Here is a 72,089-nt window from a genome sequence, read left to right as displayed (position 1 = left end):
TGATTGCTGCATGATTTTTGTGAGTGGATTTGCATGAGGATTTGCATGAGTGTGCAGAAGCTCATTTTGACTTTGCTGTTTTGCTTGCCACACCCCTTCTAGCATCTCCCTATTAAATCTGCAAGTGTTTAAATGTCCTAGCTCGAGGTGAGGAACCTGGATTTTGTGTTTTTTATACCAGAAATGTAGATTTTCGCCAGCCACCGAGATTGCCCACCATGCGTTTGTGCACTTTCGTTGCTGCTTGATAGTATGCTAATCAGTGAATAGTAACACAGTTCCCATTCACTGATCTAAGTGCCTGCGATCAATGATCACTGGCATCAATGAGTTTTTGGTGGTCATTGGCAAAAGTGAAAGTAAAGCATACACACATTAATTCCTCTGTGTACTGTTCAGTACACAGAAGGAATAAAATCGGGGGGACATCTAGTGGCCAAATAGTAAAATTAAACCTAATACATTACAGTAAAAAAATATATAAAATACTCCATTAATTAACCCCTTACCTCCCCTCCCATAGTTACCAAAATAAAACACTTTTATTAAAAAATAAATAAAAAGTGGCATTAAAAAATACCTAAATAGTTACCTTAGGGACTCAACTTGTTTTTAATATGTATGTCATGAGGGTATATTACTGTTATTTTTGCAAATATGGGCTTGTAATTAGTGACAGATACAAAAGGGAAACAATACTCCTTTATTTTGAAATAAAATATTGTCACCATACATTGCACTAGGCACATATTTTAAATGTTGTAATACCTGGGACAAATAGGCAAATAAAATGTGTGGATTTTATCCACTGTAGCATGTTTTATTTTAAAACTACAATGGCCACAAAATAAGAAATAATGAATTTTTTCCATTTCTTTCAAATTATTATTCACGCATACAGAATAAAATAATTCTTAGCAAAACATACCACCCAAACAAAGCCTAAACTAATGGCAAAAAACACATGATAAAAAACAAGATATAGATCATTTCATTGTGATAAGTCGTGATAAAGTTATTAGCGAATAAAAGGGGTGGAGAGCTGACAGGTGAAAACTGCTCTGGTCCATAAGGGGGGAAAAAAAACCTTAGTGGTTAACTAGTTAAATAAGTTTACTCATTCTCAGGTTCACTTTAAAGCTAATGTAAAGTAAAAAACAACAACACTGAAATAGTGCTGACTACATCAGCATTAGTGCATTATTATTATTGCCTTTAGCTCTTCTTTTTTATAAGTAGTGAGGTATTTATCTTCTCCATAACAGATAAATTTGTACAATCCTCTTCACACTGCAGAAAAAGATTGTTAGGGTGAGGAGGGTTATGAGTTGTGGCTAATCTAATCTGCACTGACTATGTTTTTATTTTATTATTGTTATTTTGACTTTAGAAAAGCCTTAAAGGATACCCAAGGTAACATGTGACATGATGAGATAGACATGTGTATGTACAGTGCCAAGTACACAAATAACTATGCTGTGTTCCTTTTTTTCTTTCTCTGCCTGAAAGAGTTAAACATCAGGTATGTAAATGGCAGTTCCTGTCTGAGTCAGGACTGGGTCAGATTACAGTGTGACCCTTACTGATAAGAAATGACAACTATAAAACACTTTCCTAGCAGAACATCGCTTCTGAGAACAGGAAAGAGATAAAAAGGGTCAATAGTTCATAGATTTTAGCTCTGGCATACTTCAATGAATGTGTCATTGAGCAAAAACAACAAAACAGTAAAAACTTAAAAAGTAGATTTAAATATAAAATTAAACTGTGGAATATCTTAAACAGGGATGCTCATCCGGATCCGGGTACCCTGGTAAACCCGGGTACCCGACCACTTTTACGCTATTCGGGTCGGATCCAGATCCAGATACCTGGGCCAATATCTGGATAGCTCTATGTGGGTATCTGGCCGCATAATCCGGATACCCGCGGGTACCCGTAGATATCCAACGGATATCCGGATCTGGGTACTGTAACAAGGGAGATGATGTCATTGAGCCAATCTGAGGGCTCCCAGCCAATCAGAGGGCTCCCAGCATAAGCCCTAGCAACCAATCACAGAGGGGAACTCTGGCCAGCCCCACCTGACCTCATTGAGCCAATCAGAGGCCTCCCAGCTTAAGCCCTGGCACCCAATCACAGAAGGGAACCCTGGCCAGCCCCCCTGTGTAATAAGGAGGGCTGGCATGATGAGACAGATTGTCCTTGCCTTGGAGGTGTCTGGGCTGAAAACTGTCATGTCCCAGTCGAGCGATTGGACTTTGGACACAATGTGGGCTGCACGACCGCTTTCTGGAACCTAGTCCTAATGTTAATTGACAGCTTTTTTCTTTTTTCTTTTTTTTTTCTTTTCATTTTATGTCCACCAAATAATAAATTAGTGTTTTCCTTTAAAAAAAAACATGATGCTACATGCATAATTTACCCTAAAAACCCCTTTTAAAGCTATTTAAAGGGCACTTCCGGTTTTTCTATCCAGATACCCGAATATGTTGGGTACCCGCGGGTAATTTGGTCGGATACCCGAATTCACTCGGGTATCCGCAAGGTCGGATCCGGGTACCCGAATCGGATCCAGATATCTGGGTACCCGGATCTGGATCCGGGCGGGTATTAAAAAGTACTACCCGAGCAACCCTGATAAAAAGTCATTTTTAGGAGAAGGATACAATTGTTTATTTCATTAGTTTATTTTCACCTTCGGTGTCCTTTAAAATTGCCCCATATGGGTCAGTCTTTTAATGATTGTCCAAACATTCAATAGTACCAAATTAGATAATTTAAGTGAATTAAGATAAGGTATTTTATGTTATAATCAAGTTTGGAGATGTATTCTCATGGGTGTGTGAATCACAAGTTAAAATTAACTTAAGCAAAAAAAAACTAAAATAGAAGTTAAACAAGTTAAACAGGTGTAATGGGCACTAAAGGAGTTTAGTACATAATTCATGTGGTCCGTTACTTCCTGTTCAACTGTATACTGGTGTAATCTGGATTTTATCTACTGTATCTACTGCACTACAGCATAGACTGGATTATGAAGATACCATCCGGTATATTGACAATCTGTATTTCCTTGGTCAGAGTCTGAAGGGGGGGGGGGGGGCTTGCTACAGATACATCTTTTCATGGATTGTAAGGTTCAAATATCTACAATATAACATTGGGGCAGTAAAGCCTATGAAACAAAATGAAACCTTGTTTCATAGTTCCATTTCTTTGAAATCGACCAAATACTAAAAACAAATTGGTGCAAAAAGAGGCAGCCCCTCTCTCTGCCAATATTTCCATTTTTTACCAATCACCCAAAGGAACCAGTTTAACCCATTCGCGTTCCGTCGTTTTCACTTGAGAAATGTTCACCTCCCATTCATTAGCCTATAACTTTATCACTACTTATCACAATGAACTGATCTATATCTTGTTTTTTCCACCACCAATTAGGCTTTCTTTGGGGGGTACATTTTGCTAAGAGCCACTTTACTGTAAATGCATTTTAACAGGAAGAATAAGAAAAAAACTGAAAAAAATTGATTATTTCTCAGTTTTCAGCCATTATAGTTTTAAAATAATACATGCCTCCATAATTAAAACTCACGTATTGTATTTGCCCATATTTCCCGGTTATTACACCGTTAAAATTATGTCCCTATCACAATGTATGGCGACAATATTTTATTTGGAAATAAAGGTGCATTTTTTCCGTTTTGCATCTATCACTATTTACAAGTTTAAAATAAAAAATATATAGAAATATTTCATCTTTACATTGATATTTAAAAAGTTTAGACCCTTAGGTAAATATTTACATGTTGTTGTTTTTTTTTATTGTATTTTTTTTTTTTATATTAAACATTTTATTTGGCTAGTTTTGGGAGGGTGGGAGGTAAACAATAGGTTTATAATGTAAATGTGTGTTGATTTTCATTTTTTGTAACTTTTTTTTTTACTTTTAGTTGTAGTATTACTTTTTGGCCACAAGATGGCGGCCATGAGTTTGTTTACATGACGTCACTCTAAGCGTAACACACGCTTAGAGCGACGCATGGGGGAGGTAACAGCCAGAAAAGGCGCAGCTTCCGAGAGAAGCTGTCACTTTTTCAGCGAGGGAGAGGAATCAGTGATCGGGCACCATAGCCCGATTCACTGATTGCCTGGCTAATGAACCGCGGGCTGGGAGCTCTACACAAGCTGTCACTTCAATACATTTTCTCATTAATTACAAGATACCTCCCCGCCTGGAACCTCCTTTCCTCCCAGGAGACCTTTTTGTCCTCTAGCTTGGTCATCTCCTCTCATTCTCGAATCTAGGACTTTTCATGGATGATCCCTCTCCTTTGGAACCCACAGCCTGTCCATCATGCTCCAAGCCTAGGAACCTTAACGCGTACTCTAAAAACAACCCTTTCCAGACAAGCCTATAAGTTGCTATAGGTAACATTGGAAGTTCATTGCCTCATCCACTAACCCCTGCATTTCCTTCCCTATTGTTTCCATCCCACTACCCTCTAGGTTGTAAGCTTGCAAGGGCAAGGACTTCCACCTATTAATTGCAGCCAGACAGTGGCAGCAGAGGGAAATGGCTTACCGAGAGAGATCGATAGATCTGCGTGCCGCTGGTCTGGTCTTCTGCACTGACGCTATCCAATCACGCTCTCACTGTACTTCCTTGTAAGAGCATGATTGGACAGTGCAGGAGGAGACCAGACCAGCAGCAGCACGCAGAGCTCTCTGATTCTCTCAGTAAGTGACTCACGCTCACTGCCGCTGCTGGCTGCAATTTTGGAGGGGGGAGCATGGAAGGGGGGGCTCCAGGTGAGGGAGGGGGGTTCCCGCCGCTCTGTGCCCACTGCCCCCCTTCCAGACTGGGGACACTTAGACCTGCCTACCTAACTGGGGACACTTATAGACCTGCCTACCTAAACTGGGGACATTTATAGACCTGCCTACCTAAACTGGGGACATCTATAGACCTGGCTACCTAAACCGGGGGCACCTATAGACCTGCCTATCTAACTGGGGACACTTATAGACCTGCCTACCTAAACTGGGGACATCTATATACCTGCCTAGCTAAACTTGGGACACCTATAGACCTGGCTACATATACTGGGGACAGCTATACACCTTGTTACATATACTGGTGACACCTATATACCTGCCTACCTAAACTGGGGACACCTATATACCTGCCTACCTAAACTTGGGACACCTATAGACCTGGCTACATATACTGGGGACACCTATATACCTGCCTACCTAAACTGGGGACTCCTATATACCTGCCTACCTAAACTGGGGACACCTACAGACCTGGCTACCTATACTGGGGACACTTATAGACCCACCTACCTAAATTGGTGACACCTATAGACCTGACTGCCAGGCCCTCACTTTTTTGGGGAATCTGCTGTCAATCTGATTGCATTTTGTGGGGAAATCTGCTGACAATCTGATTGCATTTTGTGGGAAATCTGCTGCCAATCTTGGGAAATCTGCTGACAATCTGTTTGCATTTTGTAGAGAAATCTGCTGCCAATCTTATTGCATTTTGTGGGGAAATCTGCTGCCAATCTGATTGTTTTGTGGGGAAATCTGCTACCAATCTGATTGCATTTTGTGGGGAAATCTGCTGCCAATCTGATTGCATTTTGTGGGGAAATCTGCTGCCAATCTTATTGCATTTTGTGGGGAATCTGCTGCTAGATTTTTTTCTCTTTGGGGGGTCGCCCTCCACCATGTGGTCTGGAAAAAAAATGGCCCTCCGTGCTCGCGAAGTTGGACAGCACTGGACTACTTAATATTTTTATTTTGCGGCATTTGACTACTTGATGAATTATCATGAGGCATGTAACTACTTGATTATTTTATGTAAAATGTATCTGGTCGGACCCACCGCTACTTATTACACCACTACTTATTTTGTGTATTTTTTTGTCATTTTGTGTATTTTTAAGTCTGCCCATGACCCATCATGACCACGCCCATGTTCCAGTGCGTGGTGACATGTGTATATCTCCCCGTTGGGGACTGTCCTCAGATGTACTCACAATCTATTCCCTACCATAATCGAATATGTCCTACCAAATTATATATATATATATATATATATATATATATATATATATATATATATATATCAAAATTTCTAGAGTACATGTGTATGCGAGCCCAAAATGGGGGGGGGGGGCAGGCTAAAGCTTTCCTGGTGGGCCCTTAGTGCCCCAGTCCGATACTTCTAATGTATATATGGTACCCAATATTTGTTTTGTACTATGTACAGTGCTACGGAAGATTTTGGCGCTATATAAATAATAATAATAGCAATTTATATGAAGTTGTAATAAACTTCCCTGTTTTTTGTTTAGTTATTGTAACCAGCCTTGAGATTTTTGTATTGACATGACACACATATAGAAAAAAAACATACTGTTAAAATTATACCTTTCACAATGGATTGTTCTTTTTTTTTTTTCACTTCATATTGCTCTTGGCTAAAACAATGTAAATCAATTTGCTCTGACTTTGAACTTAGCAGTGACAGAGAAATGTTAGCAATCAAAAAGTAATATTACAACAATTCTGTTTTGATGAAATGATGATGCTAATGGGTGGTTTTAAGAATCTTAGTGGGTAAAAAGATAAACCTTTTTTTTAACAGTGGAGGAAAATAACTTTTTGCTATTGAGCATTCCCCTCATCCCCAAATACACCGCACCCATACTTGGAAAACAACCCACGGGATCCGTTGAAAAGGGCTCCTGAGCTGCCTGTATGAAAAGGGCACCTCCATAGACATCAATGTTATTTCTGCAAATATGGGCTACAAGGTGGTGAAAAGGGCTCCCGAGTTTTGGTATAGGCTACAAGCGGGCGTCCTTTTGTAGCCCCTATTTTTTTTTTGGCTACAAGTTTTTCACTACAGTAGGGCACCCCTTTGTAGCCCATATTTTTTATTCGGCTACAAGGTTTTCGGCTACCATAGGGTGCCCCTTTGTAGCCCATATTTTTTATTCAGCTACAAGGTTTTAGGCTACAAGGTTTTTGATTCTGCTACAAAAGGGCACCCTTTTATAGCAGAGATTTTTGAATCGAGGGTGCAGGGGAAGTTAGGATTAGGCATCACAAGGAGGGAGGGGTGTCTTAGGGTTAGGCACCACCTGTGGGGTCTTAGGGTTAGGCACCACCTGGGGAGTCTTAGGGTTAGGCACCACCTGGGGGGTCTTATCTTAGGGTTAGGCACCACCTGGGGGTCATAGGGTTAGGCACCACAAGGGGAGTCTTAGGGTTAGGCACCACCTGGGGAATCTTAGGGTTAGGCACCACCTGGGGGGTCTTAGGGTTAGGCACCACCTGGGGGATCATAGGGTTAGGCACCAAAAGGGAAGTCTTAGGGTTAGGCACCACCTGTGGAGTCTTAGGGTTAGGCACCACCTGGGGGGGTCTTACGGTTAGGCACCACCTGGGGAGTCTTAGGGTTAGGCACCACCTGGGGGGCTTAGGGTTAGGCACCACCTGGGGGGTTAGGGTTAAGCACCATCAGGGGAGGGTTCTGTGTGAGAGTAGGGGGCAGTTACATCATAATAATCACTTTTCTCAGCTATATCTAGAGCCCTTTTATAGCCCAACAAATTTTGCCTACAACAGCATCCTTTTTATAAACTAAAACTATTTTTTTCGGCTATACTAGGTGCCCTTTGTAGCTGAATTTGGCATATATGGGCTACAACAGGCGCCCTTTGTAGCCGAAGTTGGCATATATGGGCTACACCATGTGCCCTTTGTAGCCGAAGATGGCATATGGGCTACACCAGGCACCCTTTTTGTAGCTGAATTTGGTATATATGGGCTACACCAGGAGCCCTTTTTTCCAGGAGCCCTTTTCAAATAGACACCAACCTACACTAAATCCCCACAAAGCATCAGTGATTATACTGTTAGACTGTGTCCATCTTGGGCCTCAGGCCTTTTGGAGGAGCTTACCACAGTGAGAAATCCACCTGAAAGGCTTTCTAATGGGGGTATGGCACAATAGCTACTTACTCTAAACAGAGGAGGGTATGACTGCAATGGACACTTCCCACCTGCTTCATTCTTTACAAGGGAGTAAAGCCATGGAGTAAGCAGTGCGGCATTGTGTGATAATGCTTGAATGGCTGTAGGAGGGGAAAGTGCTGATCTGCCAACCAAGCTCCCTTTATTTTCCATAGGAGGGAACATGGTCCATGGAACTGAGTCACAAGCAAGGGTAGTTCAGGGAGGAGCAAGGTGGCCCATGCCGAGGGGGTTAACTTCATCCCAAAACTAAGGACCTCATTAAGTATAGGGGCTTTTGAGGAGTGGACGGATCTTCTTTTTGTTTGGTAGGTGGGGGTGTCCATATATTCATATCCTCCCACAGCAACTGTAATAGAATAAAAAGAAGAATGTATCCCGTTATCAGATTCTCCTCCACCTACACTATTCTCCTCTGCCATGTTCTCACTCACTCATCCCTGCATGCTCCAGACCCAACACATAAGATCTGTGAGTTGAGCTCACAGAAAAACCTGGTTCTTGTGCTGTAAACCAATCTAATCATAGATTTCTCTAATATCTGGGCAGATAAATCAATTAAATCAATAGTGAATGATAGCAGACAATATAAATTTCCAACAAGAATGGACATTGCTATCTAATGTTGTATCAAAGCTCTATTGGCACACAGTAAAATAGCTGCACCTACAAGTAAACACTTTTTTTTTTTGCATGCTTCTTCTCAGCAAATGGAAATATGATTCTACGGATCCATCTGCTCCTCTCTCCTTGCCCCATTTACAGTATGCATTCTAAAGCTGGGGAAATTAGGCAGGACCATTTCTGTGAGGTGTGAAGCTGCTCAAATCACTTCCCTACCTGCCTACTTTACATTCTTGGTCAATGTGTACTCACTGCCCTAGAACAGCCCACCTATCTACTCCAATATCTGTGGCTGACATAAGGCAGCATGTGGCAGAGCTGCCTAATTCTTATAGCCACTTTTATGCCTTGCCATACAACATGGTACAACTGCTAGCTATCTATACGTAATGAGGACAGCACCATGCTGGGAAGCACTGTCAAGTGATAGACATGGGTTCAGCTCTCCTTTAATCACTGTATACTGTGCACTGCTGGTCCTTCTGGGTAGAGAAGATAGGTGACTAATGAGTCTATGGGCTTGATTCACAAAGACATATAGTATACCCTGATAAGGCGTGTTAACTTTGATAAGGGGTGTTAACTTTGATAAGGTGTGCTATTTGTCTTAGTGAATCAAGCCCTATATGTGATGCTCTGGGTAGGTGGATATGGATCAGTTTCAAAGAGTATAATATGGGATAAGGGTGGGCAAGGAGAACTAAACACACACCTTAGAAGTCACCTTGGCCTAGTTCCCCCATGTTCCTCATGAAAGATGATGTGGCTTTTGTTGCAGCATCTGTTTCACTGCTAGTAGAAAATGAAATGGGTAGTGTAGCAGCGACATTTTGGTTGGATAACCTTTCCTGCTCTCATCGGATTTGTCCTGACAAAAAACTTATATTGACATTGTATTAAAAATGCTGTTTAGGGATAGCTGAACACGTTGCTCACACATTTGCGAGTAACGCAAACTATACAGGCCATTTGCACTTACCCTATACTTTCCCATGGCACCATTTTTGGATATTTCACACTGATCTCAGGAGGGCAGAAGATAGCTTATGTCTATGGTTCCTGTGAATGTAACAACCCCAGGTTCATCTAAAAGACAAAAGGAGACCAGGATCCCAATGGTGCAGAATCGTGTAAGATTAAGAAATGCAAATTGCTAAGGATGTATATACTCAAGATGGTGGGTTGCAAATTCTTGCAACCATCGTCAGAGCAGGTGGGAAATGAACTGTCCCCGCTCGGTTTTCCAGGTCTGTAACAGGAACTGGGTTGTCGCTCTCCGGAAGTTCTTTAGGGCAGCTAAAAAATCTATCACCTCTAAAAAAATGACAAGACACTTAAAACAAGGATGGAGGCACCCAGTGCATAAAAGATAGGCTAATAAGTAGAGATGGCCCGAACCTCCGATTTTCGGTTCGCGAACTTCCGCAAAAGTTCAGTTTGCGTGAAAAGTGATGGAAAAGATGTTTCAAGGGGTCTAACATCTGAGTTTTTGCATGGAGGAGTGAGATAGATGCCAAAAGTCAGAGGGAAATAACTGGATTTTACGCAAAGCAGCGTTTTAAGGGCAGAAATCACATTGAATGCTAAATTGCCGGCCTAAAGTGCTTTAAAATATCTTGCATGTGTATACATCAATCATGGAGTGTAATTAGAGTACTGCTTCACACTGACATACCAAAATCACTGCGTAACGCACCGCAAACAGCTGTTTGTGTTGTGACGGCTGTGCTGGACTGGTGCGCACCATGGCGAGATTGCTCTTCCTCAGTGATATCAGGTAATGTCTGACTGCCTTATCAACTTTCAATGGTTCTTTCTCTACCATTGTTAAAGCTTATATCTATTTTTTTTCAATTACATTTTCTGCTGGCTGTTCAGTACCTGTAATGAGAATCTGTTATGGTGGGCAAGTCTGCCACTGTGAGTGACCGCGGGTAATGGCCGGGGAATCAGGGTTCGATTCCGGTCTGGAGTGGGAGCCTGGGAACCGGCTACCACCACCACACATCCAAGTAAGGACCATTTGCTGTATAAGTAATGTACCTGCCCTGACCGTGCTTTGCAGACCAGGCATCTGTGGTCAGATGGACCTTTGACCCAACACTGTGTGCCAGAGATGACACCACTTGCCTTTAAAGAGAATGTGTTATGGAGGGCAAGTCTGCCATTCATTTAACTATGTGAAACTTTCGATGGTACTGTCTGTCTCAGTAGCATGGTGACCACGGGTAATGGCTGGGGAATCCTGGTTCGATTCCGGCCCGGAGTGGGAGCCTAAAAAACGGCTACCACCACCACACATCCAAGGAAGGCAGCAGGCATGGCATGCATGTCCCGAGGAAGTGACCAAAAATAACAATACAGGAGGACTTTCGAGGCCCTGCTGTATATGAGATGAATCAACTTTAGATCCTTTAACGAGAATCTGTTATGGAGGGCAAGTCTGCCATCCATTCAAGTGAAAGGCGTGCACTGACTGCCAGGTATAATACAATGTGCAGTCAAAGATGCAGTGAAAGGTATGCAGTGACTGCAAACAGCTGTTTGTGTAGTGACGGCCGTGCTGGACTGGTGCACACGAGAGTGCATGACAAGAGTGCAGGTGATGGTGGCTTTCCAGCCCATATGGTTGCTGGGCTGAGGTAGCTGAATGACAGAACAGTGACTGTCAAGCTGATCAAATTTGCTCATTGGCACATGTACATGCCTTTTGTTTTGTTGTTGCAGCTGCAGTGCAGCCACAAAAATTAGGCAGGCATGTACACACACCAGAAAAATTATTATAGCGTCCGCTGCTAGCAGCGGCTTTAATAATTCAGGAATCCACCTGGAGTCCTGGACCCTGTTGGTGGTGGCGGAGAAGGATTGTTAAGAGCAGCCAGGAGAGCTGGTCCAGTGTGACTCTCCGCTTTGAGGCAAGACATGTCTAAGATGGCGTGACACCGTCGTACCTGGCATGCAGCATAGGCCCTGGGGAACTGGGGCTGTGAAACTGGAGAAGAGATCGCAGCACCAGTAGAGTTGAACTGCCCCTCAGCCAAGGAGGAGGACGACAGCGTAGAGGATGTAGCAGGAGGAGAGGAGGTGGCAGTAGGCCTGCCTGCAAGCCGTGGAGGTGTCACAAGTTTGTCCGCTGCACAGCCATATACTCCCTGCTTGCCATCGGTCACCAGGTTGATCCAATGGGCCGTGTAAGTAATGTACCTGCCCTGACCGTGCTTGGCAGACCAGGCATCCGTGGTCAGGTGGACCCTTGACCCAACGCTGTGTGCCAGAGATGACACCACTTGCCTCTCAACTTCACGGTACAGTTTGGGTATCACCTTTTTAGAGAAATAATTGCGGCCTGGTATCTTCCAGTGCGGTGTCTCAATGGCCACAAATTTACGGAAGGCCTCAGAGTCTGGTGAGCTAACACTTCCGCCAAGCCAGCTGTTAGATGCTGGGCAAGGGGGTGACTGGCAGAAATTGGCTTCTTCCGCTCAAAGATTTCCTTCACAGACACCGGGCTGCTGTGGGCAGAGGAGCAGGAGCCACTCAAGGTCAGAGGCAGAGTGGAGGGGGTGGCTGTGAAGGTGCAAGGGAGAAAGCAGCTGAAGATGCTGCACCTGAAAGAGGAAGAGGAGAAAGAGGGTGGCTTTTCTTTTGTGTGCTGATTTTCCTCTGGTGCTCTTCCCATTGCAGTTTGTGCCTTTTCTCCAAGTGCCTTCGTAAGGCAGTTGTCCCTACGTGGGTGCTGGCCTTTCCACTGCTCAATTTTTGGAGGCAGAGAGAACAGATGGCATTGCTCTGATCTACGGCAGACACACTAACAAATTTCCAAACCGCTGAGCCCCCCTGGGGTGTGGGCACTATGGTGGCATCAGCAGCTGACGTTGAAGGGCATGTTGGCTGGCTATCCATAGGTGGCGATACATGGCACCAGACACTGCCACCAGCTGTTTCTGATGATGAGCTCCCCCTGCTTCTTTCAGGAACTCGTCTCCTCCTACTCCTCTCTGATTCCTCCTCTTAACTATCCCCCTGTTCATTGCTTCTATTGGGAACATACAAGGCATCCGTATCATCGTCATCATCATAATCATCCTGCCCAGCTTCGCTTGCCTCAGACACCTCCAAAACTGCACCAACAGCAGGTACTTCATCATCCTCCTCCTCACACGTTACGTCCATAGTGTCACCTAACTCAGACATATGAGGTGGTGTAACTTGCTTAGCGCCTTCATCTGGTTGTAACAAAAGTGGCTGTGCATCAGTGATTTCCCACCAAATAACTCCTGCAAACTTTCAAATGCAGTGGATGTGGTACTTGGAGTAACGCTGGTGGCTGCGGAAGATGAGGTGTTCTGTGTTAAATAGTCAACCACGTCCTGACAATCTTGGGAGTTGATGGGTAGGTATATGCAGTGAAGGGTATTACTATTTGCACCTGTCACACACACACAGGTACTGGACAGGCACAGTGACACTGCGTGCGCTCACATAGGTAGGTGGGTGCACTGAAGTGAACAACAGGTAGTAGGTATATGCAGTGATGGGTATTACAATGTGCACCTGTCACACACTGACAGGTACCGGACAGGCACAGTGACACTGCGTGCGCTCACGTAGGTAGGTGGGTGCACTGTAGTAAACAACAGGTAGTAGGTATAATATGCAGTTATGGGTATTATAATGTGCACCTGGCACAGCAGTAATTATACCACCAAGGGGCCAAAGGCCAGCTGCGACTGATTGACAGGGCTGTACATAATTCAAGTGGGCCACACATTCAAACAAAAAAAAATAGATCACAAGAACAAGATTAGCTCTCAAAAGAGCTGTTGAGGGGTGCTTTTTAAGCAATAAGAATCAGCAAGGAGCAAGCTTACAAGCTTTCCCTATGTGAGTCTGCACAACAGCTCTCCCTTCTCTAATTAATGCAGGCACACGAGTGAGTGAAAAGCCTGATGCTGCCTGCCTTTTATAAGTGAGGGGGTGGCTCCAGGAGGGAGTGTAGCCTGATTGGCTACAATGTGCCTGCTGACTGTGATGTAGAGGCTCAAAGTTGACCCTCATGATGCACTATGGGGTCGAACCGAACTTCCGGAAAAGTTCGCGGTTCTCCACGATCACGAACCCCGGAAGTTCACCTGGAACAGTTTGCCGGCGAACCGTTCAGGCCATCTCTACTAATAAGCTGTTAATCTTATAAACAGAAAAAGAGAAGAATTTGGACCAGTTTATTAAAAAAAGGTATTTTATTTGAGCACATAAAATTGACAACGCATTTCGCGAGTGCTTGCCTGCTTCCTCAGGTCAGTGAAAAAACAGAAGCCTTAACTGCTATGGTTGTGTAGCAAGAATGAGCGCCTCATGCAAGATGTGGCAGTGGCAGACCAGTGAAGCTGCTGGCCATTTCTAACATTCCAACACGGCCATGGCTTATAATACATGCATTATATTAGATTCAGTTCATGGTGGGGCAAATCCTATATCTCTCTTAGGAAAAGTGATTTTAATCATAGCTGTTCTCTGATTTCACATTACTAAATATATTGTACAATTATTTTATGTATATCTGTTAAGAATGTTGAGGAATAGGAATATTACCATACTGAGCATGCAAAGTAATTTAGATAAAGTTTATTAAGCTTTTTTTTTTTCTACAAGTGGGATGTGGTTTATAAAAAAATGAGTCAGCCAACTTGTATACATAGATGGGGGAATGCTTGAGAGATTATTTTTTTTTATATTTTGACACGTGTTAAAATCCAGTAATTGTGATGTACTCTTGTTAACTTTGTAATATAAAATAGGGATGTGCTACCATCAAGATTCAATTTTCTGCAAATATTTTATGTAGTTTCCAAATTATTTTAAATCCATTGGTCAATGTATTGGTCATTATTGTTTCCATAGAAATCTTCAATACTTATATGAAAATAGATGGATAAAAGGGACATCCTTGCTGAATGTCATTAGAAATAGGAGAATATCTGGATTAAAAAAAAAATCCAGTATGTCTGCAAAAGTTTACAGTATAAAGACATTATGGCCTGATGGATCAGACCACTTAAGCCACACTTTAAAAGAGGGGTTGGCCAGAAATGTTTATTGTACCCTGGTAAATGCCTTATCTGTATATAGTGAAATGAATATAGATAGATCTACATGTTTGAATAGATTTTGTTGAATAGATTTTGAATGTGTCTAGGGTCAACTGGTGCTTCCCCATTTTTAGTAAATTCTACCTTGTCTGGTGCCCCATGCTTTATAAGAACATCTATTGGGCAGCAAGTAATATTTTTTAAATACAATTTGATATCAGTCTAAAGCACACCTGAAATGAGAGGGGTATGGAGGCTGCCATATTTATTTCCTTTTAAACAATACCAGTTGCTAACAATCCTGCTGACATCTTCTCCAAACAAGCATGTGACAGATCCAGTCAATTATCTGATCTGCATGCTTGTTCCGGGTCTATAGGTAGTAGTATTAGATAGTGATGGTCATGTCTAGGAGAACTCATGGAAAAGCATGTGATTTGTTTGATCAACTGTTAGACTTGCAAAACTCTTATTTGCTTGTCACGATCATGTGCTAAAGCATGTTGTGATCACAGCAAATCAGAGCTTTGCAAATCTATCAGCTTACCAAACAAATCACATGCTTCTCCATGAGTTCTCCTCAACATGACCATCACTAGTATTAGAGGCAGAGGCTCAGCAGGAGAGCCAGGCCATTTTCATTGTTTAAAAGGAAATAATCATGTCAGCCTCCATATCACTTCAGGTGTCCTTTAACCACTTAAGGTCCATGGGCTTAAACCCCCCTAAAGACCAGGCCATTTTTCACAAAATAGGCCACTGCAGCTTTAAGGTCTCGCTGCAGGGCAGTACAACTCAGCACACAAGTGATCCCCCCCTAATTCCTTTTCTGCCCACCAACAGAGCTCTCTGTTGGTGGGCTCTGATCCCTCCTGGAACGTTCGTTTATTTTTTTAATAAATATTTATCTCATTTTTTTAAATGAATAACTGTATTTTTTTTATTTTTCTAGCCCACTCTCCCCCCGCCAGCCAATCAGACTTCAGCCTATTGAATAAAATATAAATATGCGCTTTAGGAAATCAGCACTCCGTGGTTCGTGTAGCAATGTCAATGTGTAGACATAAAATAAATATAAAAATAACAACGCGCACACTTGTCTCGAAGCAAAAAAGATATCAACACAGTCTCACAGTTCCACCAACAGGTGTGCTCCACGGATCCAGCCGTTTGAAGCAATGGACTACCCTTTGTTCTCGTTTAGCCGGACAATCACGTCCACATGCAAAGAAAGAATAAAACATATAGCGTAATACTGCGATTCAAAGTTTGGTTAGACAGCAGAAACCGTCACCACTCTAATCCAGCTGTATAAGTTAAAGGAGCACCTGTAACCAGCACCAGTGTTAGGACACCCCCCTCTGTGCCCGCACTCACCGGGCTGGCCTCCCAAATCTCCGGAGGTGGGATTGATAATGTGAAGGGGGATATGCTAGTTCCTCTGCTTCCTGAGACTAATAACTCCAGATGAGGCTGTGGACTGCAGATCAGCGCGGCGAGCAGGGACAGACCTCCAATCAGCGTGGGACCCGGCTGACAGAGCGGCCGCTGATCCCACGCTGATCGGAGGTCTGTCCCTGCTCGCCGCGCTGATCTGCAGTCCACAGCCTCATCTGGAGTTATTAGTCTCAGGAAGCAGAGGAACTAGCATATCCCCCTTCACATTATCAATCCCACCTCCGGAGATTTGGGAGGCCAGCCCGGTGAGTGCGGGCACAGAGGGGGGTGTCCTAACACTGGTGCTGGTTACAGGTGCTCCTTTAACTTATACAGCTGGATTAGAGTGGTGACGGTTTCTGCTGTCTAACCAAACTTTGAATCGCAGTATTACGCTATATGTTTTATTCTTTCTTTGCATGTGGACGTGATTGTCTGGCTAAACGAGAACAAAGGGTAGTCCATTGCTTCAAACGGCTGGGTCCGTGGAGCACACCTGTTGGTGGAACTGTGAGACTGTGTTGATCTCTTTTTTGCTTCGAGACAAGTGTGCGCGTTGTTATTTTTATATAGACTTCAGCCTATGACAGCGGATCTCTTCCCTGTCGCCCAGGGGGACAGCCGTGTCACACGGCTATCCCCAGTACAGTGCTGCCATAGATCGCAGTGCTGTACTAAGTTAATAGACGATGGCTTCGCCGTCTAACCACTGGGAGATGGCCCGAATGCAAACTTCGGTGGTTCATGATCGCGATCGAACGCGAACTATAAGCGAGTTCGACCTGCCCCGTATACTACATCATTAGGGTCAAATTTGACCCCCTACATCACAGTCAGCAGACACATGGTAGCCAATCAGGCTACACTCCCTCCTGGAGCCCCCCCCCCTTTATAAAAGGCAGGCAGCATCTGCCATGTCACTCACTCATGTGACTGCAGTAATTAGAGAAGGGAGAGCTTGCTGCAGAGACATTAGGGAAAGCTTAGTTAGGCTCTTGTTAGGCTTATTAGCTTGCTCCTTGCTGATACTTATTGCTAAAAAGCACCCCTCAGCAGCTCTTTTGAGAGCTAATGTTGTTCTTGTGATCTATTTTTTTTTGTGTGTGTGTGTGTGTCCCACAGACACTTGTTGCATATACAGCCCTGTCAGTCAGTCGCATGGCCCTTGGCCCCTTGGTAATTCTTACTGTGCCACTGCCTGGCCCAGCACATTCAGTGACTACCTGTTCACTGTACCTGTGTGTGTGACAGCAGCATATTTGTAATACCAATCCCTGCATACCAGTTCAGTGCACCTACCTACGTGACCGCATGCATTGTTATATACCAGTCACTGCACCTGTTCACGGTACCTGTGTGTATGACAGCTGCACATTTGTAATACCAATCCCTGCATACCTGTTCAGTGCACCTACCTACGTCACAGCACGCAGTGTTATATACCAGTCACTGCACCTGTTCACGGTACTTGTGTGTGTGACAGCTGCATATTTGTAATACCAATTACTGCATACCTGTTCATGTTTACTGCAGCTGCGTGACAGAAGCATGCAGTGTTATATACCAGTCACTGCACCTGTTCATGGTACCTGTGTGTGTGACAGCTGCACATTGTATTGATACCAGTCACTGCATACCTGTTCACTGCACCTGTGTGATTGCACATTGTATTGGTCAAGTCAGTGCATACCTTTCACTTCATCCCCCCCCCCAATATAGGCAAAACAGGCAGAGGCAGAGGCAGGCCACCTGGTAGGTCTGTTCGAGGTCATGCTGTCATGATTTTGTGCAGCCCTGGACCAAAGTGCAGTGTTCAGAAGGCGCGTGCCATTAACCGCCAAGATTGTCAGGAGGTAGTTGACTATTTAACACAAAACACCTCATCTTTCTCAGATTCCGCACGGAACCTTAGCATATCTTCCTACTCCTGCTCTGATTCTGGCACCCCACTTAACACTCAGTCGGCTGCCATCACCAAAGTGCCATCACCCCAGGGCTCAGCGGTGTGGAAATTTGTATGTGTGTCTGCCTCAGATGAGAGCAATGCCATCTGTACTCTCTGCCACTAAAAATTGAGCCGTGGAAAGATCAAGACCCACGTAGGGACAACTTCCTTACGAAGGCACATGATGACAAAGCACAAACTGCAATGGGATGACCACCTGAGGAAAAGCAGAACACAAAAGCAAAGCCACACACCGCAGTGGAAGATGCCAGGCCACAATTATTTCTCAAAAAAGGTGATACCCAAACTGTACCGTGATGTTGAAAGGCAAGTGGTGTCATCTCTGGCACACAGCGCTGGGTCAAGGGTCCATCTGACAACGTGGTCTGCAAAGCATGGTCCGGCCCGCCCGAAGACTAAGTCAATCCCCACACACAGCATCTCTGCCTGCATGCCGTGTGACTGCCTGCCCCAAGACTAAGTCGGTCCCCAGTCCCCACACAGCATCTCTGCCTGCAGGCCGCTTGGCTGCCTTCTCCACCACCACCAACAGGGTCTAGGACTGCAGGTGGATTCCTGAATTTTTAAGGCCGCTGCTAGCAGTGGCTGCTATAATAATTTTTCTGGTGCGTGTACATGCCTGTCTAATTTTTCTGGCTGCACTGCGGCTGCAACAACAAAACAAAAGGCATGTACATGTGTCAATTCCCCCTCGTGATCGTTAACTTGCCGCGGTGAAGGGGCTTGTGTATCACAATGAAGCAATGACCTCCGGCTATATGAGTGTCGGGGGGGGAGGGCACACCTGACCCAAGATAATAAGGTTGTTTGCTTCATTGTGGACAGACCAAATTCAATCAGCTGGACAGTCACTGTTGTTCTATCATTGAGCTACTACAGCCCGGGGATCATATGGGCTTGAAAACCGCCATGGCCTGCACTCTTGCCATGGTGCGCACTAGTCCAGCAGGGCCGTCACTACACAAACAGCTGTTTGCGGTGCGTTACACAGTGAGTTTGGTCTGTCAGTGTAAAGCAGGACACTAATTACGCTACCTGATTGATGTATACACATGCAAGATGTTTTAAAGCACTTTAGGCCTCCAATTTAGCAATAAAATGTGATTTCTGCCCTTAAATCCTGCTGTGCGTAAAATCTGGATTTTTCCCCGGGACTTTTGGCGTGTATCCCACTCCGCCATGCCCCCCCTACAGGTGTTAGACCCCCTTGAAAACATATTTTCCATCACTTTTGTGGCCAGCATACTGTAAATGTTTCTAGTTTTTAAAAGTTCGACTCCCCATTGAAGTTTATTGTGGTTTGCAAAAGTTCGCGCGAACCTCCGCAAAAAGTTCGGTTCGCGCGAACTTTTGCAAACCACAATAAACTTCAATGGGGAGGTTCGAGGTTCGCGAACCAAAAGTCGGCGGTTCGAGCCATCTCTAATTGCGGAGCAGAGCTCCGACATCCAAATGGAGATGTGCGCGCATCAGAGCACGCACAATCTTCTGCAAATCCCTGCCCCAGGACTTTACGCTGATCGGCGTTAGGCGGTCCTGGGGCTGCTGCCGCAGCCCTGCCTGTCAGCGTGATGCGGTCGGCAACAAGTTAACAGAAACACGTATGTGAAGTTGGCTAAGTTAGTTAAGTCTTTACCTGTTTTTAAGCTGACACTGACAGTAGCTTTAAGAGATTCTGTTGGTAATTATGTTAGAGAGGCAATTTAACTATTTAAAGACCGCCCCACGCCAATGAGCATGTAGCCCCAGGACCGCCTAATGCCAATTGGTGTCAGGTCCTGGAGCCGGATACTGAAGAAGATCACGCGCAGGGTGCGCGCATCTCCTTCTTGGGGGGCAGAGCTCTGCTACCTCTTCAGTCTCTGAGTGGCTATTGACGCTCGGGAGACTGTTAGAGGGCGTGATCGCCATCTAATTACACAGTATAGCGCTGCGATTGGCAGCAGCGATGTACTGGGGACAGCCGTGTGACACGGCTGTCCCCCTGGGGGACAAGAGAGCGATCAGCTCTCATAGGCCGAAGCCTATGACAGCCGATCGCCGTGATTGGCTAGCGAGGGGTGGACGGGAGGGACAGGGGAAAAAAACACAAAAATACACTTTTTTAATAAAAATAAATAGAGATTAATATTTGTAAAAAAAACAACAACTGGGGGACGATCAGACCCCACCAACAGAGAGCTCTGTTGGTGGGGAGAAAAGGGGGGGGGGATCACTTGTGTGCTGTGTTGTGCGGTCCTGGTCCTGGTGTTTTATTAGGTTTTTTTAGGCTCTTCTGGTCCTGGTGTTTTATTAGGTTTTAGGATCCTAATCGCATTTTAAGACCTGATGAGTAGGGAAGGGTCTATATATTCTTGCCAATTGTTGGGCTGTGTGGCTGAAGGGAAATGTATTGTATCCAAGAAGTACTTGATTATTTGTGTAGTTGTGTAGTATTTTTTTACCAAATTTAAAGAGACTCCGTAACAAAAATTGCATCCTGTTTTTTATCATCCTACAAGTTCCAAAAGCTATTCTAATGTGTTCTGGCTTACTGCAGCACTTTCTACTATCACCATCTCTGTAATAAATCAACTTATCTCTCTCTTGTCAGACTTGTCAGCCTGTGTCTGGAAGGCTGCCAAGTTCTTCAGTGTTGTGGTTCTGCTATGAACTCCCCTTCCAGGCCCCTCTACGCACACTGCCTGTGTGTTATTTAGGATTAGAGCAGCTTCTTTCTTCTCTCTTATCTTTTACAAGCTGGATAAATCGTCCTCTGAGCTGGCTGGGCTTTCACATACTGAAGAATTACAGACAAGGGCAAAGCTGTTTGCAGGAAGAAACGAGCAGGCTGAAACTTTAGTGCATGAGAGATGCAGGGGGAAAGAAACACACAAATGATCTCTTGAGATTCAAAAGGAATGCTGTATACAGCCTGCTTGTGTATGGATGTATTTTCTATGTGTGGACATACTGTACATCAACCTACTTCCTGTTTTGGTGGCCATTTTGTTTGTTTATAAACAAACTTTTTAAAACTGATTTTAACCACTTTTAATGCGGCGGGGAGCGGCGAAATTGTGACAGAGGGTAATAGGAGATGTCCCCTAACGCACTGGTATGTTTACTTTTGTGCGATTTTAACAATACAGATTCTCTTTAAGATGAATAAGCTTGCAATAGAAGTCATTAAAGGGACTCCGAGCACCTCTCATGAGCATACCTTTAATGGCCCTTTAATGGCCCATACTCACGGGCAACTTTTTGGCATGTCGCTAACACACGGGAGCGTGTGCGCCACATGGCGGCGACAGCTCGTCGCCAGGTCCCTCCGCATACACACGGCGGAGGGACCTGGCAACTGATGCGGCGGAAGCTGTCGCTGTTGTCCCTCCCCTCGCCTGTCTATTTACAATTATGTTGCTGTCGCTAGTCCGTGTACTCACGCGGACTAGCGACAGTTGCGGCGGCGACTGTCGCCAGGCGATTGACCGCGCAAATCGCCTGGTGACATCAGCGACAGTTCGGGGTGCGCGCCCGGGCAACGCCGCATACTCACGGGCGACCTGTCACCGCAACACGCGCGCGCCGCATGTTACGGCGACAATTGTAGCCCGTGAGTATGGGCCATTAGATTCTGACCAGTACTGCAAAGTACTTAAGGATGCATACCATTATGTAGCTTGTGCTCTCCTCTTTCATCTGAATTTCATCTTGGCTATGTTATAACTTCCGGGTCACCCCTGTCTTCTCTGTTAGAGAAGTGCATCACTAAATGAAGCAGGAAGAGGAAGTGACACGCATGGCCGTTGCAAGAGGCTCCTCCAGAGGGGTCATAACACGACTTTGTTGGAAGTCGTGCTATGTCGGAGTCCCTTTAAAGAGGAGCTGCCAGCCATACTATCTCAGAAAAAAAACATGTATAAGTAGATAAATACTTGCTCTACTTACATAACATATGTATTGCACTGTTCACATTTTGATTATAGTGATTTTTCTACAATAAAAAAAAGAGAAAATCCTTCTTAGCATTTCCCATATTAACTGTGGCTATTTTGAAGCCAATCCTGATGTAATTTCCTCCCTTACTTTCCTCTGCCTGATTTGCCCACCCTCCACTATAGAAAGTGCATTGTCTCAGCATGAGAAATATTGGCCAATCAGAGAGGAACAGAGGTTTGGGAGGGGAAAAAAGGAGGGAAAGGGTATTCAGCCAATCAGGCTGCATTAGTTAAGTCTGAGGGGACATAGAGCAGCAAAAAAGGACAACCCAGCACACCCTGCAACTTTCTTTTTGTGTACCAAATTTTGTGTGTACCAAACAAGAGTCAGGTAAACTGGGGAATGATCATTTATCAGCAAGAAAAGTAATAGTGATTTTAACTTTTGTATTGCCTGGTTAGCATCCCTATTACTTGTTTACCAGATAAAAAGAAATAATTGATTTTTTATTTTATGCCCGACAGTTACACTTTAAAACGTCATCTAACTGCTTGGGTTAGTAAGGCACTGGTTTGTAAAGGGGCGGTACTAAGAAGGAATACAGATTTTAATGTTTTTAATGTTTTGGCTAGGAAAGTGCTTACCCTATTGCTTTGTGCGCAGTATACAGTTTTTACATTAAGTATATCAGATGTGTACTTCTGGGTCATTGTTACTCACAGCTCAGCTAGCTAGCTATCTAAGGACTGTGTACCTAGGTGATCTAGAATAATTTCTAGGACCGAGTGTAATGCAGCTAGACTCCCCTCCGATGTCTTTGCTCATCTAGTGCTATTAACACTGAGTGTGAGTGGGCTTAGACTTGATCTTAGCTGGGTTTGCTGTGAATGGTATGCCTGGATCAGATGAAGTATCACCCGAGAAGTCAGCAAAAATAATCAGGCTTTCTGGAGTTTGGTGTAAGGTGTTGCTGCTCATGTATTCCACTCACAGTGCGTTTGAGGAGGGATAGTCAATGCTACCTTTGTTTCCTGAGTCTGAGTCTGTCTGGGTAGAAATCAGTGATCTCCTGGGATTTGATGGCATCTTTCTTCGTCTTCTTTGTGGTGTCCATATCCACTGGAGTCTGAATCATGCTGGCAGGGAGATGTAGACTGTGTAGTCACTGTTGTGGGTCGCTCAATGTGGAGCTGTATGTCGGAGTACACTGAGCTATCCAGCCATTTCAGTCCACCAGTAGACACCCCTCCATTGTTATGCCGTTAAATATAGGAGGGTGAAGATTGCTTACAAGAACAACATCAGTTCCTAGAATCATTTATAGTACATTACTAATTTTAAATCCCATCTCCATAAAATTATTGACAAGACAATAGCATGCAATTATACAAGTTAGGCTCAACCCCAACAAAGTTCTTCTAGATCCAACTGAGGGCTAGATCACACAATCACGATCGCGATTCAGCAGGCAAAATCTCTCAATTTACCGCGATCCCCATTCAATAGAACAAGAATCACAGCGCGATCGTCACCTAAGAGATGCATGCAGCGCGTTTGGGATTGATCGCAATTGCAAACGCTGCAGTGAGAATGTATCCATAGGGATACATTAGCAGCAGCACTTTGCAAAAGCACTAAGGGTGAACCAGCCCCAAAGGGGGGGGGGGCCCTCTACATTATGATAATATTAAGCATAGTTTTAGTCAACACATCATAAAATACAATGATGGTAAGATGAGTTAACCGCATTTTTTTTACTATGTGTTAGCCTATTGCTTTAGGTGCTCTTGTGTATTGCTGGAGTTTTTTTCAGCAAAAAATCATGTTTAATCAAGTGAATCTATTTTTTATATTGTTTATATTGCTATGTACATGGTCTTCTTGATATAATAGATGCACAGATGTACAAAGCTATTAGAAAGGCAGAGCACAGACATATATTTTTTTCTACTAGTCTTAGAATTGTATCCATAATATATACAGGATTTGTAGTTTACCATATTAATAGTTATTTTGCCAAAATACAGTGAATGCATTTGTAATGTGTAGAACCGATTCCATTTTTACAGTAAATGTAAAATAAAGTTACAGGGACCATTTTCTGCTTTTTTACCATGTGCTGCTTCATAATTACATTGTACTACCTTCAATTTTCATGGAACATTAACTTGAAATCAGGTGACTCCAAAAATGCTTATGCTTTGCCCAACGGACCCCTATAGACCTTGACATTATTAATAGTATTATTCATTAAATATTACTCATAGAGAATTAATAACATAATATTGGCCTGGAGATAGGACGCGTCAAAAGGAATACGTTAAATTAATTTTATACCACAAATGCCCCAATTCAATAAATTACATTTCATAATGTTAACATTTGACAGGTGACACAAATGAAAAGAAATACTGCTTGAAATAAGCAGAATGCAATGCGTGAATTTGAATGCAGTAAACCACAGCACAATTAACCGAACTCTGTTGTGTGATTTAACACTTTGACTACCATTGATTATATGCAAGACTGTATCCTTCATTGACAGCTTTTGCATTTTGTCAAGGTTGTCAAAAGGTTGAAACAAGCCTATGGTGGAATCACTGTAAGCTTATTTTAAAAACAAAGTGCTGCTTCTCCCAATGTCCATTGTGATAATAGCTAAGGTTCTCATCCACATTCCATCCCCACTGATGACAAAAGACCTTTTGTCTCTAAAGAATAGATGGCACAGTATGTACCGTAACATTGGGTTTAGCAAACCATAGTGGTATAAAAAGTTTAAATAAAATTTTTTTTACAAAAAATCCCAATATGAACCACCCATCTCCTCCTCATATTTATATTGCACGCACACAAGCACACACGCACACACACACACACTGGCTCCAATCACAGGCACAGTAGATACCTATAGCAATATTTATGAATGTGTTTATTCACAATTCATTTGTCTGGTTGTACTGGGTTAATAACCATTCGGTGCCCACTTTATCTTATTTCTCCACAAAACTCCCAACTGTTGTACACATGTGCTTGTACACAAGGGCAGCACGCTGGGTCCCCCGGTTCGAATCCCAGCCAGGTCAACATCTGCAAGGAGTTTGTATGTTCTCCCCGTGTATGTGTGGGTTTCATCCGGGCACTCCGGTTTCCTCCCACGTCCCAAAAACATGCAGATAGGTTAATTGGCTTTCCCCTAAAAATTGGCCCTAGACTACGATACATACACTACACAATATACACATAGCCATATGGCTAAGGTAGGGAATAGATTGTGAGCTCCTCTGAGGGACAGTTAAGTGACAAGATAATATATACTGTGTAAGATGTCGGCGCTATATAAATAATAATAATAATAATAATAATTTGCTTGGTGATTCTGCAATAAAGCACAGGTAACACACCAGTGAGAGCTTTGCCCCATGGCAGTGGTTTGGTTTGGAGCTGGAGTGGATAAATGAAGATGGACTCTGGTTATTACACTTGCTACATTATGGATTTCTGTTGCTGACTGCAAAAAATAAGTGGTGCTTTGCATACACATTAGCCATGTGCACTCATATACTTACTATCGCTTCTGCTCCTGCTACAAAATTGAATGAACTTTACCACTTGCCTCGTTTAATCCAAAATACCATCGTTAACCCTGCTGCAACATTAATTGTTTGTGGATGTATGGGTATCTTAAGCTCTACTTTTTTAATTGATTTGTATGTAACAGTATATCTTGGCCCAGTTAATGAGCTGATCTAATTTCAGACAATGCTTATAGTCAATTCAAATATTGGAAGTTGTTCATCTGTCATTTCATATGTACTAGCAAATTTATGGGCGTACCAAACCACTTTTTTTTATTACATAATGTGCATTTAATTGCCTCTTACTATCTCTCTTGGAGTGTATATGGTAATTGATCAGGAATGTAAGGACATCCCCTTAAGTCATTATCTAAATACTTCACTAATGGCCAGGTTAAAGGGTTTTAATATGTTTGCCTGATTGTTTTATGTTGGCATGACCCTCTCAGCTCCAGTATACTAATATAATTGTATATTATTTGTGATAAGCAACAATAACGTAGTGCGGGGGTTTTCAGATCATGTTATATTATGTTTGGAGGTCCCCTACACCAACTTATTATTTATTATATTTTATTATACTTATATTTCAAAAAAATACATTGTACGTTTTCATTGAAAATGACTACATTTTCCATCCAGTCAACATACTTTTTAACCAAAATTTTAATTTGTGATGAGGTAAATAAAATCCTCTTTATTTTTATATAAGCAGTGTATGCTGAAAATGGCTGAATTGTAGACAATGGGCCTAAAATGTTTACATTTTTACAAGTGCACTTTAACTACTTGACTGAATACTTGATTCATTATACTAACATAATATTTTCCTTACATGTGAGTGTTAGTGAAGTACTACTCTGTATCTGATGTGTCTTAGTGTATCAATTACATTCATAGGAAATTATTGCAGGAATATTTTTTTTTTATATATGTACACTACTGTATATTATAATGTTATAATGTCCTTAAATTATCCAGTTCTGTATAACACCTGAGGAAGAAAGTTAAAGTTTCAAAAAACTTTAAATGAACTAAGTACAGTTAGTAGTGTTGTCCCGAACGGTTCACACGTGAACTTACTGGCGCGAATGACGCGGGTTCGCGTTCGCATTGGATCGCGAACTTTACAGTTAGTCGTTAAAGTGAACCTAAACTGACACAAAAAAAAAGTTTCACTAACATGGGACTTCTAGCAGCCTCCTGCAGCCACCCTGTGCCTGCGCCATCACTGAACGATCCTCCAGTTCCCCACAGCTCCCTAGTTTCGATTTGATGCATGTCCACGGTCCTTGTGCATCCTGTGCATACGAAAAAAAATCTCTACTGCGCATGCACAGAATGCTCCCATGCACAGGAGCATGATTGAGGACATATGCGGCTGCGCATGCGCAGTGGCCCGTTAACTCGTCAGTTAGCTGGCCAGTAGAGGACTGCTGCAGGGGACTGAAGGGACACTTAGTGACATTGCGGGCACAGGGCGGCTGCAGGGGGCTTGTAGAAGCCCTAGGTAAGTGAAACTCTTTTTTGAGGGGTCAGTTTAGGTTCACTTTAAAGATATTACCTGAATCAACATTAGTTGGTTAGATGGTGGCATATCTGCAAAGGAAGAATGATGCTATACAATCTAATGGAAACAAAACTGCCAAACTAAAAACCAAATGACCATCAGCCAGAGCTTGGAGAACATGCCCTAGAGGTTCTTCAGCAAAACTGGGTAGTTTGGGACAACAGACGCATCTATTTTTCCATAGCCAATATGAGCTCACTGACTTTTATTAAATTGAACCAGGCTTGGATCTAAGAAAATTTCAGTACAGATTCCACTGAATAGCTGCAATCTTGTGCTAGAGCTGGCAATTTCCTAAAATAAAACATTAATTGAAGAGTCTTTTGCCTCTGCTCAGTAGCTTGCTAAATGTATTATTGTTAAAAGTGCTCCCGACTCCCGAGACTCCCAGTGCCTTGTGTTTGTGCTTTGTGGCCTACTTATATACTTTAATAAGTATGATGACCTCTCCAGGTGACTTCTGCATGTACTACTGGTATGCTTAATTTATGTCAACAAGAACTCTCCCGCACCCCCACTTCACCCCACCCCTTCCCTAATGGACCTTCTACCTCTACTTTGAGGCCTGTATATTTATTTTTAAAAGAACAGTTCAACAATAGCATTATGGGCATTATACTAGCAGTGCACCCATTGCCTACATAACTCGAGTTGCACTTTGTACGCAATGCATGTTACTTGCATGAAAAACTGTAATATTGCCTAGTGAATAAGAGCCTATGTACTATGTGTACCCAACTCTGAGCTCAGATGTGTACCCAAAAGCTGTCTTTCCAGAAAAAAAATGTATGAATTTCAAACCTGTAGTAGATTTGAATTATTGTACCAAAACAAGGCTAATCATTTCTATCCTGTTGCATGTGAAATTAGAATTTGTGGGATGATGAAGAATAGATAATATGTTAACAAAACCATGCCACTGTCATTATGAAATTAGTGTAACATATGAAAATAGTTTTAAAAAATAAAAAATCTCTCCTGTCATACATTGGATTTTCATTACAATAACTATTTGTTGAATTTTGCAGGCTTATCCTTATTCTTCCAGCCCTATGTTATATTTGCTTATCTTAGATTTCTTCAATATAATTCCATATTTTCAGAACAGAAAAAAATCATTAGGAGCTTTTTCCATGGTCTTAAATTATTTTCATATGAAGAGAAATGATTTGTTAGTTCTAGAGTAGAATGTTTATTCTTCGTATTATTACTACTACTAGTATTAGTACTACTATTATTATTGTTGCTGCTAATATTATTATTGTTAATAGTACTAGTACTACTACTACTACTACTACTACTACTACTACTACTACTACTACTACTACTACTACTACTACTACTACTACTACTACTACTACTACTATATACAAGTGCCACTTGGTAAAAATGAAATACAAATAAGGATAAAACAAACTCAAACAGACAGATAACTGAATATATATATATATATATATAATCAAAGAGCTACAATTTTTTTTTACAAATTTATGTACAGTATATTTAAAATTCTACAATTCAAATAAGCTTGGTAAATACTAACAAGAATCAGAGGTGAAAGTAGCCTCTTTTCACTGGGTATTCAGGAAATTCATTTGGTAATGTTGAAATTATATAACATAACCTGCTATATCTCAGAGGGATCATTTATAGACCATTAGACAAAGGTAATATGCATGAGGAAACACTGTTCCCAAGGGTGTATTAACCATTTTAGCTCCCTGGTCGTCCCCATTAAATCATTAAACCTCCTATCTCTGCTTTCTGAACTCAACCCTGATCTTTAAAAAGCAGAGTGTTAAAGGGCAACTGTCACACATCATTGAACATGCCTTTTTTAATAAGATCATTAAACTCACACACAGTGAAAACCAGTGTCCGAAATCTGAGACTGCATGGCGACTTAATTTCAGGACTAACAGAACCAAAGCTACCAATGCAAGTAATATGTAAGCTGCATAAATATGCACTATTTCTATTTTTAAGAGTGTTATGTAAAATGGATCCAACACGGTGTAATTTGGAGCGCTGCTTATGCAGCTTATGCAGCTTATGGAGCTATTTATACTAGCATTTAAAGCTGACAAGATGCCAGGAAACAAGAAATAAAAACTGCAAGATATCTGTGGAGGACAACACTTGTAAGTGCCTCATTAAATTCGGCTACTCCATTTATGTACTGTAGTAAAATTCAAAACAATGGACTGTATGCTCCTTGCCAACCATGTAACGCCGATTGGCATGAATGCCTCAGGACCGCTCCATGCCAATTGACATGAACTCCTGGGGCGGGGTTTTGCAGAAGATCACACGGCAATGCGTGTGCATTTCCGCTTGCATGACGGAACTTTGCTCCACCATCAGTATCCCAAGGCATTTGCTGCTAGGAGACTGTTTTCTATTTGCTCTGTACAGCGCTGCGATCTACAGCAGTGCTGTACTGGGGACAGCCGTGTGACAAGGCTGTCCCCCTGGGTGGCAGAGAATCAATCCGCTGTCATAGGCTGAAGCCTATGACAGCTGATCGCACTGATTGGCTGGCGGGGGGAAAGAGGAAGGGTGGTTTAACCACTTGAGGCCCGCGGGCTTTACCCCCCTTAAGGACCAGACCCTTTTTTTCCATTCAGAACACTGCAGCTTTCACGGTTTATTGCTCGCTCATACAACCTACCACCTAAATGAATTTTGGCTCCTTTTCTTGTCACTAATAAAGCTTTCTTTTGGTGCTAATTGATTGCTACTGCAATTTTTACTTTTTATTATATTCATCAAAAAAGACATGAATTTTGTCAAAAAAAAATTTTTTTTAACTTTCTGTGCTGACATTTTTCAAATAAAGTAAAATTTCTGTATACATGCAGCACGAAAAATGTGGAAAAATGTGTTTTTGATAAAAAAAAAAAACATTCAGCCTATATTTATTGGTTTGGGTAAAAGTTATAGCATTTACAAACTATGGTGCAAAAAGTGAATTTTCCCATTTTCAAGCATCTCTGACTTTTCTGAACACCTGACATGTTTCATGAGGGGCTAGAATTCCAGGATAGTATAAATACCCCCCAAATGACCCCATTTTGGAAAGAAGACATCCCAAAGTATTCACTGAGAGGCTTAGTGAGTTCATAGAAGATATTATTTTTTGTCACAAGTTAGCGGAAAATGACACTTTGTGACAAAAAAAAAAAAGTTTCCATTTCTTCTAACTTGTGACAAAAAAAAATGAAATCTGCCACGGACTCACCATGCCCCTCTCTGAATACCTTGAAGTGTCTACTTTCCAAAATGGGGTCATTTGTGGGGTGTGTTTACTGTCCTGGCATTTTGGGGGTGCCTAATTGTAAGCACCCCTGTAAAGCCTAAAGGTGCTCATTGGACTTTGGACCCCTTAGCGCAGTTAGGCTGCAAAAAAGTGCCACACATGTGGTATTGCCGTACTCAGGAGAAGTAGTATAATGTGTTTTGGGGTGTATTTTTACACATACCCATGCTGGGTGGGTGAAATCTCTCTGTAAATGACAATTTTTTTTTTATTTTTTTTACACACAATTGTCCATTTACAGAGATCTTTCTCCCTCTCAGCATGGGTATATGTAAAAATACACCCCAAAACACATTATACTACTTCTCCCGAGTACGGAAATACCACATGTGTGGCACTTTTTTGCACCCTAACTGCGCTAAGGGGCCCAAAGTCCAATGAGTACCTTTAGGATTTCACAGGTCATTTTGCGCCATTTGGTAACCAGACTACTCCTCACGGTTTAGGGCCCCTAAAATGCCAGGGCAGTATAGGAACCCCACAAATGACCCCATTTTAGAAAGAAGACACCCAAAGGTATTCCGTTAGGAGTATGGTGAGTTCATAGAAGATTTTATTTTTTGTCACAAGTTAGCGGAAATTGATTTGTATTGTTTTTTTTTCACAAAGTGTCACTTTCCGCTAACTTGTGACAAGAAATAAAATCTTCTATGAACTCACCATAGTCCTAACAGAATACCTTGGGGTGTCTTCTTTCTAAAATGGGGTCATTTGTGGGGTTCCTATACTGCCCTGGCATTTTAGGGGCCCTAAACCGTGAGGAGTAGTCTGAAAACCAAATGCCGCAAAATGACCCTTGAAATCCTAAAGGTACTCATTTGACTTTGGGCCCCTTAGCGCAGTTAGGGTGCAAAAAAGTGCCACACATGTGGTATCGTCATACTCGGGAGAAGTAGTATAATGTGTTTTGGGGTGTATTTTTACACATACCCATGCTGGGTGGGAGAAATACCTCTGTAAATGACAATTGTTTGATTTTTTTTACACACAATTGTCCATTTACAGAGATATTTCTCCCACCCAGCATGGGTATGTGTAAAAATACACCCCAAAACACATTGTACTACTTCTCCCGAGTACGGCGATACCACATGTGTGGCACTTTTTTGCACCCTAACTGCGCTAAGGGGCCCAAAGTCCAATGAGTACCTTTAGGATTTCACAGGTAATTTTGCGGCATTTGGTTTCCAGACTACTCCTCACGGTTTAGGGCCCCTAAAATGCCAGGGCAGTATAGGAACCCCACAAATGACCCCATTTTAGAAAGAAGACACCCCAAGGTATTCTGTTAGGACTATGGTGAGTTCATAGAAGATTTTATTTTTTGTCACAAGTTAGCGAAAAGTGACACTTTGTGAAAAAAAACAATACAAATCAATTTCCGCTAACTTGTGGAAAAAAAAATCTTCTATGAACTCACCATACTCATAACAGAGTACCTTGGTATGTCTTCTTTCTAAAATGGGGTCATTTGTGGGGTTCCTATACTGCTCTGGCATTTTAGGGGCCCTAAACCGTGAGGAGTAGTCTGGAAACCAAATGCCGCAAAATGACCCTTGAAATCCTAAAGGTACTCATTGGACTTTGGGCCCCTTAGCGCAGTTAGGGTGCAAAAAAGTGCCACACATGTGGTATTGCCGTACTCGGGAGAAGTAGTACAATATGTTTTGGGGTGCATTTTTACACATACCCATGCTGGGTGGGAGAAATATCTCTGTAAATGAACAATTGTGTGTAAAAAAAATCAAAAGATTGTCATTTACAGAGGTTTTTCTCCCACCCAGCATGGGTATATGTAAAAATACACCTCAAAATACATTATACCACTTCTCCTGAGTACGGCAATACCACATGTGTGGCACTTTTTTGCACCCTAACTGCGCTAAGGGGCCCAGAGTCCAATGAGTTAGGCTTTACAGGGGTGCTCAAAATTTAGCACCCTGCCCACTTGCCAGGACAGTTAACAAACCCCACAAATGACCCCATTTTGGAAAGAATACACAACAAGGTATTTCATGAGGGGAATGGTGAGGTCATTGAAAATTTTATTTTTTGTCACAAGTTAATGGAAAATGACACTTTGTAAAAAAAAAAATAAAAAAAAATTCTGCTAACTTGTGACAAAAACTAAAATCTTCTATGAACTCACCATGCACCTCACAGAATACTTTAGGGTGTCCTCTTTCCAAAATGGGGTCATTTGTGGAGTCTGTCCTGGCATTTTAGGGTCTCTGCAATCATTACATGTATGGCCGGTATGAGGAGTTTCTGCTATACTCCTTATATTGGGTATACGGGTAATGCACTCTGGGCTGAAAGGAAAAATGAACGGCAAACATACCTTGCTCCACATCAATGGCAGATCTTCCTCCACATCAATGGCAGTGATAACCTCAGGAGAGAGACACAACCGTGCCACCCTGCACTCAGGGTGAGCCACCAACTTATGTGACTGGGCCTCAGAACTTTAGTATACAGCATTATGCCTGTAGTATACAGCAATATGCCTGCCAATAGAGATGACTCTGTGTGGCATTAAAGTATCATCATAGGCCCAAAGTAAATCACATATAAACCGGGGGTGTCCACACTCATGGGAAATTCAAACATGCCGTCTTATATCGCCAACCCAGCACAGATCAGCAATATCAAGCATGGAAACCGATCCTTCTTCCGACTTTTAAGCTTACCTGTTTGTTTGGTTTTCAAGCTTACCTCGCCTCCCCCTGGGACAATGTTCGAAATACCACTGAGTGTGTGCCTACTCCTGTGTCTGGAGTTCCCTAGGTTCTAATAGTGTACCTGCTCGTGGTACCTCTCAAAACACTCTTCTATGCATAGGCCAGGCTGGTCAGGACATTTGGGACAATAAAAACTGGTGTCAGTCCTTCTTCTAGCACTGCTGCAGACACGACAACGTTTTCTTCAGATGCGTTGACCTGGGGTACTCGGAAGCTGATAGGCGTAATGCTTTCCATGCAGTCGGCTAGTTGCATCTGGGGGGGGGGGGGGGGGCTGGCACCTCCTGGATACAGGATGTCCAGAACGATCTGTTCCTGAAATGTGTCTCGTTCACTTACAATGGCTTCCTCCTCGCTGGTGGTCTCTGGAACAAAGAGACCACGAGGCGAGGAGGAAGCATGATAAGGCACTTTGTTTACCTAACAAAGTGCCTTATACGCATTGATTGGCTGATTGCTATATTCCTCCGCTCGCCGGCGCTGCTAAGTAATGTTTCAACGTCTTTTTAAAATCAGCACTTTGCATTGAAAATATACCTAAAAGTAGATGACAAAGTACTATCAAAATTATTTTGAGCATTTTCTAACTTGCTGGTGGTTTGAAAAGCATATTATTCATAAAGTGTGAAGATATAACTTAGGAGAAAACTCTGGAAAAAATGAAATTGCATATGGGCCTTGCTGTGCAAATTGGTAAACTGTCTGATAAAGAAAGCAAACATGAAAATGAAGGTGCATACATGTTCACAATTACTGTCCCCTGCAGAGATCATGACACAATCCTTCAGGCAACAGTTTGGGGACAAGATCTTTACAAGCTAGCAATGTATCCAGTTGCCATGGGGTGGTACGACACACAGTACACAACAGATTGGGAAGGGTAGCGGTGGAAAATGAAGAATGGACTTGGGTAGCACTTGGGCAAGAGGATCTGGCACTTCAGGTCTGTAGCCAATGCATCAAGATGATCTAGGGTCCCGTACACATGTTAGCCTCTTGGTGGAGGCAGCCCTGAGCCCAAGAATCATCTGTGGTATGTACAAGGCTTAAGGCTACTTTTAGCCACAACTAGGTCTTAATCTGATTGTAAAAAATATACAATTGGGTTTTCACACTGAATGTGGTGAATATTTCCAGTGCTACCTTGTTTGGAAACTTAAGCTCCACTTCACTTCAATTGTCATTCTGCAATTTTCAGACTGTGTCAATAAGCAAGGGATTAAAAAAATGTGCAATAAACAGTGCTCCTAAGAGCAAAGCTAAATATGTTCTGCTTGTTCAAGAGAAATAGAGTGATAAGAAATGACAGAACAATAGACAGTTAAAAAACACACGATTGGTTCGCACGATGGCCAGGGGCCCCGGACCTCTCTCACTGGCCGGGGCCCCAAGGCCAATGCGCGATACCTGGAGGGGAGTGCAGGTGGGCCTGGACCTCTCACACCCAGGCTCTGGACCTCTCACATCCAGAAAACCCACCAACAATGCCTCCATACTGAAAATTCGACACACACAAGCAATAGAACACAGCAATACATGCATGCAGCTACATTTGAGTCGTCAGCAGGTGCTCGTCAGCCAATCAGGATGCACTGTCATACACCCTTTACCTGCCATACCACATCTAGCAGCCATTAGCATTCAGGTGGGAGGCTTCAGTTGGACGCAAATCGCTCGGGAGGGACCCCTGTGGGAGGGATACCTGCACGGGGTGGTCCTGCTAGCGACGCAATCTTGCGATTTGCGTCCAACTGAAGCCTCCCACCTGAATGTTAATGGCTGCTAGATGTGGTATGGCAGGTAAAGGGTGTATGACAGTGCATCCTGATTGGCTGACGAGCACCTGCTGACGACTCAAATGTAGCTGCATACATGTATTGCTGTGTTCTATTGCTTGTGTGTGTCGAATTTAGCATTCAGTATGGAGGCAGTGTTGGTGGGTTTTCTGGATGTGAGAGGTCCAGAGCCTGGGTGTGAGAGGTCCAGGCCCACCTGCACTCCCCTCCAGGTATTGCGCATTGGCCTTGGGGCCCCGGCCAGTGAGAGAGGTCCGGGGCCCCTGGCCATCGTGCGAACCAATCGTGTGTTTTTAAACGTTTTTTTTCAGCTCTAGGACATGGCGGACAGGTGAGCGGTTAGGGAGGGACCCCTGTGGGAGGGATGCCTGCACGGGGCGGTCCTGCTAGCGACGCAATCTTGCGATTTGTGTCCAACTGAAGCCTCCCACCTGAATGCTAATGGCTGCTAGATGTGGTATGGCAGGTAAAGGGTGTATGACAGTGCATCCTGATTGGCTGACGAGCACCTGCTGACGACTCAAATGTAGCTGCATGCATGTATTGCTGTGTTCTATTGCTTGTGTGTGTCGAATTTAGCATTCAGTATGGAGGCAGTGTTGGTGGGTTTTCTGGATGTGAGAGGTCCAGAGCCTGGGTGTGAGAGGTCCAGGCCCACCTGCACTCCCCTCCAGGTATCGCGCATTGGCCTTGGGGCCCCGGCCAGTGAGAGAGGTCTGGGGCCCCTGGCCATCGTGCGAACCAATCGTGTGTTTTTAAACGTTTTTTTTTTCAGCTCTAGGACATGGCGGACAGGTGAGCGGTTAGGGAGGGACCCCTGTGGGAGGGATGCCTGCACGGGGCGGTCCTGCTAGCGACGCAATCTTGCGATTTGTGTCCAACTGAAGCCTCCCACCTGAATGCTAATGGCTGCTAGATGTGGTATGGCAGGTAAAGGGTGTATGACAGTGCATCCTGATTGGCTGACGAGCACCTGCTGACGACTCAAATGTAGCTGCATGCATGTATTGCTGTGTTCTATTGCTTGTGTGTGTAGAACAATAGACAGCAAGGAACCAAGGAGAGAAGAGAACAACTTAGGGTAGTTGTTGAAACGAAACTTAAGGACTGTAATCCATATACACTGTATGTATAATGTGTGTTATAGGCAAGCCCAGTCAGCCAGTAATGCATGGTATACCAGCAGAGTGTACACTGTGTGTGAACATAAATTATGCAATTTGTGTAAAGCACGTTACGCAGTTCCCGTAGCACCCACTAAACTTTACTTGCACTGTGTGCAAATCATAAAGTTTAGTTCATCTGCTGTGGAAACTTTTATGATGCATGTTTTTACATCAGATACATAAGTTTATATATTTACCTTATTCCTCTACTAAACTAAAATGTCTACTACCACCAGCCACAAGAAACAAAGTTTATAATAGCTCTTAGTTAAAAGGCATAAATAAATCCATGCCTTATCCTTTTAAAACCACCTATGAGCATGCATCAATGATTAGACTTGATGGAGAACTATACCTTTATAAATATTCATAACGGCAATATTTTGAATTTGTTACCTACAGGTCATGAATTCATTTAGCTCTAATCTCTTGTAACGATCGGTGTCAGCCAGAACAGATTTTCTGATTATTGGTGATCTGCAGTATCACCAATAATACAAGTATAGCAAGACACACAGGATACAAAGATGTAAGATGGTGTTTGGTGCAACAGTAAATATAGATGGAGATACCCACTGTCCAGAGGAGCTGGTTAAGGGGGTATCTCTAATTGACACAGTAATCAGTATTCCAGCAAGCTAGAGATTCAGAGGAGTAATGTTAGGTTCACCCGAGGAGCGGGTGATGCACAGTAAGACAATGTAGCGAGATCACTCGAGGAGTGTACTGCAACAGGTGATCCCCCGAGGGGCAGGAGACGCAGACAGCATATAATGATAGCTAGTCACCTGAGGAGCAGGTGATAAGACTGTACTGCAGCTATCAACCTGAGGAGCAGGTGATTCAGACTATACTGCAGCTATCAACCTGAGGAGCAGGTGATTCAGACTATACTGCAGCTATCAACCTGAGGAGCAGGGGATTACTAAACTGAGAACCCCTCACCAGGACTAGCTCCCTGCTGAGGGCAGAAGAGTCAGACAAGCAGGTTCGGCAACACACGGACAGATACGGTACAAAGGCGGAAGACAGAATCAGAGTGAGGGATAGCCAAGTCGGCAACTGGATCAGATAGGCAAAGGCACAGAATCACAAGACAGAAGAGTAGTCAAGGCTAGCAGAGGGTCATAACAAATAATACAATTCAATTAGTACTTTAAGCTATCAACAGAATCTGTCTAAGTGTGGATCCCCAGCTCCTGCTGGTTCTAGGCACACTTTCGGATCTGACTATGGGTCTGAGTGCTAACACGTAGCATATGCAACAGCAGACGAGAAACAGCTGACAAGCCTGTTCTATATATACTGGGAGCGCTCCTAAGCACTACCCCCATCACTCAGCTAATCAGGATCAGTGCTGGAGTCAGCTGACCGGCTGATCAGCTGACTCCCCTTCTGCTTGCATAAAGATCCTGTCTTTGCGCGCACGCGTAGACCTCAGTCTATGTGCGACTGAAGGAGCAGGCAAAGTTCCACCATGCGACCATGTGGCGAAAGCCGCTGGCTGAGACGCGGAGACAGCCGCCATGCCACTCGGTTCCCGCGGCGGCTTCCTCCTTGTTCCCCACAATCCCAGGCATAATTCCATCATGTATCTGTGCGGCAGAAACCGCCGGCTGAGACGCGGAGATAGCCGCCATGCCACTCTCTGATGCGGCGGCATCTCCGCAATCCCTTACATCTCTATTCCCCTTCCCAATAATCTTGTTTACACATCTTCCACATGCATGACATACAAAATGGCTGATAGGATGCCCACTGCATCACAGGTCAGCAACCTGTCCCTCTACCTCATCCAGTTATAGTGCAGAGTGTCTTTACTATGCAGCAGCTTCTTCTACAAGCATAAAAGAGGTCAGCTGGATAGTGTACTGGTAAGGCTGTTACCTTTGATGTAGAATTTGACCAGGGTTTTAATCCTGGGTCAAGCCAATACAGTGGCTTGCAAAAGTATTCGGCCCCCTTGAAGTTTTCCACATTTTGTCACATTACTGCCACAAACATGAATCAATTTTATTGGAATTTCACATGAAAGACCAATACAAAGTGGTGTACACGTGAGAAGTGGAATGAAAATCATACATTATTCCAAATTTTTTTTTTACAAATAAATAACTGCAAAGTGGGGTGTGCATAATTATTCAGCCCCCTTTGGTCTGAGAGCAGTCAGTTGCCCATAGACATGGCCTGATGAGTGCTAATGACTAAATAGAGTGCACCTGTGTGTAATCTAATGTCAGTACAAATACAGCTGCGCTGTGACGGCCTCAGAGGTTGTCTAAGAGAATATTGGGAGCAACAACACCATGAAGTCCAAAGAACACACCAGACAGGTCAGGGATAAAGTTATTGAGAAATGTAAAGCAGGCTTAGGCTACAAAAAGATTTCCAAAGCCTTGAACATCCCCTGGAGCACTGTTCAAGTGATCATTCAGAAATGGAAGAAGTATGGCACAACTGTAAACCTACCAAGACAAGGCCGTCCACCTAAACTCACAGGCCAAACAAGGAGAGCGCTGATCAGAAATGCAATCAAGAGGCCCATGGTGACTCTGGACGAGCTGCAGAGATCTACAGCTCAGGTGGGGAAATCTGTTCATAGGAAAACTATTAGTCGTGCACTGCACAAACTTGGCCTGTATGGAAGAGTGGCAAGAAGAAAGCCATTGTTAACAGAAAATCATAAGAAGTCCCATTTTCAGTTTGCCACAAGCCATGTGGGGGACACAGCAAACATGTGGAAGAAGGCGCTCTGGTCGGATGAGATCAAAATGGAACTTTTTGGCCAAAATGCAAAGCGCTATGTTTGGCGGAAAACTAACACTGCACATCACTCTGAACACACCATCCCCACTGTCAAATAGGTTGGTGGCAGCATCATGCTCTGGGGGTGCTTCTCTTCAGCAGGGACAGGGAAGCTGGTCAGAGTTGATGGGAAGATGGACGGAACCAAATACAGGACAATCTTGGAAGAAAACCTCTTGGAGTCTGCAAAAGACTTGAGACTGGGGCGGAGGTTCACCTTCCAGCAGGACAACGACCCTAAACATAAAGCCAGGGCAGCAATGGAATGGTTTAAAACAAAACATATCCATGTGTTAGAATGGGCCAGCCAAAGTCCAGATCTAAATCCAATCGAGAATCTGTGGCAAGATCTGAAAACTGCTGTTCTTAAACGCTGTCCATCTAATCTGACTGAGCTGGAGCTGTTTTGCAAAGAATGGGCAAGGATTTCAGTCTCTAGATGTGCAAAGCTGGTAGAGACATACCCTAAATGACTGGCAGCTGTAATTACAGCAAAAGGTGGTTCTGCAAAGTATTGACTCAGGGGACTGAATAATTATGCACATTTATTTGTAAAAAATGTTTGGAATCATGTATGATTTTCGTTCCACTTCTCTCGTGTACACCACTTTGTATTGGTCTTTCATGTGGAATTCCAATAAAATTGATTCATGTTTGTGGCAGTAATGTGACAAAATGTGGAAAACTTCAAGGGGGTTGAATACTTTTGCAAGCCACTGTATGTACAACAGTAAGGAGTCTTTGGACAAAGTTCCTTAAAGTGAACCTCCAGACTAAAAATCTACTCATCAGCACTGAAAAGGCTTGGTGTTTCCTTAACAGTTTCACAGCATCAGAACTTTATTTTTATTACCCAAGCCTCATTTTTAGCTGCACAGAAGCTAAGCTCCGCCTCATCAAAGAAATCTGATGCTGTAAAAAGCATGATGGGATTTCTGATGTTGTTGTTCTCCTTCTGCTGTTTTGGCGCAAATTTGTTGTTGTTTTTTTATTTTGAATTTGAGATTTGAAGCCTAGCGTATGCAGCAGGGAGGGGTGATCAGGACACAGGACAGTTGGAACTGTGTCTCATGCTCCCTGTCACCTCCTTTCAACCAAAAAGATGGTTGCCCCCGTGAAATCACAAACATTTGCCTGTTCTTTTAAAACAGGGTGGGTAAGAGATTATACTACCTATCTATTTTAATTAACATAACTAATGTAACTTAACCTCCGTGACGTTATGATTATTTCCAGATTTAGGGTCTAAAAGTCGTGCCATTTTTCACAGGCTTTTAGATCCTAAAAACAAGAACAAAAAAACATACCACAAAGAGAACTGCAGCAGCTCCTGCATATTGCTCACTCAGGCACAGGATTAACGCTTTGAGCTGCAGATTTCCATCCAGAGCCTGACACGGGATTACCGCTAAAGAGGTTAATGACAGTATGTTTGTTTAGGCTGAAGTTCCCTTTAAGGATCCTGGTCGCTTGTGAAGAGTACCCTAAGTGGCTGAAGCGCTTTCAATCCACCAGGAAAAATGTGTGATATAAATATTTTTTGTCTTGTCTTGTCTAAAGCACAAGCAGAATTCAGAGAATGGAGAACAGGAAAGCAGAAAAAAAGGTAACTGCATCTGACAGAAAATAACATTTATTGTATGTGAAGGGCATAAAACGTTTATTTCAAGAAATGTGTCAAGAATAAAAATGCTAGTAAAAAAGTTTTTGTTCCATAATATAAAATAACATACCATTCCCCTTTGTCCTTTTCAGTTTCACCATACAGTGGAAGATTGCCAATTTATTTATCTATTAATACTTGTTTCATGCCATTAACACATTACATTCCATGAGATGGAGTTTCTCTTTTTTTTTTACACTTTTTTTTGCTTGTGCATGTAGCAGTGAAAGTTAGAATTGCCCACTTCCATCTTCAATCATATTCCATCAGTATGACTCAATTTCTAATGAAAATCTGACTTAGATCACAATTCCAACTTTTTGCTTTGAAGTATGTGTACAACTATGTTGGGTTCTTTCTGAGCAAACCTCTAGAACTGCTACATAGGTTTGAGGCACCTATGGAAAAATGTCCCAAGTAAAAATAAAAAATAACATTGTTTTTCTTCTACAACTCAGTGTTCAATTGACCCTGTTCTGTGAAGAAAATAGAAGAGGCCATATTTTTTTTTCTTCTTTTAAATAATGCAATTTGCCCAGCCATTCTTCTGGCTTCAGAATTACGCTCTTTAAATAAGTATATGGCTAGTGCAGTCACCGTTCAATCAGAGTGTCTGACCTGCATACTCATTCTGGGTTGGAGGCTTAAGGTATTACAGACACAGTCTCACTACAATGTCACTTTTACATATTCCCAGACAGACAGATCCAAAAAGCAGAAGAACAGATAAATGGCGTTTGTATTGCTTAAAGTCTATAAATACAGTTCTGTTGGAGCCACTTGGTCTGTGTGGGCAGGTGACGGGGGATCATATATGTGTGCCACGAGTCTGAGGTGAGGTCCTCTTTATATCAACACTCTTACCTGAATGGATCTTAGCAGAGAATTCTGTGATTTAGAATGAGTATATTGTTTTACTTGTTTTTACAATAAACTTGTAAACTAATGGAAATGCACCATTGGAGGATATTTTTTGCATGATTACTAGTGAGCACCAGATGTTCACTACCTGGTCTCTAAGACACTATTGACCAGAAAGTCTTATGCCTAGTACACACCATATATATTTCTGTAAGATCTTCTGTTAGATTTACCTGCCAGATAGATAATTTCCAACATGTTGGAAATTATCTTTCTAAACAGAGAAAAGGCTCGGTCTCCACCTGGATTTAAGGCCTACTCACCAGTTTATTGTAAGTATTACAGTAAAAAGCATAATGTTTTCTATGAGGAATTTCCTGTTATACTGATTAGCCTGTCAATTTAAGTATTGTGCCTGCCCGTGGAGGGGTGTGTTTTATGTAAATCTATACACTTTACATATGATGTTGCACTTTGATTCTGTTAGCACTTGAAAAAGACTTTCCGGTCGAAACATTGTGCTTTTTACTGACCCAGCATTTTCTCTGTTTGCATGAAGTTGCCCTTAAGTGGATAAGGGTATCGGCTGTTCACTCCCTGGTTCTGGAATACATTGGGTTGCAGCACTGGGATTTCTTTTATCATTTTGGAAATTATCTATCTAATCATCTATCTGCCTAGCAATTAAGCATTGTTCTACTCAGCAGGAGATAACTAGAAGACAATGCACCAGAGATAATGACCAGTCTCTACTAGTACTTTGCAGAAATGTAACGATTGTGGAATTCTCTCAGTGATCAGCGCCCAAGACGTGCGCTGACACTGCGAAAATCCTCCACAAGCGTATAATTTGAGGGAACCCAGCAAAAGGTGCAATGCACCTGTAGAGGAAAATTCCTGTCGACAGGTGGAGCTGTGGAGTGCAGAGGAACAGCTCCTCTGCCCTGCCACAGACGCCAGACAGGAATTGTACGAAGGGAAGAGACGCAGGGCAAGATCGCCCTGAAAGAGAGAGATCAAAGCGACAGAGGGTATGTGTGTCCACCAAACTAGTCGCCACCCTGCGACGATGAACACACAACCATGAAGATAAAAGGAGAAGGCAATCGCCAGAGATGGCGATTGCTAACAGCGACACAAGACTGAATAAGCACAGATGAGGAATGTATGTATGTCCACCAATCTAGCCGCCAACCTGCGACGGTGGACACACAACAGAAGAAACCAAGTGAGAACGCAATCGCAAGAGAAGCGATTGCGGAAGAGAATGAGCACAGGGACAGAATGTATGTATGTGCCCCAATCTAGTCGCCAACCCGCGACGGTGCACATACAACTGCAGATATGAAGTAGGAATGCAACCGCGAGAGAGGCGATTGCCAGAGGTGACACAAGGCTACAGCAAGGCAGAGCACGAGAGTAGCAAAGGCACAGCAAATCATACAATGAGAAGATAAGGAAAATAACAAACGCTAACTAAACACGAACACCGCACTCATTCGCAACAGTGCACGCGTTTATGCGCGGTCTCCGCGTGTTAAGCACAACAGAGACAAGCACGCCTAACTAACCACCGACAGACAAACATGAAACAGAGGACGCGAGCGCTTGCTTAACGGTTACCTCACCGAGCCTCCAGCAAGCATTCGTAACAGACAAGACAGATACACGAAAACAGGAATAAGTGAGAGATACGATCCACTGCTCTTTCCGCCAGAGCGAGTGCGATCCAAGTATAGAAACAGAGCGAGCTGGATCCACTGCTCTTTCCGCCAGAGCAAGTGCGATCCAAGTACAGCAAGAGAGTTGCAGACCAGAAGGATCCACAGCACTAGCGCAAGGCGAGTGCGATCCAGGCAAGACAGATCAGAAGGGGCTACCAGTAACAACCGCTGTTCCGGTTAGCACCCAGACACACAGAACAATTTCCTGTCGACCACTGCTGGGACAGGACAATCGTAACAGACAAACAAACAGATATGCAATCCTAACTGCACTAGGGAACCTGCCTAGTGCAGTCCCAACAATTACTCTAAGCTAATCTTTAAACAATGAGCAAGGCTGACACTCCAGGAGTGTTTCACAGGACTAACCCTTATGACCAGCCCAGGTCTGTGATATCACATGGTATTTATAGTACAAACCTACAAAGGATGTGGCTAAGCAATCTGCATGACAAACGTATGCAAATTCCTCAGCAGCAAGCTGCAAAACTGACAAAAGGTCTCTCTTCCAGAGACCTGCAGAATGCAGACCTGAACAGTGGTCAAAAAGCTGCCTGCCTGCGCAGGCAGCCGAGCGGATCCTCACAAGAAAATAATCTAATTACAGAAAATCTTAAGGGGCCCATACACTGGTCGATTTTAGCCCTCAGTCGATCGATCAATTCTATAGAATTGATCAATCAGAAATTGAGTCTATCAAATTCCCCATTCGATCAATTTGTGGCAGATTTCGAATGATTTTGATCAATTTGATCTATCTGAAGGATGGAAAATCTAGGTCGATCTGCTACTGGCAGCAGATCGATGGCCCATAGAGTTGCATTGGATCTAATGGTCCAATAATGCAATTAGATCGATTTTCAATAGATTTCCAATAGAATTCAAAATCTATTGGAAATCTGTTCCTAGTATGTGACACACATCAGATAGATTCCTGTCAGATTCTACTTGACAGGCATCTGACAGAAATCTATCTGGTGGTCGAATCTGCTATAAATCTATAAGTGTATGGCCACCTTTACAGAAAAATCTAACAGAAAAGTGTATGGTGTGAACTAGGCATCACAATCTGATGAGTGACACTTTGAGTGGGGTGAGGTGACGGCATCTATGTGGAACTGGATTTCACAAGCGCCATTTATCTGTTTTTACATTTGTGGGATGTGGGAGAGTCATTCACTTTTAACTGGCCGCTTTGTTGGAGGACTTGCCAAACCTAAGTGCACAATTTTTTGCATGCTTTTGCAAATAATCTAATTACAGAAAATCTTAAGGGGCCCATACACTGGTCGATTTTAGCCCTCAATCGGTCGATCGATTCTATAGAATTGATCGATCAGAAATTGATTCTATCAAATTCCCCATTCGATCAATTGGTAACGGAACCAACTAGGGGGAATGTGTTACTGGATCTGATCATTTCTAATAGACCAGATAATGTATCAAATGTGCAGGTTCAAGAACATTTGGGAAATAGTGATCACAACATGATAACGTTTGATCTGGTGGCTGATAGGCCACGGGGCAGCGGGACCACTAAAACGATGAATTTTAGAAAAGCAAAGTTCAATCAAATTAGGCAAGCACTAAGTTTGGTGAACTGGGATAATGTACTACAAGGGGAGGACACTAAAAGGAAATGGCAAGCTTTTAAACTTATTCTCAATCAATATTGTAGTATGTGTATCCATATGGAAACAAAATGTCTAGGAATAAAAAAAAGGCCTCTATGGATGAATAGAAAGGTTAGGGATAAAATTAAGAGGAAAAAGAATGCCTACATGGTTCTAAAACAGGAGGGGACTGAGGCTGCACTAAGCAATTATAAGGAGTGCAATAAAAATTGTAAAAAAGAAATTAGGCAGGCAAAGATCAAAGCTGAAAATCAAATCGCTAGGGATATCAAATCTAACCCAAAAAAGTTTTACAAGTACATCAACTCTAAAAAAAGAAAGGTTGACTGCATTGGACTCCTGAAGGATGAGGGTGGGAATTCAATGGTGGATGACCACGGTAAGGCAGAGTTATTAAATGCTTTCTTTGCTTCTGTCTTCACAAAGGAAACAGCACTGTTGCAAATTACAGAGGCAGAAGAGTCTCAATCTTCTAACTGTAATATTAAATACTTAACGCAGGAAGAAGTGAAGGCAAGACTAAATAAATTAAAAATAGACAAGGCACCTGGCCCGGATGGCATGCATTCTTGGGTCCTAAGGGAATTAAGTTCAGTTATAGATAAACCCCTTTATCTTATCTTTTGTGACTCTCTTTCAACTGGCAGAGTCCCAGTGGATTGGCGTACAGCCCACGTTTTCCCATTATTTAAGAAGGGCAAAAAATTAGATCCAGGAAATTATAGACCTGTAAGCTTAACATCAGTTGTATGCAAACTATTTGAGGGGTTACTAAGAGATACTATACATGACTTCATAGTAGAAAATAGTCTTATTTCTCAGCATCAACATGGGTTTACTAAAGACAGGTCCTGTTTGACTAACATGCTCAGCTTTTATGAGGTAGTGAACGCTAATATGGATATTGGGAATGCTGTAGATGTGATATACTTGGACTTTGCAAAGGCCTTTCGACACTGTTCCCCACAAAAGTCTGGTGCAAAAGTTGAGGATGCAAGGACTGGGGAAGAGTCTGTGTGCATGGATAGGGAACTGGATAATGGACAGAAAACAAAGAGTTGTGGTCAATGGATCATACTCAAAATGGGAGACTGTTAGCAGTGGGGTCCCACAGGGGTCTGTACTGGGTCCAGTGCTCTTCAATTTATTTATTAATGACCTAGTAGATGCAGTAGTGAGCAATGTTGCTATTTTTGCAGATGATACAAAATTGTGCAGAATCATCAACTCTCAGGAAGATAGTGTCATATTGCAACAGGATCTGGAGAGGATGGCTATATGGGCACATAGGTGGCAGATGAAATTCAATGTTGAAAAATGTAAAGTCATGCATTTTGGTCGTACCAATGGTCTAGCACCATACAAAATAAATGGGATACAGTTGGGGACATCAAACTTGGAGAAGGACTTAGGAGTACTCATCGACAACAAGTTAAATAATTGTACTCAATGCCAAGCCGCTGCAGCTAAAGCTAACAAAAAAAGGGAAATAAAAACTCGAGATGCTAACATAATATTGCCCCTGTTTAACTCTCTAGTAAGGCCACATCTGGAATATGGAATTCAGTTCTGGGCACCACATTACAAAAAAGATATTGCAGTTTTAGAGCAGGTGCAGAGACGAGCAACAAAATTGATACGTGGGATGGAAGGTCTCACTTACCAAGAAAGGTTACATAAACTGGGTTTATTTAGTCTAGAGAAAAGACGCCTTAGAGGAGATCTAATTAACATGTATAAATACATCAGAGGGCAATATAATAGCTTGGCGGGTGAGCTTTTTGTCCCTAGGCCTTCTCAAAGGACTAGAGGAGAGGACATGATCTGCGCATGGAGGAAAAACGTTTTAGCCATTTATTTAGGAAAGGGTTCTTTACAGTAAGAGTGATTAAGATGTGGAATGCATTGCCACAGGAAGTCGTTATGGCAAACTCTATACCTGCATTTAAAGGGGGCTTAGATGCTTTCCTTGCGTTGAAAGACATCCATGGCTACAATTACTAGGTAATGCCTAATGATGTTGATCCAGGCATTTTATCTGATTGCCATCTGGAGTCGGGAAGGAATTTTTCCCTTTTGGGCTAATTGGACCATGCCTTGTAAGGGTTTTTTCGCCTTCCTCTGGATCAACAGGGATATGTGAGGGAGCAGGCTGGAGTTGTACTTTGTACTGGTTGAACTCGATGGACGTATGTCTTTTTTCAACCAAAATAACCATGTAACTATGTAACTATGTAAAATAAGTTGGAAAGCCTTCAATGCAAAAAAAATGTTCAGAAGTGTAATATTGTAATTTTTTAAAGTCATTGCCAGTTTTGTAATTCTTACTTGGAAAGGCCAGATTCCAAAACGATACAAATATTACTAGGTTGGAATTTGCCCATTCATCAGTAGTAAATACTGTTGGATAGTAATAATGCTCTGCACAAAGACTAGATGAGGGAGACTTGACATTCTAGTGCCTCCACATCACTACATCATCCTTGTAGGAGGATACATAAGTGGGATTACAGGGAAGAAAGGGAGAGTTTGGTGCAAATGGAGGCCTTGTCCTATAGGTAGCTAATTTAAAATGTTGACAACATGAATATTTATAACCACATAGGCCCAATCATGGGGATACATGACTGCCTCCACTACACAGAGTATGTTACAGATGTCCTTCTTATTATAACACTAGTCCAGCAGTCAGGGCCCAGATCTACACTATCTATTGGCAATTTATTACCAACCAGTGGGGCAGGTATTACAAGTGGTATCTGCAAAGAGCTGTGTGTGGTTAGTTGTGTTACTGTGCTCACTTCTTTTGTTATGTTTTCCATCTTGATGTCCTGTGCATCTGCAAACATGTATCTATGACCAGCTGTACACAAGCATTACAATTATGGATTCTTATTTGCCTTTTTTAACATCCTCGTGTATTTTATTTGAGCTTAAGCTGTGCAGTATTAACAGTATCTGCATACATTATTCTTCTACTTGCCAAATATGTAGCAAAATATTTAGATCCCTGTATCCAGCTAACAGAATGTTTTATTTTATTTTTTTCTTTTAGATGAAAATAACATCCACCTCCTGTAATGTAGAACAAATCCTTCTAAAGCCTTTATTAATGTTAATGTTAGATGAATGAATCAAAGCACAGGCTGCTTCCATTATAATTTAATATAGGGAAATCTTCATAAACTAACAGGTAATCCTAAACACCACATGCTAACATTCAGAATTATTCTTTAGGGGTGTGACAAAGGAATAGTTTGTATAGGATGTGAACCTGTGTATACGATATACATCTAAATCTAATTCAGGAGAGAAGGTTTGTATGCGAGGATACGAAGAAGTGACTAGAGAGGAGAACATGGTTAGTATAGCAGAGATACGTGCAGGGCAGTATCTAGAGACAAGTGTAGTTAAAGAGACTCTGAAGCCTCTTTTTTTTACATATTTTTGTCATAAAATCCTCTTAAGCATGAATGCCCCCCTTGAATCGCCACATCCTCGCGGCAGATGAATGATTTATTACAGTGGAATAGCCTTGCAAAGCTCCCGGGCTCACAGGGCTTTACTTCCTAGAAGAGGCAGAGCTTTAGGCTGTAGCTCTGCCTCCTCCGCAAACAATCTCTGCTGATCGCCGCCTCTCCCCACCCCTTTCAGTCTTCTTTCACGGAGAGGGGCGGGGAGGAGGCGGAGATCCGCTGAGATTGATTGCGGAGAGGCAGAGCTACAGCCTAAGACTCTGCCTCTCCAGAGCAGTAGAATCTGTGACCTGCAACGTCATAGAACTTTGCAGGTCTATTACACTGTAATAAATCACCCATCTGCCGCGGGGATGCAGCGATTCAACTGGGGCATTCATGTTTAACAGGATGTTATGACAAAAACATGTAAAAAAAGAGACTTCAGAGTCTGTTTAAGCAGAAGAGGCGAGATTGCAGAGTGCTTTGTAGGTGGTACTAATTGACATATTCTTTACCAATTCTCTGTCCTTTATAGTCACAAGATCAAATTTCCAATTAAGGACTACTATTAAATTCAAAGCACAGTTTGACTCTTACGGTTTGGACTAAGAGACCATAAATGTATCTAATTAACCACCCTGGCGTTCTGATTAAATCGCCAGGGTGGCTGCGGGAGGGTTTTTTTTAAATAAAAAAAAACTATTTCATGCAGCCAACTGAAAGTTGGCTGCATGAAAGCCCACTAGAGGGCGCTCCGGAGGCGATCTTCCGATCGCCTCCGGCGCCCAGAATAAACAAGGAAGGCCGCAATGAGCGGCCTTCCTTGTTTTGCTTATATCGTCGCCATAGCGACGAGCGGAGTGACGTCATCGACGTCAGCCGACGTCCTGACGTCAGCCGCCTCCGATCCAGCCCTTAGCGCTGGCCGGAACTTTTTGTTCCGGCTGCGCAGGGCTCAGGCGGCTAGGGGGGCCCTCTTTCGCCGCTGCTCGCGGCGAATCGCCGCAGAGCGGCGGCGATCAGGCAGCACACGCGGCTGGCAAAGTGCCGGCTGCGTGTGCTGCACTTTATTTGATAAAAATCGGCCCAGCAGGGCCTGAGCGGCAGCCTCCGGCGGTGATGGACGAGCTGAGCTCGTCCAGACCGCTCAGGAGGTTAACAAAACCTTAATATCATGTTTCACCAGTTGCAGTATTGCAAATTAGAGAACACAAGTGCATGAGAAATGACAAGTGTTAACTGCAGGTGTTAACACCAGTTACATTAACACAAGTTCGTTATAATATTGTTAAGGGAAAAAGAAAATGGTAATAAAACACTGTAGGCATTGTTTACTATTCTTATTCCAGACTGATTAGCAGTGGGAATTAATAGAGAACCAGTAAACCTGCAGTGGATCTTTTTTTTTTTTTCAACTCGGCCATAGAAGACCATAACAAAGGTTGCGAAAAAATGTGTGAAATATTGGTTTGTGATTGCAGTCACTTGCACATATGTGTAATGAGAAATGCTTGCTATTTATTACATGCCGCCACTGCAGGTGTGCATATGTGGCTACTGGCACTGATATTTCGGCAACATTTCAGCAAACATTCCTATGATCTGATGATGCAGGTGAAGGTTTTAATGTATACCCACTTTGTCAGTCATGCATATCATAACCCATTTCAAGCATCTTTTTCACAAATAACTTGGCTGCTTCTTTGAGAAGCAGATTTGATAAGCTCTCATGCCTGATACTCAGGATGCAATTTCCTATCAGATCAATGGGTCCCATTGATAATATCCGGCATGTCTTACCAGTTCCCGATTCATTTTCAGATGAGTACTGCACAAAATTGATCCCTTTCCTGATTAGGAGCAGATCAGACATGCTGATGTTTGCCACTTAATACAAGGCTATTTTTATGATGTAATCCAGGTTGGTGGATCACTTAAAGGGAACCTGAAGCAAGAGGTATATGAAGGCTGCCATATTTATGTATTTTTAAGCAATACCACTTGCCTGGTATTCCTGCTGATCATCTACCTTTAATACCTTTAGCCATATACTCTGAACAAGCACGCAGCAGATCAGGTGTTTCAGACATTATTGTCAGATCTGAGAAGATTAGCTGCATTCTTGTTTTTAGGTGTGTGATTCAGACACTACTGCCACCAAATAGATCAGCAGGACTGGCAGGCAACTGGTATTGTTTAAAAGGAAATAAATATAGCAACCTCCATGTACTGTACTTCTCACTTCAGGTTCCCTTTAAGTTTTCTTCTGAAGTTCTTCCTCAACATTGAAGAAAATCAGTAAATTATGCTGTGTCTTATTAATCTTAAAAATAGAAGCACAATAAAAAATAGGAGTACGCACAGTACATTCTCAAGGTCACAATAAGCGCCTTCACAGAGGCGCTTATCATGACCTTGAGACTGTACTGTGTGTCATCCTATTTTTTATTGCCTGAGGAAGTGGGAATATACCTGTGAAACGCGTTGCAAAAAACCCCTGGAGTGTACCAATAAATTTGATTGTTTTGAATACACAGTTTTTGTGTCTGCTTGCGGGGGGGGGGGGGGGGGTAAGTCCACCACTGCCTCCTAAGCAATTTTAAAAGTTTTAAGAATTGATTTTATTCTGTTGGCGCCTCTGTTCTTCATTACGTTATAATTGATATCCACCCCTGGTGGAGAGGGATACCCCTTTCTATCTCCTGTCTAAAGAGAGCGACTTCTTAATCCTGAATGAGGACAGGCTAATCTCCTCACCAGCCTGTACAGTGGTTACTTGGAGGTAACCCTGGTTTGTGAGTATATATTATACTCGTTTCATTTACCCAATTGTCAATACTTACTACACTATATTGGGCTCTCGGTTCTCTTTTTACATATACATTATAAAGTAAAGATCATGTGATTTGGATACCCAATGACGAGGCAATTTAAAAAAATCGAAACTCTCTCTCTCTCTCTCTCTCTCTCTCTCTCTCTCTCTCTCTCTCTCTCTCTCTCTCTCTCTATATATATATATATATATATAAATATATATTTATGTGTGTGTGTGGCAAAACTGTATCTTTATTTATTTTTTTTAGCTGTGAAACAAATTCAGGTTATCACTGTGATATTTAGTGGCAAATACACAGGAGCTCGCAGTAATACTTTTAGAATAGCTGGATGAACATACAGGTTAATACAACACTGCAGTGATACCAAAGCTCCGACAGGTCAAGGTTCAGAATGCTTTTATCCCGTGGGTTAACTTCAGAGGCAACAGTTTCAATCTGCAGAAAAATATAGTTATTACATCACGGCATTAGTTCACCTTTAAAAGCATATGGTAAAGCCTGATTTGTGGTTTCTAGCAGATGGGCTTCCTATAATTACAATTTGAACTGTTTCACAGCTCTGCCAACAGTGGATCTGTGATTAAAGTAGAAATCACAGGGTAAGTAGTTCTCTGACATTGTGAGTCACAACAATAATCAAAGACTAAACTCCCTGGTTTTGATGAAGTGGAGATAGTGCAGTGATTCAAGTATGGGGCTGAGACTTAAGTGCTGCTACTTGGAAGCAGGAAAAGAGCAGACATTCTTTAGTCTATGTTATTGACTGCCCCCAAGCAAATCTTTAACCTGGCATCAGAGAGAGAGCATGACTGTGCATCTCATTTCAGTGGAGCCCCAAGTGTTACACCCGAGGATCATAGACTTCATGTCATGTCTGGTTAAACATTCGTCTCGGCAACTCTTTTATCAGCAGCCTTAACAATGATGAAGGTTGTAAATCCCTTTATGTCAGCTGGTACAAATGTCAAAACTTTGCAGTGAAATGAGTTTCAGCTCTGCAGATATTTTTGCTTTGCAGAAACATTTTAATTCTTTATGGACATCCTGCTGCACAAAAAAATGCAATTTTTTTCATTTAAATATACAGTATATGCAAGACATAAGAACATTAGCAATGTGTGATAAGTAGTTATGATCCTAGTTTCTATAAATAATTTCCAGTTATATTTGTAAACAGGGCAGCCCCATTATCTTTACACATGCAGGTACTCTTTTTAGTTGTGTTCACTGGTCTAAGCTCTTGGTATCTTACCATAAATCCATAAAAGGAGATTCAGTCTGCTTAGTCCCTCTGTGATAGATTTTCTCTGGTAAGTATATTAGGCTTGTGTCACACTGGGGCATTGCATTGTGTTTCATTCTAACGCAACCAAACACCACATTTAGCATGGCTTGCAATGTAACAAAAGCAACTGACCAATCTGAGAATCTGAAAGCTTAGGGACAGGACTGAAAAATTAAGGGAGAGATTGCTAGTAAATGTTTTATTGTAAACAACAGTTACTCAGGGCTGATGCTGGATACACTTACAGCGCAATATTTGACCTGATGAAGCAGCTTATGCTGTGAAACGCATTGTCCTAGTACACAATAAATTGCACAAAAATACTTTTTTGAATACTTTTTACATTTAAACTTCTTTTTGAAGGTAAGACCCTCTTTTCTATATATGCATATGACCCTCTTTTCTATATATGAATGTAGACATATCCATATACAATTGTTTTTGGGAACCTCCAACCACTTTTCAGATGTTGCAAACAAGCATCCATTGAATGAAGCATGCACTGGGTATCCATATTTATTTTAAATAAATGTGTAAAAATGTTCCGTCCATTAGCAGATTTCTGCAAACTGTAAAATATCCACTAGATTGGGTAAAGAATTTTGCTTCTTAAAATTTTATTTTTATGTTTCTTTTTTATTTTTCCTAAAATGGTTCCCCTTGACTGTTGTGAACTAGCCAAAGTGTAAAGCTAAAGAAGGCACAAGTGTTTTCCTTTAAGTTGAAATCCAGTAATAAATTATTATTATTAGAAACTATTTTCATTATTTAATTAAATTTTGATGCTCACTTTTCTGTATGAGTAACCCCTCCCCTTCTGCCTGACTCATATTCCTCTATCTAGCGTATTTTTGGAACATACAGTATAATGCATGTCTTGGACTATAATCTCATGTTTAACAATTCTCTTTTCTCCTCATCACCTGTGTCTGATAAAGCATAACTGTCTCTTTGTTTGTAATTAACAGCTGTGTAAACAGTAAACAAAAATGGGGATGGATGTGAGAATTGCAAAGAGCTAAGACAACTCCCAATTTCAGTTTAAGTGAGTTGCGTTACTTTCTGGTGATGTCATGAAATTGTCATTTTGAGTGTCAGAAAATCAGAAATATTTCCCAATGACTTTCCTTGTGACAACACAAGGGTTAATTTCCGTCTAGTTAACTCCAGGACAACCTAGGCTATAAGTATCATATCGCCAACATGCTGCTTTCATCCTTAGTATTGATCTCACCTCAAAGTGGAAAAGATAAATAGCAAGCATGTGCCACCATGTGTTTGTGCCAGGAAGGGAAAATTGCAAGCAGGTATTGAATTTACTGGCACATAAGCATAATAAGGGAAGGAGTGACAAATGCAGTAATTTAATTATTTATTTAAAGGTTCAGAATTGGAGATAAATCTTTTTCCACATCACTATGGTTGAATCATTCAAGTAATGCTTGATAAAGCTGTCATTTGAAGACAAACCCAGAGCCCCTGTGTATGGTGTATGGTTTCTGTGGAGACCTTGGTGAAAGAATCTTATAATGCCACTCTTCCCCTTGAGTTGTGAACTTTTATATCCTTTGCAACTGGTAGCTGATTCTGGTGATATTCCTGCTGAATTGTAGACAATATTCAAGTGGCTATGGTTCTGGCTGAAACTGCCATTCTAATTTATTGTTTTATTTTTATTTTTGGGGAGTGGGTGGAGTAAGCTACTTTTAAATTGCATTTTTCTTTTACTGGGACCACAGCATTTTGAAAGCGTTAATTTTGGGTTTCTCCTGGGTGATATTTTTTAACTTGTCTATAAAATGCTTTTTAAGCCCCCAGAAAGCAAGAAAATACTGAAAATACTTTTGATAGTACTTTTTCACCTACTTTTTGGCACCTTTTCAACTGCAGAGTGCTGAAAAGTTATTTTAAAAAGAGGTTGAAAAAATATCTCCTACGAGAAAACTCAGAAGAAAACGTTAATTGCATGTGGGGCCAGTGTGTCTTACTGTTTGTTACCTGTATTGTGTTGTCTGTCACTCCTATTATCGTTGTCTGTAACCTTATTTATTGTCCAGCGCTCCTGCTTAATATGTTGGAGCTATATAAATCCAATAAATAATAATAATTAATAATAATACTAGCATAATATACAGTATATGTAAATAAGCTGTTCTTCCTGTATTTAATAACCAGCAGGAAGAGCATAGCTACCCTTCTTTTTCTTAAAAATATTAAACAATTGTCTGACCTATAACTAATAGCACAATAATGAAAAGGTATCACCTTAGAGTATATCCACACCAATAAGTCAATGTGTGATTTAGTATTTTTTGATGCTTCCAATCATTACAGCAGGTCACCATCACAACAAGATTCTTACACAATGCACTAAAATACTTCATCCATGAGGTTCTCCAATTGTGTGTTTGGTCATCCATGATTAAGCTCGGTGGTGCTGGTTTATTAAGTAGCACTGGAGAATATAAGTGGTACAACATGCCTGCATTGAAATTATAAAATTGTCTGCTATTACATGGTAAAAGATTATCATTTGAATCTGTGTCATAACAGAACACTGAGAACTTAGTGTGGTCGACCTGAAAGGTATTTTTTTATTTTGTTCAAATTTTTTTTTTTGTATTATTGTTCTAGTTGGATTTGATGGGCGAATGTCCTTTTTAAACCAAACTATGGTGTTTGGTTTGCTTTTCTGATTATTTGTAAATTGGATACATTGTTAGCACTACGGTGTGAACTTATTCCCCGTCAACACAATTTTTAAAGTTAAATTCCAGGTTTGCGTGGAAAAATATTATTCAGCTCTGCAAGTTGTTTCAGATTCATGAATTCACTTTGCTTAGGCTTAGCTTGCATTTTTTTATTAAATTGCTGAGCAGCTCACACTAACCAAAATAGAATCTATCAAGACTGACTGTTAGAGCTCTCTGCAAGTCAATCATGTTGTGCAGGGGTGGAAAACAAGCAACACTTGTCCCTCCTCTATGCAGTTATTTATTTTTGTAAGAAAGGAAATGCAATTGGGCTGTCCAGACCAAAAAGTGGTGCAGCATAGAGTGCAAAATCTAGACTAGAATTGTAATACATCTTGTGCCTATCATCCATTTTGGAAAGTCAAAGCCAGCTGCAAATTGAAATGTGATTTTCAATAACATTGGATTGAAAAAAAAAAATATATATTACAGCATTAATAAATGTTTATTGCAAATGTATAGACAATGTTTGACAAAAAAGGAATATTACTTTAAAGTCAGTTCTGACGTGATTATAATCTTAGCTACCATTCTCTTTTTGCTGCACAAATACTGTCTGTGTATGGATAAGTGTTTAAGACAGAAATATCTATGCACTCTGGGGAAAATATAACCCATTCTCAAGAAAGTCTCAGAAATATCCTGAAAAGTAATATATTTTAAATTAGGTTATTAATTTGACCTAAAAATTATTTTTAGGTAGCTAATTATAATGAGCAAATAAAAAGACTAATTAAATTTTGCTAATGTGCTATAGTACAGGTGAGGAGGTGCCTCAATATAAAAAATATAGTTGTCTAAAAAGTCTAATCCATAAAACGATACAGTAGCTTCCGTTTTTGAAAGATACATTTGGTAATAAAGGAGTAAGCACTTTAATGTGCATTTTTGATATTATATTACATAACCATTTGTTGAATGACAGTCACTAAGAAAAATATGCTATACACAATATATGCCTTTGGAGCAACTTATAGAGCATATAAGTCACATTATGCAGAATTGTAGAATTCCTTCTATAGCAAAACCTTTAATATACTCATACAAAGAAAGACTAAAGTAAATTCTTCATCAAGACATTATAACATCTAAAAAAGGGAAGTATGAAGAGAAATCATGAGGTTAAACTTCTGACCAGAAAAGACCTACTAGACCACTGATCATTTTATAGGCTGCAAACTTTACTCCGTCAATTGCTTAAAGAGAATCTGTATTGTTAAAATCGCACAAAAGTAAACCTACCAGTGCGTTAGGGGACATCTCCTATTACCCTCTGTCACAATTTCGCCGCTCCTCGCCGCATTAAAAGTGGTTAAAAACAGTTTTAAAAAGTTTGTTTATAAACAAACAAAATGGCCACCAAAACAGGAAGTAGGTTGATGTACAGTATGTCCACACATAGAAAATACATCCATACACAAGCAGGCTGTATACACCCTTCCTTTTGAATCTCAAGAGATCATTTGTGTGTTTCTTTCCCCCTTCAGCTCTCATGCACTGAAGTTTCAGGCTGCTCCTTTCTTCCTGCAAACAGCTTTGCCTTTGTCTGTAATTCCTCAGTATGTGAAAGCCCAGCCATCTCAGAGGACGATTTATCCAGCTTGTAAAAGATAAGAGAGAAGCTGCCCTAATCTAAATAATACACAGGCAGTGTGCATAGAGGGGCCTGGAAGGGGGAGTTCATAGCAGAACCCCAACACTGAAGAACTTGGCAGCCTTCCAGACACAGGCCGACAAGTCTGACAGGGGAAAGATACATTGATTTATTACAGAGACTGTGATAGTAGAAAGTGCTGCAGTAAGCCAGAACACATTAGAATAGCTTTTGGAACTTGTAGGATGATAAAAAACAGGATGCAATTTTTGTTACGGAGTCTGTTTAAGAACAAATAATGTACTAAGTGGGATTCAAAAAATGTGTGTTTCATTGTAAAGATGCAAACTATTAATCTTAAAGGGAACCTAAACTGAGAGGGATATGGATTTTTCCTTTAAATATCAGTTGCCTGGCAGTCCTACTAATCTCTTTGGCTGCAATAGTGGCTGAATCACAGACCTGAAACAAGCATGCAGCTAATCCAGTCTGACTCCAGTCAGAGCACCTGATCTGCATGATTGTTGAGGGGCTGTGGCTAAAAGTATTAGAGACTCCAATTAACCAACTTAATATTTTAATTATTATTTTGAGATTTCTGCTATTTGTTGAGGGGATTGATCATAGATGTAGCACAAGCAATGGCTGGTGTAAGCTCAGGCCATGTTAAGCACAGTGACAAAGTGATCACCCTAGGCAGTGTCCTTATTGCCCCAGACCAACTTACTCAGATAACCAATCAACAAAAGGAAAAACGAAATAGTTAAAAGTTTCTTGATTTATTCTTTCAGGGTTCTGTTGTAGCATCACATTCATGTAATCACATGATATATATTATATATATCTATATATATCTATAAATATATCTATCTATCTATCTATCTATCTATCTATCTATATATATATATATATATCCTTATATTCTTCTATAGTCCTATACAGAGTAAAAGACAAACATGGGTTCATCATACAGAAATTGTACGCAATAAAATAAGTTATAGTGACAAATGTATAGTGATTAACAAAAATCTACAACAACGTGCAAGACACAAAAGGGAAAGTAAATAATAAACAGTGATGTAATCAATGTGGAGAGGTACAAGCCAAAACACTGATACAACCAAAAATAAAATATAATTTTGTTTAGTGAGAATCAAAAGAAGACAAACTACACACATAGTTCAAAAATGCAGGATGACCATCCAGCACACACATGACGCGCCACACCAATCAACAGCTTACACACAGGGACAGATTCAAAGATTGCAATGGATTAGTATTGTTTAAACTCCAGATAGAATATAAAGTGCAGTCCATCTCAACCAGGGTTCCGTGGAACCCCAGGGTTCCTTGAGTGCTCAGTAGAGGTTCCTTGGCATTTTTCCCTATCGTGGGATGAGTCCATTGGACGAAACGCGTCGGGCGTGACCAGGAGCGTTGACGTCACTGGGATCTGGAAGGTCAGGAGACAGGCTGCCACGAGGAGCGGGGAAGTTCGGGACGCCGACACCGCCAGCAGAGAAGCTTTATTGCTAGGCTGCAATGCCTGAAATGCCTGTTATCTTCCTACACAAGTGAGTGCGCTGATATTGCGCAGGCCATAACTTTTAGTCCAACGGTTTTATGCTATGTGTGTTCTTATATGTTTTTCATGTGGAACTTGTCATTAAATATGGATCATCCAATTGTGAACTAAACTATCGTGGAAGTGTCATTGGAGTTGGCCGCTCTATAGGCTAAGCGCTAGACCCACCTGGACTGTGAGGTGGTGTCAATCTGGTGAGCTGCTAGTGTGGAGGGGCTGTAGAGACCACGAGTGATGCACAATTGAGCACTTATGCACGTGTGGGGAACTGTAATTTGCGATTCACAGTAATGCACTATGTGCGATTGTTTTTTCTATGTTTAAATTGTAGAAAAGAAGAGGAGCGCTGTCACAGCACTATAGACTGATATTCAAGGACTTGTGATAGCAAACACTCGATTGAAGCATATGCTATTGCACCCGTTTGTACTTTGGCAGGCGCAGTTTGTGTTTATTATAGATAATAGGGGTACTATAAAAAGAAGTATTAAATTCAGAATAATAATGATCACATTAATAACAAGCACTAGATTAAGGAGACATTATAATGAAGGGCACTGTAATAGGGGGTAATGAGTGACAAACAGCCACACCAGCTTTTAAAGATCTGCAAAATAAATTCAGGGGTTCCTCGAGATCCAAAAATTATTTGCATGGGTTCCTTGAGATCCAAAAAGTATTTGCAGAGTTCCTCCAGGGTAAAAAGGTTGAGAAAGGCTGATCCATATGCACACAAACTTTAGCCAAAAGCAAGGAGAAAGTAGTCCCATGCAAGCCAAGCAACAAAGCAATGGTAGCCAGTGAACCGCAAATAACAGAAAGATTAACAACTTGAGAAATCAAAACTGGAGATGCACACAATACACATCCAGGCTGGATGTGAATGCCCGCAAATACATCAATGGTTATTCACAGCATTGTCTCTGCTGCATAGTCCAATGATGAAAGGTAATCCAGCCTTGGTATCACCAGGTATAGCCACATGACAACATGGCTGACTGTCCAGTCCGCGATCAGGCTGCCATGTGGGATAACAGGTGAAGAACATGGAGTGATTGCCAGTGCCAGCACTCATCCGCCCATTTCTGTATGCTTGCAACCCAGCAGGGATATCAGGTATTGAGACTCCCTATGCGTGCCTGTGCAGTGGACAGCGGCCGGGGTGTGGCAAGGGCACAGGAGCAACAATCCTGCATGTCAAAAGTCCACGCAGAGAAGACTCGACATGATTCACAGGAAACATGAGGGAGAGAACCCTGTTCTTCTGAGCTTGCAATCTTATAACAATTAATATGTTCATTAATTGTTTAGGGTAACTTGAATGGCTTGGTAGATTCATCTGCTTTCATTGTGGACTTATTGAAGCTATGTACTGCTTACCTGTTTAATAGTGGGCAAGACAGGCCCTGTCCCCTAGAGAGCTAGATATTCTAAGGCTGATCCTGCACAACTGTATATACTGTGTCCTGTCAACAGATGGTGTTTGCAGATTTGCACTTCTCATAGATTATAGAGACATGGGGCATTCAAGCATCATTGCTTTTTGATAGAGGGCCTTTTAGTTTCTTTTAGCCTTAGAAACCTCCCAGGTGGTTCTAGGTCACCTTGAACTATTTGGGTATTCCTGAGGATTTAAACTGTCTCACTCAGCATATTGAAACTAATAGTGACCATATATATATATATATATATATATATATATATATATATATATATATATATATATATATATATATATATATATATATATATATATATATATATATATATATATATATATATATATATATAGTGTCTCTAACCCCACCCTTTAGACTCTAAGCCTCTGGAAGTGCTGCCCTCCCTAGTGTTTCCTGCTTGCTTATGCAATTTCACTGTCTGTCAGTGTCACCCCTCTTGTCGACTAGAACAGTGTCTATTTTGACCAAAGATACTGAACTACTGTTATCAAATCATTTGCATGATCTTGTTGTGAGCTCCTAGCATGTCCTACCTTGTATGTCACCCCATTTATCTATTGTGCAATGCTGCATAATATGTTGACGCTTTTTTCCAGGTCAGTGGTTTTCACGTTACACTAAACTAGGGACTTAGTATATTGTTTTAAAAGAGTTTTTTTTCGAAGTGAGACCAAAAGTAATAACTATTTTAAAAAAAAAAGATGCACAGTTAAACCTGTAGGATTGATCAGGTCTTACGGAGTCTCCCATCTCAGAAATACTGAGACAGATCCAGCATACTATTCAATAGAGATATTGTTAAACTGAAGGCGGTGGTGGGGGGATTAGGAGGATGACCACTCTAAATTTGTACACAGTAACAACAAAATGCATAAAGAGAAAACACACCATTTTGGTAGAGGTGCTTTTTTTGTGTTTGGCCTTTCACTTTGTGAGATCTGAATTAAAATGTTGCAAAATTAAGTGCATTAAAGTCATTGAGTTAATGAGAATGGGATTTCTAGTGTGTTTTTTACATGTTCAGGTCTGTTTAAAAAAATCTTCCCAGGATCTCATACAGATGTAGGACGGGTGTATTTGGTAAAAAGGGGCATGTAGAAATGAATGGCTGCTGGAAGCAGTTGTTTTGGACAGTGCTGGATAGGGGACTATGAGGGTGTCAGGAGAGAAGATATGTATTTTTTATTTTCCTTTTGTATGAAATGGTGCTGATTTAGAATGTAAAAAAATTGTGATATTGAAAAATTTAAAACAAAATAAATTTGGGCTTTTCCACCAAAACATTCCTATTTTCCCACAATTACACGTAGAACAAAACCATCTCCTATTCATCCACATTGGCTACAAAGATGAAGAAGACTGTGATCTCCACAATGAACACTTTTTAAATTTAAAGCCATGGAAAGAGATCTGCTGTTTGTTAGGCATAGGAGTCCAGAAGGTTAATTATTACACCAAGATTGTAGCATAGCCACACTATTTTGGGTAGTTAAAATGGACCTGAACTCTTGCACAGGGCAGAATGAAAACATAAAGAAATGCACCCTGTATACATTTAGAGAGTTTAGCCTGTTTAATTCCCCTTCATTTGTGTCTAATCACAAGTTGTAAAGGTGATCTCTCCCCTGTGTCACATGACTGCCACGGCAGTGATGGCAAATAAGCTTATTTGAAAGCACCTGATGTTAACAATATGTCTGCTTCCACGAATCAGGAAGTAGAAACAGGGCAGATTTATTTTAGGATTTATAACAGATGTAACAGAAATGTTTTTTGTTTAAAGGTTATTATGCTGTTGTGTATCTTTTAGAGCAGAGAGGACGTTCTGAGTTCTGGTCCACTTTAAGTAACCTAGAACCAAAAAAGGACAAGCACAGTGGAATAATGCATGAAACACACAATTACTAGCAAAACAATTGATTTACCAGTACAGAATACAGAAGGTAAAATCTAGAGATGGTCAGTGAGATGCTAATAATCTAGCATGCAAATGTAATGCACATTTCAAATGTCTTACATTTGCATGCCAGCCGGTATTATTAGAATCTCATTTACCATCTCTAGTAGCAACCATTGTTTACATTACAATGAAAAAAGAACACTGTAAAGAATCATTGAAAATGTAAGAATCTATATCAAGAACTTGTAGTGTGGAAAATTCCTCAACGTATTATGTCAGCATGTGAACACATGTTAATACTGGAAATCTGCCTTTTCTAAATGTCACAAAAAGTAAGTAGAATGACCATTCAGGCAGCCAGTGGGAGCCTGAGCAGGATGGATTGGAGGCACTAGGCTCTACTATGGCTCAATGGAAATTCCTTCTCTATATATGCCTGAAGAAGCAGGAACCTAGTACCAAGAAACGCATTGCAATCTCTGAGAGTATTGTTCTTTGAGCTCAATAAAATTACAGTTCTTAACCTCACCATTGAGGGTTTTTTTTGCTAGAGAGGAGGTATGTTTACTTGTACCTCCTCTAATTTAAACAGTTTTTAATAATTAGGCTCTCTACTGCGTAGTTTTTTTCTGTCCTATAGAACAGGGAAGGGGAAGGGGAGGATGAGTAGCAGGAGTCCCATTGCTAGCTGCAATGAGAACTACAATAGCAGATGGCTAGTAGAGTAATTAGTAGAGTAATATTCTACTAATTGGTCTGGAAAAAAGGGAGGCCTCCAACATACAGTAGGAGACGAACTCATGGTAGATTTAATTACCATTTTAAAAAAACAAAAATCAAAAGAGTATATGTAGCTCTACTCTAAACCTGCAATTAAAATTGTTAGTCATGTCTTTTCCTACTGTCATCATAACACTCTATCAGAAGCTGATGCTGCTGCTTCCACCACTCAACTATTGGATGTCATGTGATACTGGTGGAAGGCCCAATGCCAATATTCATCCTGTTGACTACCTTTTATTGTCTCCTGTTGTGAGATATTAGGAACATGCTTAATATGATTGTTGACTGCTGTGTTAAAGCATAAACACAGATGTACCCATGAAGGATATTGTGTGATTCAAATATCATATTAAAATAGCACAGCATGCAAATGCAAAAACTACCACTAATACTGTAAAATATGTGATCTGTGGAGTAACATCAAATTCACTTCAACCACAGTGATGGTAGAAGGGATAGGCACATTTTTTGACTGTGACTGGAAGGTGCTCTCTACATATACAGTAAACTCATTGAATACCAGTAAAAATTACACTGGGATGACACACTATGATGTAAATGTATACAACTCACAAATGTGTGAATGGTCAAGTCACCTGATCTGATCACATGATCGCTTTTAAAGTAGAGATAAGCTTTCTAAATTGTAATGCTCACTAGTGATCCTTAGTAGATTATTTTAGTTTCTTAGCAGCTGGCTGCTAAGACAGTCATGTCACACAGCTGTCCCCAGTACAGCGCTGCCTTATGGCTCATACACACGGGGTGGCACGCGCGTGTTGCGGCGACAGGTCGCCCGTGTGTATGACGCGCGCGCCCCGAACCGTCGCCCGTCGGAGCTGTCGCCAGGCGATTGAGATGTTCAATCGCCGGCTACAGCTGTCGCCGCAACTTTGCTGCAGCTGTCGCTAGTCCGCGTGTGTATGTGGACTAGCGCGAGGAAACACAATGCAAGTGAATAGAGCACCCGGCCGGGGATGCTCCATTCACAGACAGCTTCCGCCGCGTCTCTGCCTTTCTGGCAAGACATGTGGACAGCTGTCGCCGTCAGGGAGCTGTCGCTCCCTGGTCGCTTGTAAACATGCAACGGGGGACATTTGTCCCTTGTGTGTATGTAGCTTAAGATCGCAGCGTTGCACAGTGTAAATAAATGGTGGTTTTGCTGTCAGTCTCCTAGTGGCGATAGGCGGTCCTGGGGCTGCCACCACGTTCACGCCCATCGTTGTGACAACGGTCAAAAGAAGTTAGTGACCATTAGTGTGTAAGGTTAAAAAAAATATTCACTTATTGTTAATGTAGACCTGTACTTAATTAGACAAACCTACGGCAAATATCACATTTATCAAAAAGACACAACTAAAGGAAACCTAATTATAAATAAAATAACCTCTAATGAGGCAAGTGCCAAAATAAAACTTTTGTGGCTATACCATAATGGGAGAGGGCATATTGCTTTCTATGTACTATTTGGACTAGTACATACTACCGGGGGAACCATGCCGATCCATAGTACCGGGGGAACCATGCATCTACCTACCCTACATGATGAACAGTTTGCCTGTCAAAGAAACTGAGGTCTTTCCTAAGCGCCAACTAGTCCCTGAAATCAAATGAAAATCCAACACCTGTCCAATTTTACCACTCATTATTCCACCCAAACTAACTGCTGCTGATCCCTACATTGGTTCAGAAATGGGTTTGAGCTGCTGTCAAGGGAACAGAGGGTATGCTTTTTTTTCAAGAGCAACATAGTGGGGGAGGGGGTGGGGGAGAGATAAATAATAAGCCCAGTTTATTTTAGAGTCCTTTTGGCGTTAACTGGACCTGCTAGTGGCAGGAGAGAGCGCTGCTGATGTGTAAAAGATGGCCAGTATGCAGCCGTACCATTATTATTATTATTTTTTCTGTCTAAGTTGGGTTAAAGTACCGGGTGTACGCTGAGTTTGAAAAAAGAAAAAAAAAAGCAGTACCATCATTTTGAGGAAAAAAGCAATTTAATGCAGGATTACTTTTAATGCCAGAATGGTTTTGATGGAAAATCTAGTCATAAGTATAATATAATGTAATATAATATGATATAATATAATATACAATAATGAGATGATAGATAGATAGATAGATAGATAGATAGATAGATAGATAGATAGATAGATAGATAGATAGATAGATAGATAGATAGATAGAATAATTAAAAACAAAACAGAAGTCAATTAAAAATGAAAACAAATATGTAAATGTCTAGATAATATATGTTAGCCATGGCACCAGAGGTTAGTCCCAGATCCATGTTCACATACGTCTGGCTGTCTCTGTAGATTTTTTCCCTTTAAAGTTGATGATAACTCAGAATCCTAACTCAAATTTTCAAGCAGTCTCCAGATTTGATTAGTTTGAACCTGATTGTAACCTTTACATGTGTTTGTTAATCATACATCCAAAAATAAACTGATTGAATATTCAGTGGCTGATCAAGCAGTGTCACCCACTGGTAACAAAGAACTAGTCTGCTATCTCTGATCAAAGAGGGGATTCTCTCGTCTAGAAGCTTTACTTCTCCATTCCTTTTTATTATTTGTGCATAGTAGGAATCTAAGATTATATGCAAACATTATGCTAATATGGATCATTTTCATTCAAAAATGGCATCCTTTAGAATATTAAAATAGAAGCATTATTTGACATTAAACTAATTTCATGTATAACTTTTAAAACAATTTATAGATAAATGTTTACAAAAAATGTATGTAAATAAACATATTAAGCTTACTTAGGTATACCTTTTTTCCCACTCCTGTTTTTTGTTTATCCAGCAACCAACAGCAAAAAAATATGCATTAAAACTGCTTTGGTTTAATATGGACCTGTGCTGCTTACTTGTTTATGTTCTTTTTTTGTTTTTCTTGTTGTTGTCTTGCTATAATTTGGTGACTCATATCATATTGAGTGGCCAGAAAATGCAATAAAAATTCTATAAAAAAAAAAAGAAAGAAATTTTTTTACTACTTGGCTAATTTTTTTTTTTTTAATATTTTCACATTTCTTCCTGTAGTGGATGGCTATTATTAATGTGAGATTTATCTGCCAAATTGCAGTTAAGACTTAGGGTAGGAACACACTAGGCAGAATCGCATATGTGTTTTCCACTATGTGCTATGGGGAAAACTCATGCGATTCTGCCTAGTGTGTTCCTTCCCCCATTCACATTCTGGATGTGCAGTGGCTGTGCCTTAAATTAGCCATACACTCTCTGATTTATCCTGTCAATATACGGCCAATTCGATCGCTCTGAGCAAAACACTATAAATCAATCCAGTATGAGGCCTGATCGAACAAACAATCCATTTCCAGACAAAATGGATAAAATAGCTCAATCGGTCCAGATGGTAACTCTAGGTCGATCAGCAAAGGGTCAAGAGCAGCTGGAGATCGACAGCCCATATCGTTTTTCACTGGATCGAACAGTGCAACACTGCAGTTCAATCGACTTTTTAATAGATTTTGTTCTGAAATGTATTGAAAATCTATTTTTAGTGTATGACAAACATCAGATAGACTCCTTTCAGATTTGGCATCTGGTGAAATTTATCTGATGGCTAAATCTGGTGGAAATCTATAAGTGTATAACCAACTTTATTTATTATTATAGTGTATGGCTATTGTAGTGCTTTCAAGTACATCAGAAATCCCATTCAATTGCACTAAAGGGGCTGCACTAATTGCATACAATAACACTTACTGCTGAGTGATAATGTATCACAGACATTCTTTTCTATGCAATCTGGTGTCATTGCAGACCACACACTATGGCAGTACTTCACAAAACGTATTTCTTTACAGAGTACCTAGTTAAGTCATGATGACATAGAATCACCAGGATTTTGTATGGGACTGATATAAATCTAAAAGCCTTTGGAAACATATATATATATATATATATATGCATTCTTTAAATAACGGAATTTGCCATTATTCATCTCTATGTGGTCAGAAACTCCCATTATGTCTCACTGAGTGAATATATATGTTTAACAGAGGCACCAGCAGGATAAAAGATCATAAAAGTTTTAAAATTGCTTGGAGGAAGTGGTGGGCTTGCCTCCCAAAAAGCAGACAAGACGTCCTGTTATTATATAAGTGAACATATTTATTATACGATACCCCAAAAGGAATTGCAACGCGTTTCGCAGGTCAAGCCTGCTTCATCAGGCAAACAAGGGGTTAACTGTTGGTGAAAACAAGAACAATACCAATAAACAATAATGGCTATACTGAAGGCTATGCAGTTACTACAGGCTATGGAAAAATACAGACAGTATTGTTGGTATACAGTATAAGTTCAAATGAAATATATGCCAAATATATGCAAATGGTCTGTGCGCATATTGTGGTATTAGGGAGGAGGATGTTTCATAAGGAATGTTGGTGGGTAGTTGGAAGAGGGTGGGGGAATGGTTTATACAGGCAGTGGGGGGGGTGATAAATGGGAGAAGCTATATTGGAACATAGGTGGTAAAAAGATTAAACAAGCAGAGGTGTAAGAAGTAATAAAGGGTGAGGAGGTAAGCCAGGTATAGGAACAATAGGCTAGAGGTAATCTAATAGAGACAGTGGCAGTAGGTAGATGTAGATGAAGCAGGACTTACCAGGAGATCTGTAGTATCAGGAGTAGCGCCTTAGTGTCATACTGCTGATGCTGGTGCGCTTTTGTGTGTGTGAAAATGGAGGGAACATTAATTAGGGGGGCGTGGGCAAGTGGGGGTGGGTGGAATACTGGCTTGAGGCTGGGCGTGATGAACAGGCTAGTGGAAACAAATGTGAGGATGAGGTGGGTCCCACCTTTGTGATGGGCGTGCTAACAGGGAGGAGACAGATGAGATGTGTGCAAAAACGCTGGTAGTGGGCGTGTCTGGGAAGGGCGAGGTGGCAGCTTGTATGTGTCGCCGACGAGTGACGCACTGGTGCGGGCGCCGGTGACTGGAAGGGTAGTGCGCATGCGTCAGATTCGACGCAGTACGCACTGGGTGTAAGGCGCGCTGGGGGCCGGTTTTGGCAATGCGCATACGTCAGATCTGACGCCGTACGCATGTGATGTGCAGTGCGTACGTGCGTCGAGACGTAAGAGGGGTATCAATCTTGAGGGAGTGTAGCCATTTGTAAAGAGGGCGGATTGCCCTCCCTACTCGTTTGTAGTAGAGTGAGAGTCACTGAGTGAATATGCAAATCATTCCTTTATGTCCCTGTAAGCCAGACACATACTCAAATCCATTGGTTAACAGTTTGTATATAGTTTCTTAAAGTGATCTGAAACTCCGACATAACATTCAATAAAAATGTGTTTTCCTTCTTTTTATTAGTCATACAGTTATCATATTTGCTTTTGTGCACACGTAATATTGTCTGTTTACAAATTACAAGTTTCCAAAGTGTAGTTTATTGTACCCTGAAAGCTGGCATTGCATTTTATTCAAACTGCTTTTTATTAAATATTAACATCTTCTAATGAGTTTTTCTGAACTGTGTGTGTGTGTGTGTGTGTGTGCGTCTGAAGCACAGAGAGTTCCTTTTCACTTGTTAGACTGTGTTTGCACACATTGTAACAACATTGGAATGTAAAAAAAGATACTGTTATCTACAGTTTGGATGCTATTGAAGCTGAATAGCAGGACAAAGTGCTATTGTTTAACCATAGTAGCTTTCAAGCTGTGAGGAATCTTTTAGAGCAAAGTAGAAATGCTGGCTTTCGGAGCACTTTCATTTTACATAGCCATACTAATCCAACCTGCATACAATTGTTTCTACCTCATTGCCTCTCATCAATGCAGTCTTATTCCAGGGACTTTTAAATTCTTTTCAGTCACTTACAAAATCTTGGTTGTCCTGGATCACCATGACTTAAAGCAGACCTGAAGTGAGCTTATACTCGAGTCAATCACTTTTTCCTGGTTTCTGAGGGAAAAGTGGGTACCTCGGCTTATATGCGGGTCGGCTTATATGCGAGTATATACGGTAATTATTACCCATGTAAACCACTTACATAAGCAGAATTAATTATACCATGATAAAACCTTCAAAAACGTTGTTCCTCGGTTTATTCATGTGTAGCAACAACTCCATCCTGACCTCAACCAAAAATAGCAAATAAACAACCCAGACAGTGCAAACACTGTTTAAGAAATCCAAGCATTCTTTGTTTAGCCATATCCAGATCCTCCTACATGTATTTTGCCCAGTGTTACCCAGCAAGTCTCTGCTGAAAATAATCCAAACATGAATATTCTATCCACCCAAATCCTTGTAAAGAGAGAACCTAATCTCACTGAAAATTGCAATCTTGCTCTATTATTGGGCATCTTACAGTATCTTCCTTGATGGGTGATTTTCTATGTCTATTACATTGCTTGGCAGGTTAGTGGCAGGACATGTTTATGTATGAGGTCAAAGAGGGGAGCAGGGGAGTAACTACAAAACAGGGGCTCCCTTGAGCCCCCACCACCACCACCACCACCTGGTCAAACCTGACACATACACCCAAACACACCATTAACAAGTGTTGCCAAAAGGGTAGTTTAGGGTAGGGTGCCCTAATGCAGGTTTTTTTTTCAGTCATTTACATTAGCATTGCAAAACGATTTTACGTGTGAAGTGTTTTTAGGAACTGCTCAGTAGTATCAATATGAAATATATACCCACCCAAGTATTCAAAACTGAAAAAAAGGGCACAGAAGTGCCCTGGTAAAAAGGGCACCACGGCAGGTGGCAATGATTAAAGCTAGGATTAGTGGCATTATGTGGAAATTTGGGATCCGGTAGGTGTCCCCGATAAAATAGTGGGTGCCGGGGCTGCACGCTATGCAAATTGCATAGCCCAAATAGCCCAAATGTCAGAATGATGGCACTAATTGCAGTTTTGCAAGGGGGGCGCATTAAGAGCTAGACACCACGATGGGGGATGTAGAGTTAGGTACCACTGGGGGGTTAAGGGTTAGGCACCACCAGGGGTGAGTTAAGGGTCAGGCGACAGGCATCATTAGAGGGAGGGTTAAGTTAGGCATCGGTAGAGGAACGGTTCTGTGTTAGGCATCGATAGAGGGAGAGTTCTGTGTGAGAGTAGGGTTAGGTCATAGTAAAATATCGGTAAATATTATAATTCAGTAGTAGAATATCATTAATTTTACAAATATTCTACTGGTTACAATATCTCACGCCCTTTTTTCAAGATGCGTTTATTACATGTATGGCAAGTATTCACAGGATAAACTTCCTGTGCAGACAGAAATACTTATGATTTAGAACAAATAAATAATTCACAGAAGTGGCCCCTTTCCCTCATCAAAAAAACTCTTAACAGACCGCACTGTATTTTTATTTATCAGATTCCTGAGGTGTTTCCTGCTGTAACAAAAGACCCCCAGAACTTAAGTAATTGATGCGATTGACATAGCTCAAAGCCTAATGCTGGGAATACACGAATCGACCCGGCGGCTCGATTAGCCCCCGGATCACCTCCCGCCGTGTCCCCGCTTGTCCCTGCGGGCGCCCGGATCAATTCCCGCTCGTTCCCGCGGGCGCTCCTTATCTTCCGCTCATTTTCTTCCCATTGTCCGCCCGCGGGGATCGAGCGTAGAAACGATCCGGCGGGGTATCGGACCTGTCGGAAATGATCAATCGAGCCATCAGCGGCTCGATCGATAAGAACAATCCATCCGTGTATGCCCAGCATAAGCCTGGTTCAGTGTTGGACTGAAGCTGAAGATCATGTCAGCTGAGTGTGTATTTTGTGCATACATGGTTATTCAACAAAGGGAAGGGCATGTTTCTCACACTGTATGGAATTGATGGCATTTGGATACAAAAAATGAATGAGAGTAACTAATATTGGGTACTAGTAAATTAATAAACATTCCATTTTAAACCTAGGTCTTATTCCCCTGGATCTCTTTTGAGAGCTTTACTGGGGCGGGCGTGACCAATTTTTTGGCTCATACAATATGTCTTTAGTAGTGGTGTCTTTCCTTTTTAAACAGTTTAAACCATTTCTGCTGTGAGCCGTGAATCGTGAATTGTTATTAATATTTTTGTATATATATATATGTTTTGTAAGTACTTTTTTGCTTTCTTGGTACTTAAAAGGTTCTATATAGATAAGGATGAAAACAGTTATGGCGAGATAATTTATGAGATACATTTTGAAAATCAACCCTGGAGTAAGACAGTTGTGTTATATCTGTTAAAATAACTGAAATGTCTATGAAGGATTCTACATAGGGAGGACTTTGGTCTGGTCAGCATAACAATTTACACAGTCTCTTCATTTTGGATTTATTGGGCCTGATTTACTAATATTTGAGAACTGTAATAAAGCAAATGTGGACTAGATTATAGAATGCTTCAACAGTTAGGTTTATTTCATATTAGGCTACATGGTTGCCCAAAGGCTAATGAGTTGCATAGTAAATAATGACTTATCTTTAATAAATCAAGGGCAGGCTGCATTTTCTGAGTAAAAAAAAAAAATCCCATGTTAGTGTTGCACATGACTACAATCATACAACTGATAATTTACTAACTTTTCAAAAGCCCTCAATATATAGCCCAGGAGAAGACTGCAGACTTTTGCCACTTTTCTCTTTTTCTCTCTGGTATTCTTCCTCCTGGGTAAAGTACAAAGGAAGTATTGTGCAAGGTGCTCAGACCATTAAGCCATATATCTTCAGAAATGGAGCTGCTGAGGATAGGAAAGTCCTCGTCTAATGATGCTGCTTGGTTTAGATCTCAAACTCACCCAGCTTCAGGACTCTTGGGCAGCTGTCAGCATAGGAGATTCTCTATGTAGATTCTCAGGTGAACACGGGTGGCTCTATTGGTATCGTGCTGCACAGAGGTCCAGTAGTGGAAATGTGTGATCCAGCTGGAGGAAATAATTGCAGACAGAATGTTGACGATCAGCACTGTGATGAAAAGCTTTGTAATAGGTTCAGTTGGCTCTGAATCTATATATTCTACACACACACACATACACACACACACACACACACACGTACACAGACACACACACACGCACGCACGCACGCACGCACGCACACACACACACACACACACGTACACAGACACACACACACACACACACACACACACACACACACACACACACACACACACACACACACACACACACACACACACACACACACACACACACACACACACACACACACACACTTTAGGGTGACTGTTACAATTAATACAAAGACCCCTCCCGATATAACGTATGTATTTGATTTTTTTGTACTGCATTGATGTTTTTTGTAATAATTTCACATTCTTTATTGTATCTTTTTAACCACTTAAAGGGACACTTAAGCCAGAAAAAAAAATTGTTTTATTCACCTAGGGCTTCTACCTGCCCCCTGCAGCAGTCCTGTGCCCTCGCAGCCACTCACTAATCCTCTGGTCCCCCGCTGCCAGCTAGTTTCGTTTTTACCGAC

Source organism: Hyperolius riggenbachi, chromosome 2 (genome assembly GCF_040937935.1).
Source record: "Hyperolius riggenbachi isolate aHypRig1 chromosome 2, aHypRig1.pri, whole genome shotgun sequence".
Taxonomy (NCBI): Eukaryota; Metazoa; Chordata; class Amphibia; order Anura; family Hyperoliidae; genus Hyperolius; species Hyperolius riggenbachi.
The sequence above is the reverse complement of the archived record's forward strand: the minus strand, read 5'-3'. Positions refer to the sequence as shown.